The following is a 67,069-nucleotide window of genomic DNA, read 5'->3' as shown; positions in this document are numbered from 1 at the left end:
TTTTTTAAACCCCAGTTCCCCAAATGGCCCCCTCAAGGATTGAACTCCCAGCCCTGGGTTTAGCAGGCCAGTGCTCAAACCCCTGAGCTCTCCCTCCCCCCAGCAGTTGCTGTTGCTGTTGTCTTTGCCGGAAGGGGATGTATTTGTGTCGACGTCATTGGCCAATGGCCGTAGTAGATGGTGACAACTTGTATTTTATGACATTTAATTACTAGCTGCTTCTGCGATATGACCAGGCTGACGTGCTGTGGTTTGCAGGCCGTGTTCCTGCATGGACTGCAAACTCCTTGACGCTTCAGCCACGGTTTGTAGCACAAAGTGATGCCTGTCACCTGAGGCGCGAATATGCTCACGACAAGAAACCTGTTGGTCCAACCTGTGCTACATTCGCATGGACCATATATGCACAGACAGGAGAACAAACACGCCCTGACGTACAACATGCTCATCCCCAAATCCCTCATGTCCTGAAAGCTTTTGCAAATGCAGGACATCACTCCTGGTGGGGCGTCACCGTTTGCACCCGGTATGTTAATACCATGGTTCATCGCACGGCAGTGACCACTGGAACCCAACTGGCTTTCTTGGCTTTGGCTTGCTGGATGAAGGGAACTGTTCGGAGAATACAGGGAGCTGAGAGCCCGTTAGGAAATATTTGTTGTGAGCCTGGCAGAGCGTATTCAGGCCCATTCACCTGGGTATTAGTAGAGATCAAAGTGATTGGTGAAGGTAGAAGAGTGTATTTGATATTTAAACTCCATGAAAATTACTGGGATGTTACCTGCGTTGTTTTCACTGATCTGTCTCCTGGTGCAATATCATAGCAACATTTACCGTGTGTGCACCCCTGTAATAATCAGCCCATCAAGGAAGCCTTGTGGGATGCTAGTGAAGGACTTTAACAGACAAGTGCTAATTTCAGAGCAAGTGGCCACCGTGTGTGATGACCAAAGGTCAGTGACTCAAAGTGCATTCCTCACGCACCGCCATCAAAGGAAAAGCCCACGTGGGTGGTGACCCTGTCAGCTTGTTTTCTGCGAGAAGACGCTGTAAGTGTGGAGTCAAGGAAGGATCCTGCATCTCTGGCCTGGTTGGACTCTTACAGAGCAGGGTACCAGAGGCACAGCGGAGATCCCCAGAGACAATCTGGGCACCCTGAAGACTTTTGGGAAACTGGCAGTGTCACGGAGTGTGGGGGAGTCAGGCCCTGCACCCCCGGGCTCCCTGCGATTCACCAGGACTCTCAGCCAGCCAGTAAAGCAGAAGGTTTAGTCAGATGACAGGAACACAGTCCAACACAGGTCTTGCAGGCACAGATAACCGGATCTCCCCGGTTAGGTCCATCTTGGGGTCCTCCCAGCCCCCCCCTCGGGGATCCGAGCCCCGGTCTCCCTGCTCCCCTCCCTTCTCCAGCCACCTCCCCTCTGCCAACCCCCTCGGCCCCTCCTCTCTCCTCAGCTCCTCTCCTTTGTCTCCCCACTGGCCAGAGGTGTCACCTCCCCTCCCCCAGGCCTAGCTCCTCTTACCGTCTGAATACCTGCATCTCACCTAACCCTCTGGCTCTCCCCTCCCCCACACAGACAGTCTGTGCTCCCTGCTCCCCCACACCTCTCCCCCCTTCGAGACTGAACTGAGCGGGGTCACTCCAGCCAGTGACCCGGGGAAGTTCGGACCCACCTACATTCCCATGGCTGCCCCAGAGTCCCCCCCGTTCTGGGGGGAGAGTTACCCCGGGTCATTCCAGTTTCCGGCCCCCCTGTAGGTCGGGGGGACTCGAGGGCACTTGCAGGTTGCAGGGGGGAAGCCTTATGCCGCCCGCGCCCTTTCCCCACCCCAATACCCCTGGGGTGCACGCGGGGCTGGGGCCTTCTCCCCACGTTCCAGTCTGGGGGGCTGTGATTCGGGCTCTCTCGGTTCAGAGCCCCCCTTCTGACCCTGGCCCCCCTCCGGACAGGCTCCTCGGGGCGGGGCGAGGGTCTTACAGCCATCTCCCCCCTGTCCCAGGCCTTCCCCCCTCCCCCCCCCCCTCTGGCAGACGTCACAGGAGCGGCCGTGCTGCCGGACATGGGCAAAGACCCCAGGCCAGTAATAGTTCTGCAGCAGCCGCTGCTGGGTACGCCAGGCTCCCGGGTGCCCTGAGGGGGGAATGTCATGGGCCTGGCACAGCAGCTGGTGGCGATACTCCTGGGGTACCACCAGCTGCCTCCTGATCCCCCCTGACTCCATCTTCCCTGGGGGAGCCCATTCTCGGTACAGGAGCCCCTTCTCCCACAGGAACCTTTTCCGGCCACCTCGTCCCATGGTCTGTCCCCCCCCGAGGCTGGCCAGGTCCCCTATCCTCCGCAAGGAGGGGTCTTCCCGCACCGCGGCCTGGTACTCAGCCGCTGGGGCAGGGGCGGGGATCTGCTCTCTCACCGGCTGGGTCTGGGGCCACAGCCTCTCTGAGCCCTGTCCCTGGGCGTTCCCTCCCCACCGGGTCAGGGTCCGGTGCCCCGGGCAGAGTGCCTTCCCCGGTGTCAGGGTGCAGAGCCCTGTGTCGACTCTGACTACGGTTCACAGCCAGGGCACCCCGGGTGTTACTGTGCCAGTCCTCAAGATCCCCCCCCATTAACACCTCCGTGGGCAAGTGTGGGTGCACCCCCACGTCCTTGGGGCCCTCCTTGTCCCCCCACTTTAGGTGTACCCTCGCCACAGGCACCCTGAATGGGGTCCCGATCACACCCCTCAGGTTCAGGTAGGTGTTGGGCACCATCCGATCTAGGCCCACCACCTCGGGCCGGACCAGCGTCACCTCTGCGCCTGTATCCCAGTACCCAGTGGCCTCCCTCCCATCTACCTCCAGGGGAACAAGGCACTCGCTCCGGAGGGGTAGTCCCATGCCCACCCTGTAAACCCAAAACTCAGGGCGGGGAGCATCCAGCCCCGCGGAGGGGCCGACCCGGGGCCCCCCTCCCTCCTCCGCAGGTGGTATGCGGCCAGCCCCCCTTTCGTGCGAACGCTGCCCCTCATCCGGCTGGGTCTCTACCAAGTTGACCCGGTGTGGGGTTGGTCCGCTCAGTTTGTCCCGGAGCTTGGGGCACTGGGCCCGTATGTGGCCTTGTTGGCCACACTGATAGCAGCCCATGTCTCGTGGGTCCCCTTGAGTGGGACGGCTGGACCTGACGCCAGATGTTTCCCTTTGGTGGGGGCCCTCCCTCGGCTCCTTCTGGGAGGTCCCATGGTGACTCTCCCTCTGCGTTGAGGCAGACCTGCTCCTTCGAGACGCCTCCCTGCCATCCCCTGCCCGACGGTCCACAAACTCGTCGGCCAGCCGGCCTGCATGCTGCAGATTCCCCGGCTTCTGGTCCATTAACCACAGCTTCAGGTCCGACGGGCACTGCTCATACAGGTGCTCCAGTACGACTAGGTCAAGCAGGTCCTCTCTGGTTTGGGCCCCAGCCGTCCACTTGCGGGCGTACCCCTGCGCCCGGTTGACCAGTTGTAGGTATGTGACCTCCCGGGTCTTACGTTGACCCCGGAACCTCTTCCGGTACATCTCAGCCCAAACTCGCGGAGCAGGGCCTCTTTGAACAGGTTGTAGTCCCCCGCCTCCGCCCCCTTCATTCGGCTGTACACCTCCACGGCGGTGGAGTCCAGTAAGGGGGTGAGAAACTGGATCCTGTCTGCGGGGTCAACCTGGTGCAGCTCGCAGGCATTCTCAAAGGCCGTCAGGAAGGTGTCTATGTCCTCCCCCTCCTTACGCCGGGCCAGGAAGTTCGTATCGAAGCTCTTTGTAGGCTTGGGCCCCCCCTCACTCACCGCAGCCGGGGCCTCACTGCTCCTCAGCCGGGCCAGGGCCAGCTCATGTCTGCGCTGCTGCTCCTTCTCCCTCTCCTCGTATTCGTGTTGCTTCTCCTTCTCCTCCCGCTCCTGCTGGCGCTGGGCCTCCTCGAATTCGTGTTGCTTTTGCCGGTCCTCCATCTCCATCAGTTTGATCTCTCTCTCCAAGTCCAGCCGCCTGTGCTCCACGGAGGCCGAGCGTCGCCGGGATGATTCCCGGCTGGCCGGGGGGGTCACGGTGCCCTCCGTAGCTGGGCTCCTCCTCCCCCTCCCCCTACGCCTAGGAGTGGGGGGTCTCGGGAAGCCCTCAGCGGCCGGCTGACCACTCCCAGCGGGGACAGACACTGGTGCCTGCGCTGCATCTGCCCGGCTGCTTCCCTCAGAGACCGGGACCGGTTCATCCCTGCGATCTCTCTCCTCCAGCCGGGCAATCAGCTGGGCCTTGGTGAGCTTCCCATGGCGCAGCCCCCTCTGCTTGCACAGCTCCACCAGCTCACACTTGCGCTTCTGGGAATACATCTTCCTGCTGGCCGCTCGCAGGCCGGGGTGCTCGCCGCTCCCCACGGGTTCCAGGGGGACCCCTAGTGTGCCAGTCCTTGAGGTCACCACCTCTCTGCCAGGGTCGAGCTGCAGACTCCTCCGCCCCTGGAATCGCTCGCTGTGATCCCCCAGGGGACCCTGTTACTGCAAAGTCCTGCTCTCTGGCCACACTCGCCCAGGAGTGAATCGCCCCTTCGTTTTACTGCTCCCCAGTCACTTACTGCAGGAAGCGCCGTCCACGGGGTGCAGTCGATCCCACCGCTGCCACCAGTTGTCACGGAGTGTGGGGGAGTCAGGCCCTGCACCCCCGGGCTCCCTGTGATTCACCAGGACTCTCAGCCAGCCAGTAAAGCAGAAGGTTTATTCAGACGACAGGAACACAGTCCAACACAGGCCTTGCAGGCCCAGATAACCGGATCTCCCCGGTTAGGTCCATCTTGGGGTCCTCCCAGCCCCCCCCTTCGGGGATCAGAGCCCGGTCTCCCTGCCTCCCCTCCCTTCTCCAGCCAACTCCCCTCTGCCAACCCCCTCGGCCCCTCCTCTCTCCTCAGCTCCTCTCCTTTGTCTCCCCACTGGCCAGAGGTGTCACCTCCCCTCCCCCAGGCCTAGCTCCTCTTACCGTCTGAATACCTGCATCTCACCTAACCCTCTGGCTCTCCCCTCCCCCACCAGACAGTCTGTGCTCCCTACTCCCCCACAGGCAGTTCATTCATCACTGCCACCATTTGCAATTACAAACCACGACTCACCCGTACGTATATTTTACCTGCTTTAAACTCTCAATAACTCTCACTTCCCTTTCTTAGCTAATAACCTTTCTGTTCGTTTGCTCTAGAAGTGGCTGGAGCAGCGGCTCTCAGCCTTTCGACACGATGGTGCCCCTTGCAGGAGTCGGATTTGTCTCGTGTACCCCCAAGTTTCACCTCACTTAAAACCGACTTGCCTACAAAATCAGGCATAAAAATACAGAAGTGTCCCAGCCCCCTAGTACTGAAAACTTGCTGACTTTCTTATTTTTACCATATAATTAGAAAATCAAGCAATTGGCATATAAATATTGTACTGACATGGCAGTGTACAGTCTATAGAGCAGTAAATGTCAGTGTCTGTATGAAATTTGAGTTTGTGCTGACTTCACTCGTGCTGTTTCCGTAGCCTGCTGTAAAACTAGGCAAATCTCCAGCTGAGTTGACGTCCCCCTGGAAGACCCCTGCGGACCCCTGGCTGAGACTCACTGATCTAGGGACCAGCTGATCTGGGGGAAGTGACAGTCTCTCGAGACTGGGAGCACCCTGAGGGGAGTCACGGTGTAAGGGATCATTATCACTCAGTGCAGGTTTTTTGGGTGGAAGAGAGAGTGGGAGTGTCTGTGACTCCGGGGAGGACTGGTGCAGAGATCCAGGAGTTCCCGTTAGTCACTGGCTTGGTGACACCCCCAGCTCGGGGTGTCTGCCCTGTGCTGACAGTGTGTCGGCTCCTAGGCATCAGCAGCTCCAGAGAGCAGGACCCCGGGATCGTCACCCCTTAACATTGTCATTGTTCAGCTAAATAGAGTCAGCTCCTGAGTCTGTCACCATAAGGCAGGTTTCTAACCTGTCGATCATTCTCGTGCCTCTTCTCCGACTCAGCGCAGGGCCCAGCCCAGCTGGGAAGGTGTCACGGACGCACAGATCGTGCCCACTTGTGGCCCCGTGCGGTCCGTGGGGTGAACCTCCTTCAGTGCAACAGCCCTTCTCGGGGACCCACTCTCTCTCGGGGTCAGGCCCCTCCACCTCCTGGAGCCGCACCTCTCTGAGCCTCAGCACGTCTGTCTCTGCCGTGGGCCCCTCAGGGAGTCCACACACTCCGGGCCCCTGGGGCCTCCACTCTTCGAGGGAATAATGCCCCCCCGTTCTCTAGACCGGAGTGACTCTCAGCCAGCGTAACACAGGAGGGTTTAGTGAGCGTTGAACCCAGCACAGGAAACTCTCAGGGCCTCAGGCCTGGCCTCCCCCAGCCCAGCACATCCCAGTCCCCCTGCAGCCAGGGGGGCTCTGCCTGCTCCCCCTCTCCAGCCGCAAGCCCCCCTGCTTCCCAGCTGGGCCTCCGATATCCCCGGCCCCAAGCCCCCTCTGTCCATTGGCTTCTCTCCAGGTAAACAGGGTCGTAAACAGGCAGACCTGGGTCTCCTCTCCTCTCTGCCCCACTCTGGCTGGAACTGGCTGGTCAGGTCACCGGGGTCCTCTCCCCGCAGCCCATTGTCCCCCACTGGCCAGAGCCGGCTGCGACTCCTGAGCTGGGTCTCTGGGTCAGCAGTCGCTGGGGTCTCCATCCTCCAGGCCATCAGCCGGGGTCCCAAGTTCCCTCTCCAGTCCTGTGCACCAACAAACTCCCTCTCCCCTCCCTTGTTAAACCAGTAACACCCGGGACACTGAGTCCCCCTTCCTCTGCATGCAACCCCCTGGAAAACCAAGGAAAAAAAGAAGAAAATCCCCCACTTCGTGACATAAGCCCCCCTCCCCCCCGTACACAGCATAGGGACCAGCCCAGATGTGCAGAGGGGGGAGGGGAGGGGAGGGGAGGGATAGCTCAGTGGCTTGAGCACTGGCCTGCTAAACCCAGGGTTGTGAGCTCAATCCTTGAGGGGGCCACTTAGGGATCTGGGGCAAAAAATTGGTCCTGCTAGTGAAGGCAGGGGGCTGGACTCGACGACCTTTCAAGGTCCCTTCCAGCTCTAGGAGACTGGTATATCTCCAATTATTATTATCTAGAGCCCCCCCATATGCAGCACAGGGCAGAGGTGCTTGGGGGTGAATCTGCATGTTCCCCTCAGAGGCCTGACCCCATGCTGCACCCAGCTGAATGCTTGGCCCCAGGGGACCACCATGCCAGGGGCATCTCTGCTCAGAGCCCCCAGGAAGGCACTCCCTCCCCCACCCACGTAAGAACATAAGAAAGGCCGTACCGGGTCAGACCAAAGGTCCATCTAGCCCAGTATCTGTCTACCGACAGTGGCCAATGCCAGGTGCCCCAGAGGGAGTGAACCTAACAGGCAATGATCAAGTGATCTCTCTCCTGCCATCCATCTCCATCCTCTGACGAACAGAGGCTAGGGACACCATTCTTACCCATCCTGGCTAATAGCCATTTATGGACTTAGCCACCATGAATTTATCCAGTCCCCTTTTAAACAGTGTTATAGTCCTAGCCTTCACAACCTCCTCAGGTAAGGAGTTCCACAAGTTGACTGTGCGCTGCGTGAAGAAGAACTTCCTTTTATTTGTTTTAAACCTGCTGCCTATTAATTTCATTTGGTGACCCCTAGTTCTTGTATTATGGGAATAAGTAAATAACTTTTCCTTATCCACTTTCTCCACATCACTCATGATTTTATAGACCTCTATCATGTCCCCCCTTAGTCTCCTCTTTTCCAAACTGAAGAGTCCTAGCCTCTTTAATCTTTCCTCATATGGGACCCTCTCCAAACCCCTAATCATTTTAGTTGCTATTTTAGTTGCTGTCTCCTGGGGAACCCCCCCAGCCCTGGGGCCAGGGGACTGGCCCCCTGCAGGAGACAATGGGTAACCCCCAGCTCCCAGCCGCCGCCCCGGGAGTCCAGGGCTGCCATCACCCCGGGCAGGAGAAGGAGCCAGAGGGATCTGGTGGTGGAGAGCTGCCTCCCCGCTCTGCTCCTCTGGCCCCTGCTGCACCCAGAGCTGCGGGCAGGACCCCACGTGCGATGTCCTAAGCTAGAGGGAGGGGGACAGGCCCTCCCAGCTCCAGGCTGGAGCCCTCTGCATGTGCCACCCCCCGGGGCAGCAGCCTCCCCTCGCCACCCGTGGCCACTGTAGCGGCTGCCCCGATGCTGGGGTGAGGGGCTGCCGACGCTGAGCTCCCCCGTGCCCGGTTCTTGTCTCCTCCCCCCAGCTCAGCTGGCGTTTAATTACTTTCCTCAGGAGCCGCTGGGGAGCCAAGGAGCTGGAGGGGAGAATGACAGCTCTGCCGGCTCCACTAATTAAAGGGGCCCCCAGGGGCCGCGGCGTTATTACCTGTCAGGTAGGCAGGTCTCAGCGCCAGACCAGGGGGTGGCACTGACAGCGGCACAGTCCCAGCCTGGGGCCTCTGCAGTCACGGGGCCTCCGGGCGATTGGCACCTGGCAGAGGCAAACCCGTCACCCCCCAGCCCGCGCCATGCGGCCCTCCCCCCATTAACCCATTAGTGACATGGCGCTGGGAGCGGGCAGCCCTGTATGATGGGAAAGGAGATGCTGACCCGCAGCCCCTGGGCTCCCCCAGCTCTGCCGGTGCCCCTCACTCCCGACCCGCAGCCCCTACAGCCCAGCCCTGGGCTCCCCCAGCTCTGCCGGTGCCCCTCACTCCCGACCCACAGCCCCTGCTAGCCCAGCCCTGGGCTCCCCCCAGCTCTGCCGGTGCCCCTTACTCCCGACCCACAGCCCCTGCAAGCCCAGCCCAGGGCTCCCCCACAGCTGTGCTGGTGCCCCTCACTCCCAACCCACAGCCCCTGCTAGCCCAGCCCAGGGCTCCCCCCCAGCTCTGCCGGTGCCCCTCACTCCCGACCCACAGCCCCTGCAAGCCCAGCCCTGCCTCCCAGCTCTGCCGGTGCCCCTCACTCCCGACCCACAGCCCCTGCTAGCCCAGCCCAGGGCTCCCCCCCAGCTCTGCCGGTGCCCCTCACTCCCGACCCACAGCCCCTGCTAGCCTAGCCCAGCCCAGGGCTCCCCCCCAGCTCTGCCGGTGCCCCTCATTCCCGACCCGCAGCCCCTGCTAGCCCAGCCCAGAGCTACCCCCAGCTCTGCCGGTGCCCCTCACTCCCGACCTGCAGCCCTGGGCTCCCCCCAGCTCTGCCGGTGCCCCTCACTCCTGACCTGCAGTCACCTGTTGCCCTCAGGTCCCTCCCTATCTGAGGGCTGGGGCCTGGCCCCGGGGACCTGCTCTCTCTTCGCTGCAGCACAGGGGCGTTGTCAAAGCAGAGCTGGATCCCTGCAGGGGCTGGGGGCAGAGGGGCTCCCAGGCCTGGTGCCCTGGGCACTGAGCTGCCCAGCTGAGGGGCAGAGGTGGGAGCAGAGGGGAGCTGCCAAGGCTGGGGGAGCCCATGTACTGGGCCCAGAAGAGACAGCACCAAACTCGACGAGACTCGCCCCCCCCCCAGCGCCATCTGTGCCCTTCTCCAGCACACTCACCCCTGCGCTCCGCCCCCCGCCTGCCGGCTCCCCCTGGCTCCCCCGCCCCCCGGCTCCCCAGGCAGCACTTGTTGCTTAGGATTGAAGCAATAATAATAACCATAATGAGCCTTTATGGCCTGGAACAGCTTCTGCTTTGCATTAGCGGGGCCGCTCCTTCCCCTCCAGAGCCCTTATCCAATCAGCCGCCATTAGCACGGCTCCAGGCCGGCTGTGCCAGGGAGCCCCGAACCCAGGCCTGCCGCCTCCCCGGGGCCAGCTCCACCTCGGGGCTGGGCACTGCCCTGATCAGGGCCCACACGAGCAGGCAGGACCGGGGCCTTCCACCGGCATCCACCAGCCAGGGAGCGACTGGCCACCAGCCCCTGGCAGACAGTGCTGGGCCCAACCCCGGAGCGACGCTAGGGGCGCTGGGCTGTGGGGAGGGGGGTGGGGGCTGGGGGGGGGCGCTGGGCTGTGGGGAGCGGGGTGGGGACTCGGGGGGCGCTGGGCTGCAGGGAGGGGCAGGGGCGCTGGGCTGCAGGGAGGAGGCGGGAGCTCAGGGGGCACTGCAGGAGCGGGCGGGGCTCGGGGCGCTGGGCTGCGGGAGCGGGGCGGGGGCTCGGGGGCACTGGGCTGTGGGGCTGCGGGCGGCAGGGACTCCGTGGGGCGCTGGGCTGCGATGGGCGCGGCGGGGGCTCAGTCCAGGGAACAGGGAGGGCTCTGTGGGGCTCGTTCGGGAGTGGGGAGGCTCCATGGGGGCAGCGGGAGCGGGCGGGAGCTCCAGCGGGGGCTCGGTCCGAGGAGCAAGGTGGGGGCTCTGTTCAGGGAGCAGGGTAGGGGCTCTGTGGGGGCAGGGCTCTGTCTTGGGAGCAGGGTAGGGGCTCTGTGGGGTGGGGCTCCATGGGGGCTCTGTCTGGGGAGCAGGGTAGGGGCTGTGTGGGGGCAGGGGCTCCGGGGGCTCTGTCTGGGGAGCAGGGTAGGGGCTGTGTGGGGGCAGGGGCTCCGGGGCTCTGTCTGGGAGCAGGGTAGGGGCTCTGTGGGGGCGGGGGCTCCAGCGGGGCTCTGTCTTGGGGAGCAGGGTAGGGGCTCTGTGGGGGTGGGGGCTCCGTGGGGGGCTCTGTCTGGGGAGCAGGGCAGGGGCTCTGTGGGGGCAGGGGCTCTGTCTGGGGAGCAGGGTAGGGGCTCTGTGGGGGCAGGGGCTCCAGGGGGCTCTGTCTGGGGAGCAGGGTAGGGGCTCTGTGAAGGGGCGGGGGCTCCAGCGGGGGCTCTGTCTGGGGAGCAGGGTAGGGGCTCTGTGGGGCGGGGCTCCACGGGGTTCTGTCTGGGGAGCAGGGTAGGGGCTCAGTGGGGGTGGGGCCTCCGCGGGCTCTGTCTGGGAGCAGGGTAGGGGCTCTGTGGGGGCGGGGCTCCACGGGGGCTCTGTCTGGGGAGCAGGGTAGGGGCTCTGTGGGGTGGGGGCTCCACGGGGGCTCTGTCTGGGAGCAGGGCAGGGGCTCTGTGGGGGCAGGGGCTCTGTCTGGGAGCAGGGTAGGGGCTCTGTGGGGTGGGGGCTCCGTGGGGGCTCTGTCTGGGGAGCAGGGCAGGGGCTCTGTGGGGGTGGGGGCTCCACGGGGGCTCTGTCTGGGGAGCGGGGTAGGGGCTCTGTGGGGGCAGGATAGGGGCTCTGTGGGGAGTGGGGTCTCCACGGGGCTCTGTCTGGGGAGCAGGGTAGGGGCTCTGTGGGGCGGGGCTCCAGGGGCTCTGTCTGGGGAGCAGAGTAGGGGCTCTGTGGGGGCGGAGGCTCTGTCTGGGGAGCAGGGTAGGGGCTCTGTGGGGCGGGTGCTCCACGGGGCTCTGTCTGGGGAGCAGGGCAGGGGCTCTGTGGGGGCAGGGGCTCTGTCTGGGAGCAGAGTAGGGGCTCTGTGGGGGCAGGGGCTCAGCGGGGGCTCTGTCTGGGGAGCAGGGCAGGGGCTCTATGGGGAGCAGGGGCTCTGTCTGGGGAGCAGAGTAGGGGCTCTATGGGGGCAGGGGCTCTGTCTGGGGAGCAGGGTAGGGGCTCTGTGGGGGTGGGGGCTCTGTCTGGGGAGCAGGGTAGGGGCTCTGTGGGGGTGGGGGCTCCGTGGGGGCTCTGTCTGGGGAGCAGGGTAGGGGCTCTGTGGGGGTGGGGGCTCCACGGGGTCTCTCTGGGGAGCAGGGTAGGGGCTCTGTGGGGTGGGGGCTCCGTGGGGGCTCTGTCTGGGGAGCAGGGTAGGGGCTCTGTGGGGGGTGGGGGCTCCGTGGGGGCTCTGTCTGGGGAGCACGGTAGGGGCTCTGTGGGGGTGGGGCTCCACGGGGTCTCTGGGGAGCAGGGTAGGGGCTCTGTGGGGTGGGGGCTCCGTGGGGCTCTGTCTGGGGAGCAGGGTAGGGGCTCTGTGGGGGTGGGGGCTCCGTGGGGCTCTGTCTGGGGAGCAGGGTAGGGGCTCTGTCGGGGGCAGGGGCTCTGCGGGGGCTCTGTCTGGGGAGCAGGGTAGTGGCTCTGTGGGGGTGGGGCTCCGTGGGGGCTCTGTCTGGGGAGCAGGGTAGGGGCTCTGTGGGGCGGGGGCTCCACGGGGTTCTGTCTGGGGAGCAGGGTAGGGGCTCAGTGGGGGTGGGGCCTCGCGGGGCTCTGTCTGGGGAGCAGGGTAGGGGCTCTGTGGTGGGGGCTCCGTGGGGCTCTGTCTGGGAGCAGGGCAGGGGCTCTGTGTGGGGCGGGGCTCGGGGGCTCTGTCTGGGGGAGCAGGGCAGGGAGCTCTGTGGGGGCAGGGGCTCTGTCTGGGGAGCAGGGTAGGGGCTCTGTGGGGCGGGTGCTCCACGGGGGCTCTGTCTGGGGAGCAGGGCAGGGGCTCTGTGGGGGCAGGGCTCTGTCTGGGGAGCAGAGTAGGGGCTCTGTGGGGGCAGGGGCTCCGCGGGGCTCTGTCTGGGGAGCAGGGCAGGGCTCTATGGGAGCAGGGGCTCTGTCTGGGGAGCAGAGTAGGGGCTCTATGGGGGGCAGGGGCTCTGTCTGGGGGAGCAGGGTAGGGGCTCTGTGGGGGTGGGGCTCCGTGGGGGCTCTGTCTGGGGAGCAGGGTAGGGGCTCTGTGGGGTGGGGCCTCCGCGGGGCTCTGTCTGGGGAGCAGGGTAGGGGCTCTGTGGGGCAGGGGCTCTGTCTGGGGAGCAGGGTAGGGGCTCTGTGGGGTGGGGGCTCCGTGGGGACTCTGTCTGGGGAGCAGGATAGGGGCTCTGTGGGGGTGGGGCTCCGTGGGGCTCTGTCTGGGGAGCAGGGTAGGGGCTCTGTGGGGGTGGGGGCTCCACGGGGTCTCTCTGGGGAGCAGGGTAGGGGCTCTGTGGGGGTGGGGGCTCCGTGGGGGCTCTGTCTTGGGAGCAGGGCAGGGGCTCTGTGGGGGCAGGGGCTCTGTCTGGGGAGCAGGGTAGGGGCTCTGTGGGGGTGGGGCTCCGTGGGGGCTCTGTCTGGGGAGCAGGGTAGGGGCTCTGTGGGAGGGTGGGGGCTCCGTGGGGCTCTGTCTGGGGAGCAGGGTAGGGGCTCTGTGGGGGCAGGGGCTCTGCGGGGACTCTGTCTGGGGAGCAGGGTAGGGGCTCTGTGGGGGTGGGGGCTCCGTGGGGGCTCTGTCTGGGGAGCAGGGTAGGGGCTCTGTGGGGGCGGGGCTCCATGGGGTTCTGTCTGGGGAGCAGGGTAGGGGCTCTGTGGGGGGTGGGGCTCCGTGGGGGCTCTGTCTGGGGAGCAGGGCAGGGGCTCTGTGGGGGCAGGGGCTCTGTCTGGGGAGCAGGGTAGGGGCTCTGTGGGGGCGGGTGCTCCACGGGGCTCTGTCTGGGGAGCAGGGCAGGGGCTCTGTGGGGAGCAGGGGCTCTGTCTGGGGAGCAGAGTAGGGGCTCTATGGGGGGCAGGGGCTCTGTCTGGGGAGCAGGGTAGGGGCTCTGTGGGGGGGTGGGGCTCCGTGGGGGCTGTGTCTGGGGAGCAGGGTAGGGGCTCTGTGGGGGCAGGGACTCTGTCTGGGGAGCAGGGTAGGGGCTCTGTGGGGGTGGGGGCTCCGTGGGGACTCTGTCTGGGGAGCAGGATAGGGGCTCTGTGGGGGTGGGGGCTCCGTGGGGCTCTGTCTGGGGAGCAGGGCAGGGGCTCTATGGGGGAGCAGGGGCTCTGTCTGGGAGCAGAGTAGGGGCTCTATGGGGGGCAGGGGCTCTGTCTGGGGAGCAGGGTAGGGGCTCTGTGGGCTCCGTGGGGGCTGTGTCTGGGGGAGCAGGGTAGGGGCTCTGTGGGGGGGCAGGGACTCTGTCTGGGGGAGCAGGGTAGGGGCTCTGTGGGGGGGTGGGGGCTCCGTGGGGGACTCTGTCTGGGGGAGCAGGATAGGGGCTCTGTGGGGGTGGGGGCTCCGTGGGGGCTCTGTCTGGGGAGCAGGGTAGGGGCTCTGTGGGGGTGGGGGCTCCACGGGGTCTCTCTGGGGAGCAGGGTAGGGGCTCTGTGGGGTGGGGGCTCCGTGGGGGCTCTGTCTGGGGAGCAGGGTAGGGGCTCTGTGGGGGCAGGGGCTCTGCGGGGACTCTGTCTGGGGAGCAGGGTAGGGGCTCTGTGGGGGTGGGGGCTCCGTGGGGGCTCTGTCTGGGGAGCAGGGTAGGGGCTCTGTGGGGGTGGGGGCTCCGTGGGAGGCTCTGTCTGGGAGCAGAGTAGGGGCTCTGTGGGGGTGGGGGCTCCGCGGGGCTCTGTCTGGGGAGCAGAGTAGGGGCTCTGTGGGGGCAGGGGCTCTGTGGGGGTGGGGCTCCACGGGGGCTCTGTCTGGGGACCAGGGTAGGGGCTCCTTGGGGGCAGGGGCTCAGGGGCTCTGTCTGGGAGCAGGGTAGGGGCTCTGTGGGGGTGGGGGCTCCGCGGGGGCTCTGTCTGGGGAGCAGAGTAGGGGCTCTGTGGGGGCAGGGGCTCTGTGGGGTGGGGGCTCCACGGGGCTCTGTCTGGGGACCAGGGTAGGGGCTCCGCGGGGGCAGGGGCTCAGCGGGGGCTCTGTCTGGGGAGCAGGGTAGGGGCTCTGTGGGGGCGGGGGCTCTGCAGGGGCTCTGTCTGGGGAGCAGGGTAGGGGCTCTGGGGGCAGGGGCTCCCAGGGGCTCTGTCTGGGGAGCAGGGTAGGGGCTCTGTGTGTGGGGCTCCGTGGGAGCTCTGTCTGGGGAGCAGGGTAGGGGCTGTGGGGGGCGGTGGCTCCGCAGGGGCTCTGTCTGGGGAGCGGGGTAGGGGCTGTGTGGGGGCTCCGCGGGGCTCTGTCTGGGGAGCAGGGTAGGGGCTCTGTGGGGGTGGGGCTCCGGGGCTCTGTCTGGGGAGCAGGGTAGGGGCTCTGTGGGGCGGGGGCTCGGGGCTCTGTCTGGGGAGCAGGGCAGGGGCTCTGTGGGGGGCAGGGCTCTGTCTGGGGAGCAGGGTAGGGGCTCTGTGGGGGTGGGGGCGGGGCTCTGTCTGGGGAGCAGGGTAGGGGCTCTGTGGGGCGGGGGCTCCGCGGGGCTCTGTCTGGGGAGCAGGGCAGGGGCTCTGTGGGGGGCAGGGGCTCTGTCTGGGGAGCAGGGTAGGGGCTCTGTGGGGGTGGGGGCTCCGCGGGGGCTCTGTCTGGGGAGCAGGGTAGGGGCTCTGGGGCGGGGGCTCCGGAGGGGGCTCTGTCTGGGGAGCAGGGTAGGGGCTCTGGGGGCTCCGCGGGGGCAGGGACTCTGAACAGCTTTGGGGTCATGGTGGGGAATCAGCTGAACAGGAGCCCCCAGTGCGACGCTGAACAGGGGACGCTCGGGGAGCAGGGAGGCTCTGTGTCCTCAGTATCCGGCACTGGGGTGACCGCCGCAGGGATCCAGTGCCCAGGGCTGGTGCCCGCCATTCCCAAAGGACGATCAATCAGGTGGAGAATTGAAGAGACACGACAATGATCAAAGGGTTAGAAAACCTGTGCAGAGACCTGTGCAGTGCCCCCATGCAGTGCCCCCCGAACCCGCCCCGTGCAGTGCCCCAATGCAGTGACCCCGAGCCAGCCCGTGCAGTGCCCCATGCAGTGCCCCCGAGCCAGCCCGTGCAGTGCCCCAATGCAGTGACCCCGAGCAGCCCGTGCAGGGCCCCCGGCAGTGCCCCCGAGCCAGCCCCGTGCAGTGCCCCCATGCAGTGACCCCCCGAGCCAGCCCCGTGCAGTGCTCCCATGCAGTGACCCCCCAAGCCAGCCCCGTGCAGTGCCCCAATGCAGTGCCCCCCCAGCCAGCCCCGTGCAGTGACCTGTACAGTGCCCCATGCAGTGCCCCCATGCACTGACCCCCGAGCAGCCCCGTGCAGCGCCCCCTGCAGTGCCCCCAGGGACGCACCCTGCCCGCAGCACAGGGAACCACAGCGAGGCGCCCCGCGGTGCAGCCAATCGGGAGAGCGGCTCCCTGCCATTGGCCAGCCGGCCGGAGGGGCGGGGTCTGGGTCCCACGTGGGCTCAAGCTGCTGCCGGGCCGGGCTCCGGCGGGGTCTGACTGTCCGGTGCCCCCGCCCCGCGCTCGCTGCCCGCGGGCCTGGCCACGCGGTGGCGCCGCCTCCCCACGGCAGCTCGGTCCGGTCCGGTCCAGTCCGGTCCGCGGGTCCGGGCAGGAGCGGGGGGGGGCATCGAGGGGCCCAAACACCTGCCCCGAGTCTCCTCCCTGGGCCCCCAGCCCGGCCCCCCTGCGCGCCCCCCCACAGCCCGGCCCCCCTGGGCCCCCCCAGCCTGGCCCCCGCCCCAGTCACCTCCGGCAGCCCCGGATCCGCCAGGAAACAGCGGCCCCCCAGCGCCCCCCTGCGGCCCCCCGCCCACTCACTGCGGCCCCCGCCGGCCCCTGCAGCCCAGCGCCCCTAGTGCCCCCCTGGGGCCGCACTGCCTGCCGGGGGAGAGCCCCCCGGCTTCCCCTGCCCTGCTCCCTGCGGCTTAGTGCCCCCAGTGCCCCCCTGGGGCCAGCACCGACTGCCAGGGGAGAGCCCCCCGGCTGCCCCCTGCCCTGCTCCCTGCGGCCCAGCACCCCCTAGTGGCCCCCTGGGTCAGCCCTGCCTGCCGGGGGAGAGCCCCCCTGCTGCCCCCTGCCCTGCCCCCTGCAGCCCAGCGCCCCCTAGTGGCCCCCTGGGGCCGCCCTGCCTGCCGGGGGAGAGCCCCCCTGCTGCCCCCTGCCCTGCTCCCTGCTGTACAGCGCCCCCTAGTGCCCCCCTGGGGCCAGCCCTGCCTGCCGGGGGAGAGCCCCCCTGCTGCCCCCTGCCCTGCTCCCTGCGGCCCAGCGCCCCCTAGTGCCCCCCTGGGGCCAGCACCGACTGCCGGGGGAGAGCCCCCCTGCTGCCCCCTGCCCTGCTCCCTGCAGCCCAGCACCCCCTAGTGCCCCCCTGGGGCTGCCCTGCCTGCCGGGGGAGAGCCCCCCTGCTGCCCCCTGCCCTGCTCCCTGCTGTACAGCACCCCCTAGTGCCCCCCTGGGGCCAGTACCGACTGCCGGGGAGAGCCCCCCTGCTGCCCCCTGCCCTGCTCCCTGCAGCCCAGCACCCCCTAGTGCCCCCCTGGGGCCAGCACCGACTGCCAGGGAGAGCCCCCCCACTGAACCCCTCCCAGGCTGGCCTGGGCCCCGCAGCCCCCTGGGGCAGTACCGCTCCGGGGGGATGGGCTGGCTGGGGGCAGAGCAGCAGGCTTGGGCAGAGGCGTGGGGAGCCCTGCTGGGGGCAGGGTGGGCCCCTCTCCCAGTGCCCAGCTGGTGCACAGGCACCAGCGTACGTCAGCCTGGTACCCCCAGCGCCCTCCCCTGAGCCCTGGGACAGGGGCTGCTCTGGCCGCGGAGGGGCCCAGGCCTCCCATGGGGTCCTTACAGGCCTGCTGGGACGTTGTCCTAGCTGTGGGGGGGTCTCCCAGCAACCGGGGGGGCTACCAGCTGGGCCCATGCCCACAGCCCTGGCCAGGTCCCCTGCGCCTGGCTCTGGACCCACAGAGTGAGACGGGACCGCAGGGGTCATTCAGTCTCACCCCCGGCCAGGATGCTCTCTGCCTGCCTGGCCCCGGCAGCCCCAGGGAGGTGGCATGGGCCGCCCCCCACTCCGCTGGCACCCACCCCCGGCTCTCCGGAGCACGGAGCTTTCCCTGCAGCCCCAGCCCTCGCCGCGGAGCTGGGCTCTGGGCGCCTGCAGCCCTGCCTGGGCTCCATGCCCGCCCTGGCACCCAGCCACCCGCCGAGCGAGGAGAAGCCGGTGGGGAGAGGTGCAGAGCCCTGGCCGGGGGTGCTGCCCTGGGCAAGGCTCCGTGCGCTGCGGGAAGGACCAGGGTCTGAGCCAGGGCCCCTGCTCCATCCACCCACTGGTGCCCCCATGGTGGTTGCTGGATAAGCACCCCCAGACCAGCCGCTGGGTGCAGGCGGTGGGGTCCCACCTGTCCGTGATGCCTCTGTCCCTGGGCCGTCTCGCCTGCCTGTAAGTTCCCTGTGCCAGGGGCCGTCGGGCAGGGCAGTGGCTGGTGGGGACGAGACTAATGCTGCCTCTCTCCTCTCCTGCCAGGTACCTGCTGCTCCTGCTCCTTCCCATGCAGGTAAGTGCTGCGTCCGGCTGGGCCCCGCTCTGCCAGGCCAGGGGAGAGGGGCCGGGGATCCCTCTGGCCCCAGCCCCTCTCACCTCCCTTCTGCACCAGGGTCCCGGGCGGCTCTCAAAGCAAAGTGGAGCTGCAGCAGTTTCCTGGCTGAGCCGGTGCCCCGGAGCCTCGCCTGGGAGCTCGTCCCACAGCATCAGGGCTACCCGGCAAAGGGGATGAACAGCTCGGGGGGGGGGGCAGTTCCTATCCCCAGCTCGGAGAGGAGAAAGTGGGGGTGAGGAGCCAGGACTCCTGGGTTCTGTCCCCAGCTCTGCAGGGGAGAAGCAAGCAAATGAGTGTTTTAAAATGGCTCCATGTAAATGTCCATCTGGGATCAAGGGGCAGATTTACAGGCTGGGGGGCTCTGTCCTGGCATCAGGGGATGACAAGGAGGTGGGGTTGTGGTGGATACTCAGCTGAGCTGCTGTTATCCTGGGATGCAAACAGATGATTTCCCCTCTGGGGCGGGCGCTGCTGGGATCCTGTGCCAGGTCTGCTGCCCACAGTTCAGGGAGGCTGGTGGTAACTGGGGAGGGTCAGTGAAGAGCTCCGGGAAGGATCGAGGGGCGAGGAACCTGCCCTGAGTGCGAGACCCAGGGCGCTCGGTCAGTCTGGTTTAACACGGGCGCCGTGATCCCAGCCTGCAGGTACCTGGGGGGCCCATCAGCCTAGCCCGGGGCGGTTGATCGCGGGCCAGTGGCTGGACGCTGAAGCTAGAGTCAGCCTGGAACCAAGGGACCTACCAGTGAGGTTGGGACCCTTGGACCATTTCCCAAGGGCACGTCTACACTAAACCGGCTCCGCGGCCGTGCTTCAGGGCAGACCGGGGGGGCTCCCGTGGCTGCGGTAATTCCCCCCCCCCCCCCGCTCGTGAGAGGCAGCAGCTGGGCCGAGGGAGGTTCCTGCCGCCTGCTGAGCTCCGTCCGTCACTGCTGCCTGCTTTCCTGGCAGGTCCGTCTGGGCCATGCCGGGGGCCCGACTGGAGGATCCCAAGGGGCCCGTCTGGCCTTGGAACCCCTGACTCTAGCGGGTGGAGTGGCAGGGGGAGGCTGGGTCCCACTAGTGGCTCTGCCCCTGGCTCCTCTGGGACGTGGGCCTGCCCCCTTCCTTCTCTGTTGCCGGGGGCTCCCTGGCCGGGCTATGGGGGGCGACGCTGTGTTCCTTCCCCGGGGAGCGAGGCTGGGGCTGCCCCGAGGCGCTGGGGCGGGGGAGGTCTCGCGGGGCTCATCCGTCCAGTGAGTGCTGGCGAGCCCATGTCACGCCCGTCGCGGGCGCCGAGCCTGCCAGCAAAGTGTGGAGCCCTCGCCATGGCCAAGGGACTGGAGCTGGGGCAGGAGACAAAGGGGGGACCCGGAGTGAGGGAGGCAGGGCCAGCAGCTCCCCCACCCCCATGGTCCCCTGCTCTCCTCTGGGCCCCCTGCAGCCAGGACAAGTGGGGCCCTGACCCCACTCTTGGCAGCACAGCCAGGCGCCCCCCCTGCTGCCCTTCAGGGTGGGGGTGGCTGCCAGCGACTTCTGTCTCCTGTCCCAGCCCCACTGGGGCTTGTCCTGGGGGCGGGGCCTCATCCAAGGGGGTGGGGCCTGTCAGGGGCAGTCCGTGGGCTGGCGCGTGAGGGGCAGGGTGGGGCCAGCAGTGGGGCAGGGGCTGGCACATGGGCACAGTCGATTAAACGGAGGGGCAGCAAATCTCCCAGTGACACAAGGCAGCGCTTTGCACACGAGTGGCCAGTGGAACTGCCTGCCACCGTGTGCTCTGGAGCAGCTGGTCCTGGGCGCTGTCTGAGCCAGGAGCCCAGGGTAACCCAGCCTGCTCTGCCCATGCTCTGGGCCTGCTGGGCTCAGCCCCGGGCAGCCTCACCGGCCCCCCGTCACAGCGCGGTTCAGCCGGCGCCCAGCGGAGGCGGTTCACGGAGCTGCGGAGACGTAACTAGGCCAGCTGAGGAATCGGCAGCAAACTCCCACCATGAACGTGGCTGCTGCTGGCCCCTCGTGGGGCGTCTGCCGGCCGTCCCCAGCTCGTCTGCACTGCCTGCCCCGTGGGCGGGACCCGGGGGGGGCTGGGCCCCAGCTGCAGGTCCCAAGGAGGGGCTGTGGGAGCCCCCAACCCAGCCCCGCTCCCAGCTGCTCAGTAGAGGGCAGCTGTGCTGGGGGCAGGGTCCTCATTGCTGGTGGCCGCGCCCCGAGGGCCGGGGCCCTGCCTGCTCCCCAGGGCTCATGCAGACACGGCGGGAACTGTGCCCTGGGGTGGGGGGCTCAGGCAGGGAGCAGGCCCCATCGGTGCCCTGCCCCTTGCCGTCGCCCTGGGGGGAGCCGGGAGGTGCCTGTGATGGGCCCCCTGCCCTGCTCTTGAGACACTGGGCGGGCGAGGATGGGCGCCTGGAGCTGCCATGCCAGGGGGGATCCTGGGGGCGGGCAGGCAGTGACCACTAAGGGAGCGTGTGCCAGGGCAGCCTGCGGGGGGGGTCCCTGGGCTGGGATTCCCTGGGAACGTGCTACTGCAGGACTCACCCAGCCTGCTACCCCCACTCCCAACACCTGCCCCGGATGTGGCTTGGTGCACCCTGCTGGGCCATGCCCCCGGGTGGTTCTGTTCCAGCCCTGCGGCCGGCCGGGCACTCTCCCGTTGGGCTGCAGGGACTCGAGTTCCCAGCCCTGGGGCCCCGTGGTGCCTGCCCTGGGTGCTTCCCCGGCCGGGCCGGGCAGGGCCCAGCCATTGGAGCAGGTCAGAGGGGACGTCTGGGAAGGGGGGAGGAAAACGAAGGCTGCAGATCTGATCAGAGACTAGCACAAGCTGCAGAGAGGGGCTGGGGGGCGGTGCTGGGCCCAGCCTCATGATGGGCTCCCCAAGCCATGGCCTAATCAGCTCTGGGGATGGGAGGAGGCTCTGCCTGAACCCAGAACTCAAACCTGACCGCAGGGTAACAACCTGCTGAAGCTGCATGCTAGTGGAGCTGCTCCCTTAGCTTGTGTGGTAGCGAGCTAAGCTTGAGCTGGCAGTGCACGCAGGGCGGGGCCTTTGTCACTGTCGTTCTGCCCCACGGATGGGGCCCCGGTTCTCCTGCCATCCCCCGGGGCGGAGCAGCTGGCTGTGAGCCATGCACCGCCCCCGCGGCGAGGAGGCCAAGCTCTGGCCTTGGGAGGGTTTCACTGCTGCAGCCGGCAGCTCACGGCGTGAGGCCAAGCTGCGGCTGGACCCTGCCTGGCCGGGGCAGATGTAGGATCAGGGCTGGTGCAACCATTTAGGGTGCTGACATTTGGGGGGCGGCATTTTCTTCGGCAGCGACCGCAGTGGCCGGATCTTCAGCCGCCCCTGTCGCCACCGGCATTTAGGTGGAGGGAGCTGGGGCAGGGGAGCGCGGGGAGGGCCGCCTGCAGCAAGTAAGGGGGGGCGGCACGCAGGGGAACTCCCCGCCCCAGCTCACCCCTGCCCCGCCTCCTCCCCGAGCGCGCCGTGGTGCTTCACTTCTCCCACCTCCCAGGCTTGCGGCGCCAATCAGCTTAGGCACCGCAAGCCTGGGAGGCGGGAGAAGTGAAGCGGCCATGGCGTGCTCGGGGCAGGGGTGAGCTGGGGTGGGGGGGCGCATCAGGGCGGAGGGGGGGAGGTGCTGCGGGGGGGCAAACGTCAGGGTGGGGGTGCGGGGCGCATGGTGAAAGTTTCGCCTGGGGCGTGAAACATCCTTGCACCGACCCTGCGTAGGATCTCCCGGGGATTGTGCGAGAGCGAGGACCTGGGATCTGATGCAGCTTCCCAAGGCACCACGGCCACATGGTTGGTAGCACGAGCTGGCGCGTGTGTCTCCCGGCTGCTGTCCGCTGTCCCCACCCCCTCTGCTGTCTCGGGCCGGGCGCGGCGCTGAGCCGGACCTCCCAGGAGCGTCTGTGCAGCCCTGGGGCTGGAGGGCTCCTGGCTGCAGCGCAGCTCCCGGGCAGCCTCCTGGGCACAAGCACAAGAGCCTTAGTCTCAACAGCTAACAAGCTCCCTGAGCCAAAGACAATTAACCCTGGTACAAACGAGCCAGGAACAAGGTGCCAACCAGAAAGTGGCTGGCAGGCTGCCCGGGAAGCAGCGACACCCCCAGCAGCGCTCGAGAGGCCGAGCCTTCGGGCCAGCACGGCTGGTGGCAAAGACGCCCGACCAGACCCAGGAGGGCTGGGACACCCCCCATCACTGACTGTGAGACACCCCTGGGCCGGGGGGGGATCCACCTTGGCAGCACAACAGGGCCTGGAGCAAGGGCGGGGCGGAAGACTGGAGGCTGCCTGGCAGCTTGGGACCTGGCCTAGGACACCTGGGTCCAGCGTCCTGCTCTGCCACCGAGCCCCCTGTGCCCTTGGGTGCGTCATGCAGTCTCTCTGGGCCCTTCTGGTCTAACATCTGCCCCACTGCCCGGGGGAGCGTGTGGGGAGGCTCTGGCACTGTGCTGATGGGCAGAGCCTAAGAGCCGTGATTGGAAAGCCCCAGGGTTTGGGGGACAGCAGATTCGGCTCTCGCCCCCTGGGGGTGGCTGGCCCTTGTGCGTCCTGGGGCGAGCAGGGCGGGGCTGCTGCAGGGCGGGGCTGTCACTGCTGGCGCAAAGTCGAGCCCCCAGAACTGAGCACAAATGAGGCATCAGCTGCTCTCGGTTCTGGGCCCCAGAGAAGCCACTGCGGGAAAGTGCTGCCCAGTCCCTGCAGCCCTGGGGTGGAGCATGGCCAGTGCAGACGGACTCTTTGGAGAATTTAGCTGCTGAACGCTAACAAAGCTCTGCTGAGCATGTGCAGTTGGGGACTCTTATAACTTGGCCAGATTTTCACAAGGCACCTACAGTCATAGAAGCACAGAATCTCAGGGCTGGAAGAGACCTCAGGAGGTATCTAGTCCAACCCCCTGCTCAGAGCAGGACCAAACCCAACTAAATCATCCCAGCCAGGGCTTTGTCAAGCCTGACCTTAAAAATCTCTAAGGAAGGAGATTCCACCACCTCCCTAGGGAACCCATTCCAGTGCTTCACCACCCTGCTAGTGAAAAAGTTTTTCCTAATATCCAACCTAAACCTCCCCCTCTGCAACTTGAGACCATTGCTCCTTGTTCTGTCATCTGCTACCACTGAGAACAGTCTAGATCCATCCTCTTTGGAACCCCCTTTCAGGTAGTTGAAAGCAGCTATCAAATCCCCCCTCATTCTTCTCTTCTGCAGACTAAATAACCCAGTTCCCTCAGCCTCTCCTCATAAGTCATGTGCTCCAGCCCCCTAATCATTTTTGTTGCCCTCCGCTGGACTCTTTCCAATTTTTCCACATCCTTCTTGTTGTGTGGGGCCCAAAACTGGACACAGTAACTCCAGATGAGGCCTCACCAGTGCTGAATAGAGGGGAATGATCACATCCCTCGATCTGCTGGCAATGCCCCTACTTATACAGCCCAATATGCCGTTGGCCTTCTTGGCAACAAGGGCACACTGCTGACTCCTATCCAGCTTCTCGTCCACTGTAACCCCTAGGTCCTTTTTTGCAGAACTGCTGCCCAGCCATTCGGTCCCTAGTCTGTAGCAGTGCATGGGATTCTTCCGTCCTAAGTGCAGGACTCTACACTTGTCCTTGTTAAACCTCATCAGATTTCTTTTGACCCAATCCTCCATTTAGTCTAGGTCACTCTGGACCCTATCCCTACCCTCCAGCAAATCTACCTCTTCCCCCCCAGCTTAGTGTCATCTGCAAACTTGCTGAGGGTTCAATCCATCCCATCATCCAGATCATTAATGAAGATATTGAACAAAACCGGCCCCAGGACTGACCCCTGGGGCACTCCACTTGATACCGGCTGCCAACTAGACATGGAGCCGTTGATCACTACCCGTTGAGCCCGACCATCTAGCCAGTTTTCTATCCACCTTATAGTCCAATCATCCAGCCCATACTTCTTTAACTTGCTGGCAAGAATACCATGGGAGACCATATCAAAACCTTTGCTAAAGTCAAGGAATAACATATCCACTGCTTTCCCCTCATCCACAGAGCCAGTTATCTCCTCATAGAAGGCAATCAGGTTGGTCAGGCATGACTTGCCCTGGGTGAATCCATGCTGACTGTTCCTGATCACTTTCCTCTCCTCTAAGTGCTTCAGAATTGATTCCTTGAGGACCTGCTCCATGATTTTTCCAGGGACTGAAGTGAGTCTGTAGTTCCCTGGGTTCTCTTTCTTCCCTTTTTAAAAGATGGGCACTACAGTAGCCTTTTTCCAATCATCTGGGACCTCCCCCAATCGCCATGAATTATCAAAGATAATGGCCAATGGCTCTGCACTCACATCCGCCAACTCCTTTAGCACCCTCGGATGCAGCGCATCCGGCCCCATAGACTTGTGCTTGTCCAGTTTTTCTAAGTAATCCTGAACCACTTCTTTCTCCACTGAGGGCTGCTCACCTCCTCCCCAAACTGTGCTGCCCAGTGCAGCCGTCTGGGAGCTGACCTTGTCTGTGCAGACCAAGGCAAAAAAAGCATTGAGTACTTCAGCTTTTTCCACATCCTCTGTCGCTAGGTTGCCTCCCCCGTTCAGTACGGGCCTGTAGCGAGGCGGTGGGATACCCCACAGCCCCGCTGAGGGACAGACCTCCCCTAACACCAGCATGGGCAGAGTCACTGGGTCCTGCGCCCGCCCCTCAGAGGTCATGGCGCAGACCCGGGAGTATAAAAGCTCACGGCAGAGCTCAGTTGGGAACCAGCCACCGGAGAGGCCAGATGTCTGCGACCGAGCTCCCTCTGGGGAGACAGCAGAAGGCCGCGGCCGGCCTGATGTCGCACTGGGTCGGCCGAGCCCACCCCGCGCTCGTTACCCCGAGGAGCCGAGCCCACCCCGCGCTCATTACCCCAGGGAGGACTGGCCGAGCCCACCCCGCTCCAGCTACCCCGAGGAGGAGCCGAGCCTGCCGCTTGCCCCGAGTTGCAGCTGAGCCTACCATCCGCTACTTACCCCGAGGAACCGATGGTGTTTGAGACCGTCGGCAACGCTACCACGACCCAGGTACCCTACGAGGGGGAGTGTGGAAGTAGCCCGGGGGCAGCTGACCCCAGTCTGGCTGCAGCACTGCCAGAGACGATGTCCGTGTGTTGCGGCCAGGATCCCCACTGACAGCAGCGAGTCTCTGCCGCTGCCAGGGCCCTGGCCTGGGACGCCGTGGAGTGGGTGGGCCTGCGTCCCCCCTGCCGCCCACTCCCCCTTTTCCCTGGCCTGGAGAGGCTGGGACCTCCTGATATTGGAACTACTGACAGCCCCTGCCTAAGGGCCTGGGTCTCTGACGGCTTGTTTGCTGCCTCGCCCTGACATAGGGCCTGGGTGGCTATCGGAACGATTGGCTCAGCCCCCTGCTGAAAGGTCTGAGCCCCTGACCCGTGCCGGCCGCCCCACACTGCCGCAGGGCCGGCGGCGGGATACCCCACAGCCCCGCTGAGGGACGCGCCGCGGCAAAGCCGCACCACAGGGCCCCACACTTTCCCTGACCCCCTCCTTGTTGCTAACATACCTGCAGAAACCCTCCTTGTCACCCTTCACATCCCTTGTTAGCTGCAACTCCAGTTGTGCCTTGGCCTTCCTGGTTACACCCCTGCAAGCTGAGCAATATCTTTATACTCCTCCCTGGTCATTTGGCCAAGCTGCCACATCTCCTCAGCTGCCTTTCTGAGTTTAAGCTCACCGAGCTTTGCCAAGCTGGGCGCCTGCCATATTTGCTGCACATCGGGATGGTCTGTTCCTGCGCCCTCAGTGAGGCGTCTCTAAACTACGTCCCTGACCCCAGGGCAACTTGCCGCCAAATGTCAGGTCCCTGCTCCTCAGCCTGGCGGCACTGACACATCCACAGCGTGGTTGGGAGCCAGCCTAGCCCCTCCTCCCCCCGGCTGAACCGCATGTGGTTGGCGGGAGACCCGGTGATATGCCACAGCACCAGGTGGGTTTTCTGGGGGAGACGCTCCGGTCCCGCTTTCCGGCTTCTGTCCGCAAACGTGGCACCTTTGTGGAAATGGAAGCCGGGATTTTCCGCAACCTCCTGCCCGAGCAGCTGCGGCTGAAGCGAAGCAGCAAAGAGCCCCAGGTTTGGGACACACCAGCGAGGACGTGACGCCCAGCTCAGCTGGGTCAGCGGATGTGGCCTGGGGCAGGCACCGGGCCGGGGAGATTTCGGCCTGAATGGGTGTTGCCATGGGAAGCGTCATGCAGCTGGTCCCCTGGAGTCACTGCCAGTCCCCCAGCTGTAACCCCTGGGGCCGGCAGAGACAGACCCCGGCACTTGGCCAGTGGACGCGGGGCCGCCTTGACCATGCCAGGCGAACGGGGCCGGAGCCAGAGCAGAATGGCTGGGTGGAGAGGCCAGGGCAGCGGCTGGAGTTCCTGGGCCCGGCTGGGCCAGCGTCCCAGGCCCCACACCAGGGTCCCAGAGGAGCTCCCTGGGCCTGGCATCCCGGGTGGTGCCAGTCTGCAGGAGGGGCAGGACATGGAGCATGTGCCGATGGGCCTGCTCAGGGACGGATGGGGGCCCCATTCGGGCAGGGCCCTGGGGAGAGACACTGCCTGGGGGGAGGGGACAGAGACCTGTTTGGGGCTGGGTGGGTCCCTGGCTGGGAGGACCCTCCCGTGGCTCCCTGGGCAGACAGGCTATGGGCCTGGCCAGCATCTGCCCTTCGTCTCCTCATGCTGCGAGGGGCTCGGCAGGCCCCAGCCCTCCTCCAGAGGGGCCTGACCCCCAGAGCCGCAGTGGGGAGCCAGGCCTGCCTTTCCCTGCAGGAGTCTCACCAGACCGCGGCCAACTTCCGCCTCTACGTGGAGAACCGCACACGGCACCTGGACGAGGTGAGCCGCCGGCACGTCCGTGTCTACCAGCTGTACAGCCGCAGCAGCAGCGGGCACCTGCAGGTCCTCGGCAAGCGGGTCCGTGCCAATGGGGAGGACGGCAACAAATACGGTGCGGGCCTGGGGGGACCTCATGGGGAGGGGGCTGCAGCCACGTGTCCTGCCCCCAGAGCTCCCCTGGAGCAGGGGAGTCCGGCTCTGCCCTACATTGGAGGCTGCTCAGGAGGGGCCCATTGGCTGGCGCCTCCTAGTTCTGCAGCCACCATTGCCCCAGCCCAGGGGTGCCAGCGAACCCAGCCTGGGCCCATGCCCCTGCTCCCCTCCCCACCCGCCCCCACAGGCAGCCGGAAGCTGTGGCTCTTGGGGCAGGAGGCAGATTCCAGCCGTGCCCTCCCGCTCGGGCCGCGCCCGTCTGCAGCACAGCCGGCAGCTGCTGGAGAGCGGCGGGCGGCTGCGCCCACCGACTGCCCAGTAAACACCTGATAACACGGCTCCTTATCCTGCAAACCAGCCGGCCCCACCAGCTTCCCAGGCCATCCTGGCAGGGGCCCAGGAATGCCGAGTATCCCAGCCACGCAGCCCGCACGCCAGCAGGGAGCTGCACGACCTTCCGGCCTGGGCCACGCTGCGCCCACCCCGCAGCCCGAGCCTCCGGGAACTGCACCAGGGCTCAGCAGGAGTCTGGCACCCGGAGACCTGCTCTGCTGGAGCAAGCACAGAGTAACGGGGCCCTGTGAGCAGGCAGCCAGCTCCCCCCAGCCCTGCCGGTGCCCCTCACTCCCGACCCGCAGCCCTGGGCTCCCCCCAGCTCTGCCGGTGCCCCTCACTCCCGACCCGCAGCCCTGGGCTCCCCCCAGCTCTGCCGGTGCCCCTCACTCCCGACCCGCAGCCCTGGGCTCCCCCCAGCTCTGCTGGTGCCCCTCACTCCCGATCCGCAGCCCTGGGCTCCCCCCAGCTCTGCCGGTGCCCCTCACTCCTGATCCGCAGCACTTACAGCCCAGCCCAGCCCCCCCCCACACTACCCACCCCCCCCCCTGGGCTCCCCCCTGCTCTGCCGGTGCCCCTCACTCCCGACCCGCAGCCCTGGGCTCCCCCCAGCTCTGCCGGTGCCCCTCACTCCCGATCCGCAGCCCTTACAGCCCAGCCCTGCCCCCCCTCACTCCCGACCCGCAGCCCTGGGCTCCCCCCAGCTCTGCCGGTGCCCCGCACTCCGGATCGGCAGCCCTTACCGCCCCGCCTGGCCCCCCCCCTCACTCCCGACCCGCAGCCCTGGGCTCCCCCCAGCTCTGCCGGTGCCCCTCACTCCCGACCCGCAGCCCTGGGCTCCCCCCAGCTCTGCCGGTGCCCCTCACTCCCGATCCGCAGCCCCTGCCAGCCCAGCCCAGAGCTACCCCCCAGCTCTGCCGGTGCCCCTCACTCCCAACCCGGAGCCCCTGCTAGCCCAGCCCAGGGCTCCCCCCCCAGCCCTGCCGGTGCCCCTCACTCCCGATCCGCAGCCCTGGGCTCACCCCAGCTCTGCCGGTGCCCCTCACTCCCGAGCCGCAGCCCCTCCACAATCCTAGCCTCAGTTTTGCCTGGATTTGTGCCAGGCTGGGATGCTCCAGGCTCATTCATCTCTGCTCCCCCACCCCCGTCTCAGCCCCTCCTAACTCCTACGCCTGGCTCCTTGCAGCGCTGCTGGCCGTGGAGAGCGACACCTTTGGGAGCCACGTTCGCATCAAGGGCAAGGAGACCGGCTACTACGTCTGCATGGACAGGAGGGGGAAGGTGCTGGGCAAGGTATGGGGCTGCCCTGGGCCAGGCCTGCCCTCTCCGGGGGGCACAAGGCCCCATCCCTCCAGGGCTCCCCAGCACCCCCAGGCTGCCCCGGTCCCTTCCTGCTCCTCCCAGCAGCGGGGGCCAGGCCCTGCATCCCTGAGCCACGCCCAGCCCCTGCCCGGGTGAGGGGGTGGCCAGCGAGGGCCCCAGCCCCTCCCCAGAGCCGGCTGGGCAAGGGCCACGGGGCAGCCAGGCTCACTGGGGGGCTGGCCTGGCCTGGCAGCCTGTCCCGGGGGGGGTCACAATGACCAAGCCGCCTGCCTCCCCCCTCACCCACAGCACCCCCGCCTGCGCTCCCTGCCCCCTCCTGTGTCCCACATCCCCTCACCCCCATCCCACCTGCATCTCACACCCCTGCCCTTCTGCACCCCCCCCCCCCCCCGCCTGCCTGAGTCTCTCTCTTCCCCCAGCTGGACGGGCGGAGCCAGGGCTGCGTCTTCGTGGAAGAAGTCCTGGAGAACAACTACACGGCTTTCCTGTCAGCCCGGCACCGGGGCTGGTACCTGGGCTTCACCCGCCAGGGGCGGGCACAGCGGGGGCCACGCACCCACCGCACCCAGGGCGAAGGGCACTTCATGAAGAGGCCCCCCAAGGGCACCGGGGGCGAGGGGCAGAGCCCGTTCCGCTTCACCGCCCTCACCCCGCGGACCTAGAGGCAGGGGCCCGTGCCCAGCCGGTGCCCCCAGGCCATGCCCAGCTCCCACGGCGAGGAGACGGGCTCCCAGCAGTTCTGCTTCAGCCACGCCATGGGGGCGGGACGCAGGCGCTGCCCCACATGCCGGCAAGCGAAGCGGTGCATGCTGGGAACGCCGGTCCCATGGGCTGGACACGGGAGAAGGAGTGTGTGGTCCCACAGCGCAGGGCATGGGCTGGGCCGTGCTGCCCCACAGCCCTGACAGGGGGGTCACCCCACACGCCGCATGGGGCCAGGCCCTGCCCCACAGCCCTGACAGGGGGGTCACCCCACACGGGGCCAGGCCCTGCCCCACAGCCCTGACAGGGGGGTCACCCCACACGCCGCATGGGGCCAGGCCCTGCCCCACAGCCCGTGACAGGGGGGTCACCCCACACGCCACACGGGGCCAGGCCCTGCCCCACAGCCCTGACAGGGGGGTCACCCCACACGCCACACGGGGCCAGGCCCTGCCCCACAGCCCATGACAGGGGGGTCACCCCACACGCTGCACAGAGGCTGCCCCACAGAAGGGCTGGTTTCGTCCTGCCAGAGGGGCAGGCACAGGGCACCGGGCTTCTGTTAATGATTGTTACTAGGCCTAGTTGGTGGGTTAATTTAATTAAATATCAACGTGCTTAGCATGGGTGTCGGGCCTGGGCATCCGCGTCTCTCCCCTTGCGTCTGCTGCACCTGGGGAGGGGCTGGGCTGGGCTGGGCTGGGGGGCCAGCTGGGCATGGCCCATGCCGAGCTCACCAGGCCAGCCCGGGGCAGGGGGAGGATGGAAGGGGTGGGAACAGGGGAGGTTTGCCTGGTGGGGGGCTAAGTATTGCTGTGTGGGGAGGGGAGAGGCTGGATGAGTGGGTGGGGGCAGGGGAGTGATGGGGGGGTGAAGGGGAGGGGCTGGAGGAGTGGGTGGGGCAGGGGAGTTATGGGGGGGTGGCGGGGAGGGGCTGGAGGGGGAGATTTGCCAGGTGGGGAGGGGAACGTGGGTTGGGGGACGGCAGGTATTGTGGGGTGGTGTGACGGTGCAGTTCTGGCGGGACCCAACTGAGGTGCCAAATCAGGACCAATTGCTCAAACAGGGCAGTTACAGCCCTAGGCTGGGGTTTTTCCACCTCTAAGGCAAACCAAACCAGCCAGACAAAAGGGACTTCGGTCTCACCCCACTGGCTAACCACAAGTCACACAAGCAATTTCCTTAGACACTCCAGTCTCCCAGTATCACCACCAGTGCACTCGTCCTGGGGATGAATGGTTATGAAAACCAACACCCCAATAAAAGAAAAAGGTTCCCTCGATCCCAAAGGACCAAGCCCCAGACCCAGGTCAATATACACATCAGATCTTACCCACAAATCATGCTGGTGCCAATCCTTTAGAATCTAAAATCTAAAGGTTTATTCATAAAGGAAAAAGGTAGAGCTGAGAGCTAGAATTGGTTAAATGGAATCAGTTACATCCAGTGATGGCAAAGTTCTTAGTTCAGGCTTGTAGCAGTGATGGAGTAAACTGCAGGTTCAGATCAAGTCTCTGGAACATCCCCCGCTGGGATGGGTCAGTCAGTCCTTTGTTCAGAGCTTCCTTGTAGCAAAGTCCCTCCAGAGGCAAGAAGCAGGATTGAAGACCAGATGGAGATGAGGCATCAGCCTTTTATAGGCTTTTCCAGGTGTAAGAATCCCTTTGTTCTTACTGTGGAAAATTACAGCAAAATGGAGTCTGGAGTCACATGGGCCAGTCCCTGCACTTTGCTGAGTCACAAGGCGAATCTGCCTTCTCTCCATGGGTCAGTTGTGTCCTTAATGGTCCTTAATGGGCCATCAAGCAGGCTAGGCAGAGCTGACACCAACTTGTCTGGGGTGTCACCCAGAAGCACAGCACCAACTTGAAATACAGACAGAACAGAGCCAATATACATAACTTCAACTAAAAATGACACATGCACCCAGACAGCATAGTCATAACCAGCCACCCCTAACCTGCTCTTAGACATCTCATTTGACCCCCTTTATACAAGATTTGGTGCCACTGCAGGACCTTGGTTGCAACCATGTTCTATATGGTCCCAGATTATATCAATAACGTCACAGGTGGGGAGGGGAGAGGCTGGAGGAGTGGGTGGGGGCAGGGGAGTGATGGGGGGGTGGCGGGGAGGGGGAGATTTGCCGGGTGGGGAGGGGAAGGCAGGTTGGGGGACGGCAGGTATTGTGGGATGGGGAGGGGAGAGGCTGGAGGAGTGGGTGGGGGCAGGGGAGTGATGGGGGTGGCGGGAGGGGGAGATTTGCCGGGTGGGGAGGGGAACGTGGGTTGGGGGCGGCAGGTATTGCGGGGTGGGGAGGGAGAGGCTGGAGGAGTGGGTGGGGGCAGGGAGTGATGGGGGGTGGGGAGGGGAAGGCAGGTTGGGGGACGGCAGGCATTGTGGGGTGGGGAGGAGAGGCTGGAGGAGTGGGTGGGGCAGGGGAGTGATGGGGAGAGGGGAGAGGGTGGGAGGGGAAGGCGGGTTGGGGACGGCAGGTATTGCGGGGTGGGGAGGGGCATCCGCTGCTCTCTGGGCACACCCAGCGGTGGCCCCAGCCTGTTCGTCCTGCTCCGCACAGCGGGGGGGAAGAGCTGCATTGAGGGGGCAGAGGTCCCACTGGACAAGCCGTGGGGGGAGGGGGGAGCAGCCCCTGGCCTGGGCCTGTGGGGCCAGCAGCAGAGACCAGCGCGAGTCCCCACAGCGTCCCAGCGGGGCCATGGCAGCCTGGTCCCTGGAGTGGCCCTCGCCACGAGGCCTGGGCCAGAGCAGCAGCCGCCGTCCAGCCTGCCCGCCTGGGGCCGAGGAGGGGGGCAGGCACCCAGGCCTGCCAGGTGCCAGGGGGCTCCTTGGCACGAGCCCTGGCGCCCTGCTCGGGAGTGGGCCTGGCACCAGGCCAGGGCCTCCAGCGCTCGCTCAGCACTAATTGATCCTAACGAGCTGGAATGTTCGCCCGGCTGCCGCGGCGCAGACACACGGCTGGTGTCCTGGGAGCTGCTCGGCCGGCTTGGGGGTCGCAGGGCAGCTCCCCCCCTGCACACCCGGTATTCCCAGGCCAGCCCAGCCTGCTGCCGGGGCCAGGGCGGGCCGTGCCCTTCTGCCAGTGAGCCTGCACTGACCCGGCCCTGTAACGCGTGCAGGGCTCTGCATGCAGCCTGGCACTGCAGCCTGGGCACGGGGAGCTGCCCAGCCGTGAACCCCACGTCACCACTGCTGCCAAGCATGTGGGGAGTGAGTGGGGGGGCAGCCATGGTGTGGGAATTGTGTGTGCCTCAGTTTCCAGTGTGAGCGGCAGCCTCAGTGTGTGGGGGGGTGTAACGATGCGGTTCAGGCGGGACCCAACTGAGGTGCCAAATCAGGACAAAACGCTCAAACAGGGCAGTTACAGACCCAGGCTGGGGGTTTTCCACCTCTAAGGCAAACCAAACCAGCCAGACAAAAGGGACTTCGGTCTCACCCCACTGGCTAACCACAAGTCACACGAGCAATTTCCTTAGACACTCCAGTCTCCCAGTATCACCACCAGTGCACTCGTCCTGGGGATGAATGGTTATGAAAACCAACACCCCAATAAAAGAAAAAGGTTCCCTCGATCCCAAAGGACCAAGCCCCAGACCCAGGTCAATATACACATCAGATCTTACCCACAAATCACGCTGTTGCCAATCCTTTAGAATCTAAAATCTAAAGGTTTATTTACAAAGGGAAAAAGGTAGAGAAGAGAGGTAGAATTGGTTAAATGCAATCAATTACATACAGTAATGGCAAAGTTCTTAGTTCAGGCTTGCAGCAGTGCTGGAGTAAACTGCAGGTTTAGATTAAGTCTCTGGAACATCCCCCGCTGGGGTGGGTCAGTCAGTCCTTTGTGCAGAGCTTCAGTTTGTAGCAAAGTCCCTCCAGAGGTACGAAGCAGGACTGAAGACCAGATGGAGATGAGGCATCAGCCTTTTATAGGCTTTTCCAGGTGTAAGAACCTCTTTGTCCCCACTGTGGAAAATTACAGCAAAATGGAGTCTGGAGTCACATGGGCCAGTCCCTGCACTTTGCTGAGTCACAAGGCGTGTCTGCCTTCTCTCCATGGGTCAATTGTGTAGCTAATGGTCCTTAATGGGCCCTCAAGCAGGCTAGGCAGAGCTAACACCAACTTGTCTGGGGTGTCTCCCAGAAGCACAGCACAAGTTTGAAGTACAGACAGTACAGAGCCAATATTCATAACTTCAACTACAAAATGACACATGCACCCAGACAGCATAATCCTAACCAGCAACCCCTAACCTGCTCTTAGACACCTCACATGACCCCCTTTACATAGATTTGGTGCCACTGCAGGACCTTGGTTGCAACCCATGTTCTATATGGTCCCAGATTCTATCAATAACGTCATGGGGCGGGGGGGTGCAGCCTGTGCTGCTGGGTCCAGCTGGTGTGAGCGGCTCCCGGCGGCTGGGCCTTAGCTCTCAGATCAGTGGAGCTGAGATAACGGGGCTGATTCAGCCACTGGGCCCACACCAGCTCGGGGCAAAGGCCGGGGGTGCTGAGGGCTCCGGTGCCCAGCTGAACTGGGACAGAGCGAGCTCTGAGGGACGGGGCTGGGGGCTCTGGGCTGACCAGGCCTGGCTAGGCTGGCTCCAGTCGCCCCATAACCCCACCTGGCTGTGCCCCCTGCCCGTGCTGGGCGAGGGGCATTCACCCTGCAGAGCGGCCAGGCGCACCTGGCTCCATGGGACTCATGGGGTGGGCAGGGGGGGTAGGCCCAGGGGGCAGGTCTAAGGTGTCCCGGAGTGTGGGGGAGTCAGGCCCTGCACCCCCCGCCGCCTGCGATTCGCCGGGACTCTCAGCCAGCCAGTAACACAGACGGGTTATTTAGACGCCAGGGACACAGTCCAAGACAGGCCCTGCAGGTACAGACACCAGGACCCCTCAGTCAGGTCCATCTGGGGGGCAGGGGAAGCCAGAGCCCTGTCTGGGCTCCCCTCCATGTCCCCAGCCAGCTCCAAACGGAAACGCTCCAGCCCCCCCTCTGCCTTCGTCCCTTCCCGGGCCAGGAGGCACCTGATCGCTTTGTTCTCAGCACCTTCCCTTGGCACCTTGCCGGGGAGGGGCCCAGGCCAGCCGTTGCCAGGAGACCGGGCGCCGGCCATTTTCTGTGCAGACCCCATCACACCTGCCCTCTAGGGCTCTGCACCAATCCCACCCCCTGATCCCACCACCTAGAGACCTAAGAACGGCGTAGGGGAAACTGAGGCACCAGCACCGTATTCAGAGAAAACACTGAGACCATCCCCACTTCCTCACATACGGGACTTCCCCGAAGCTGGGGGCACACCCTCTGTCTGCTGTGAGTGACACCTTGTGGGCGGGGCCAGGCTTGTGGGCGGGGCTTGGTGAGCACAGCGCATGGGCGGGGCTTGGCTTGTGGGCGGGGCTTGGCGGGCACAGGGTGTGGGCGGGGCTAGGCTTGTGGGCGGGGCTTGGTTTCCAAGCCCCACCCTGGTGTGCCAGGCTCGCTGGAGGGCTCTGCAGGGGGAGCAGCGTGTGCTGGGACGAAGCTGGGAGAGGCTGGGCTGCCAGCGGCTGCAGCTGACCCTGTGCCGACGCTCCAGGCCCCAGCTCCCAGAGCCTGGGGGTCACTCCACACCCCCAGTTCTCCTCTGCTGATGCGAGCAGGGTCTGGATGAACGCTCCCCGCGGGGCTGGCTTGCCCTGGTCCTCCCCTGGGCACAGAGAGAGCTGAACAGGCTGTTAGGAGCCTCTCCTAGTTTAAGAGCTTAAACAGAGCTGGAATGAGGGGTGGTGGGACCCTGCTGAGAGCTCACAGTCACTACGAGACTGGCCAGCAGAGCTCACAGCCGAGAGGCCGCAGCAGCGGTGAGCAGGCAGCTTGGGACCGCGGCTGGTGGGGCGGGATGGCCAGAGCAAGCCTGGAGCCTTCTTCCCCGTGTGGGCGGTGACCTCTGAGCCCGGGCTGGGCCGCTGCAGGAGGGGCCCGTATCTGCTAAGCGACGCTGTCTGGTAGGGGCCCAGCATTAGACGTGATTCGCACCCTGCAGCTCGCTTACCCTGGGGCCGGTGGGAAGAGCTGCCTGGTGGCCCTCGAGCACCATTGGGAGCGTAGGGGGCTCTGGGGACAGCTACTGTAAGGTCCTTAGTTCCCGACAGTGAAGGGGCGAGAAGGTTTCCACCTATACCCAGGAGCTGGAGAGGCTGCTTCAGAGAGCTGTCCAGCCGGGAGCAGGTCTCCGAGGGGCAGCCGTGTTCGTCTGTATCCACAAAAAGAGCAGGCGTCCTTGTGGCACCTCAGAGACTAACACATTTATTGGGGCGAAAGCTTCCGTGGGCTAGAACCAGTGACTGCGGAGCAGATGGAGCAGACGGGACTGGCTCAGATTGTAAGAGGAACTCAGTATCGGAGCCTGATTCTACTTCGGGTCCGGCTCAGAGACCGGCAGGAACGTGCCCCGAGTTACTCCCAGCTGATCAGAGAGGGAGGCTGCCAGTGAGCTCTGGGAAGCCCAATCGTCTGGGCCAGCCAGCACAGCCCCCCGACGGTGAGCGCCAGAGAGGAACCCCCCCCCCGCCCTGACAGAACAGCTGAGCTGCAAAGCACCATTGGCTGCCAGGCCTCTGGCTGCGGCGAGGGAGAATTCAGCATTTCGAGCCAGCGTCCCCCCCGGGCGAAGGGGAAGGACCATTCGTCTGCTCCCGATGTGCTCAGGGTGGACACGGCGCTGCCAAGTGCGTCATGAAGAAAATCCCTCCTCAGGGTATGGGAAGCTGAGAACCAGCTGGGAGGGGTTGAGGAACTGCTGACGAGTCTGGGGCTGGGGGTCCCTGTAGGGGGTGGTTCCCCGCTCCAGCCCTGACAGGGTTCAAACCAGCCCAGGCTGAGTGGGGAGCAGGCTCAGGTGGGGCCAGGCCCCAGCTGGCCCTATAGGGGAGGCTGGGAGCCGGGCGCTCGAGCAGAGTCTCTCTCTGGGTGCCGGGAGAGAAGGGCCTGGCTGCAGGGAGGGTAACCAGGTACCTGGAGTGGAGCAGGGCTGGGGAAAGGCCCAGGGAGCTGGGAGCTCCGGCCTAGGAAAGCCCCAGGCCTTAAGGCTGATTAGGCACTGGGTTGCAGGGGCAGCCCAGGGGTAGGCCAAGGCAGCAGGTCCAAACCCCCCTTGCCAGTGATGAGTGGCCGACACTGCAGCCTGCCCCAGGGAACGGGGCCAGATGGAGACTGGGCAGTAGCCAAGACTGAGGTGGGGATAGTGGGTGGGGGGTCCCCTGGGAGGGGGAGACCCAGACTGAGGGGTTACTGCCAGGGGGCAGCACCCCAGACAATAGGGCACCGGGTCCGGGAGGGGCACGGGGGCCAAGCGGCAGTGGGACACCGGCAGGGGCGGCTCTAGTGATTTTGCCACCTCAAGCACAGCGGCACGCCGCGGGGGGCGCTCTGGCGGTCGCTGGTCCCGCGGCTCCGGTGGAGCATCTGCAGGCACGTCTGCGGGAGGTCCACCAGAACCGCCTGCTGCCCTCCCAGCGACCGGCAGAGCGCCCCCCGCGGCATGCCGCCCCAAGCACGCGCTTGGCGCGCTGGGGTCTGGAGCCGGCCCTGGACACCGGCTCCAATGGCTGGAGAGTTAATTCCCAGAGCTGGCCGGCAGGAGGCGCCGCAGGGGTGAGTCCCGCACGTTTTCAGGCCCGCAGGATTTGAAGGCTCCCCTAGAAGAGACTCCAGCAGGGATCCCCGCAGGACTGATCGGGAGGTCACGGAGAGGATTGAAGGGCGGAGTGTGAAGCCGAGCTTGACACGGGATCTCAAGTGGCTATTATAGTTCAGTCATTCTGCCAGTGGATGCTCAGGCACCGGCCTTGGTCTGTGTGGCCTCAGCGTGGATGAAGCCCCCACCAAGGGCATGTCATAGCGCACCTGGAATTCCCGGAGGAGGTGGCTGGGGTAAGGGAGGCGGTGGACACAGCTGCCTTAATGTGCCCTGACCCTAAAGGGACCTCTGATGTGTCTGTGCTGATAGGGGCCAGCTCCAGTCCCTTCGCGGTGCTCACAGATCACTGCAGGCGACGGGCTGGGGACCAATCCCTGAACACCCTGATGATCCGGATGCTTTGTGCTGAAGCCGATAGGACGGGGTCCCCAACGCGGTGCCTGCGGGCACCATGGCGCCCGTGGGGGCATCCAATGCACCTGCGTCCTGGCCGGCGGCCGAGCATCCCCCAAAACGCCGCCGAAATCTGGCAGCATTTCGGAGGCGACGCCTCTGGATGCTGCTGCTTGCCACCGACAAGCGACGTCCTCCAGAGGCGTCGTCGCCGAAATTCGGCGGCATTTTGGCAGATGCGCAACCGCTGCCATGGTCCTTCATCTGGTGCCCGCTGGGGACCACTGCTCTAGGAAAATGGAGGAGACATCTGAGCTACCAGTGAGGTACGTGGGCACAACCCCGTCAGTAGTGCCTGCAAGGACAGAGCGAGAAGGGCTTGTCATGAGCACCTGGCTGAAAGGCAGTAGAGGGTCATTGGCAATGGTAGAGCAGCCGGCTGAGGGAGTCCCCAGTGGAGTCGTAACCCTGCCCGCTGGAGCCAGGAAAAAGGGTTATACTGATTGCTAATGAAACAAGCCGTGACGTGGTTGTGAAGCAAGGGCAGAAGGCAGCAGACCTGAATCCATCGTCGGACCCCCGTGTGAAACTCAAGTTCCGGCGATAGATCCTGCAAAGTTTGACTTCGGAGACTCGCCGTTGTCCGAGGAGTGGAAGGATCGCGTGAGGGAGAAACTCTGTGAAAGATCCAGGATCTTCTCACTGCATGAGTGGGACGTGGGATGTGCAAAAGGAACAGAGCACAACATCAGCCTACAAGACTCCCAACCCTTCAGGGAGAGTGTGACACCCCAGCACCCCAATATTCACCAGTCATGTAATTAGGACATGTTTTGTACAAAGTTTGCCTTGTGAGGTATCATTCTAAAAGTCTTGGTCTTCTAGACATTAATATCTCGTGGCATTGTCTGTGCTATTGTCGTGTGTGAGGTTATGAAGTTTGGCTTTGTGTGTGTTACTGGAACGTGCTGTGAGGCTGAAAACACCCCCAAGCCGCCTGCCAGGCACGACAGTAAAAAGGCCAAACAAGGTTAATGGCTCAGTGAGGAGATGCGCACAGGCACCAGGATCACCCCAGGACTGTGTGCAACAGAAACCTCCCCGAGACAGCGCTGCACAATGGGCACTGCCTGACCCAGGCCACAGCAAAGGAGCTTTCCAGCAGGTGGGGGCAAGATAAAAAAGGGGGCAATGACAGCATGATGGGACCTCGCTCTCCCCACAACGACACGCCTGGGAACACCTGCGGGGCAAGGACTGAACTGGGGGAAGTGCTGGGCCCAGGCTAAGGGATTTCCAGCCTGTGTAAGAGACCCTGGGAACGCCAAGGCAGCTTGGGCCTTACGGATCTGCCAGCCTATGAGTCAGGGCGAGAAGCTGCTCATTGATATCCAAGCGCTCCAGCGTGTTAAGCTCAGTTTGTGGGTTTGTTTCCTAAGGAATCTGCTTTGTTTGCTGTCACTTATAACACTTAACAGCCAGCGTTTGTAGTTCAGAACCTTGGTTTGGTTTTGTCTAAACCCAGTGGGTAGAAATCGTACTTGGGGCAGAAGCCTGTTGTGTAACTTCCTCCACATCGAGGGAGGGGCGGGTTTCATGAGCTCAGGCTGTACCGTTCTCTGTGCAGCACAAGATGGGGCGATTTTGGATTTACTCTTCAAATGGGGGTGCACGTGTGTAACTGGGCAGTTCCTGAGCTGAGCCTCCCCAGGCAGAGCTGATCTCAGCGTGTGTGTGAAGCCGCAGCTGGGTGTGTCCCTACCTGTGCGAATGCTGGTGAATGTCCGGCCTGCAGAGCTTAGCAACTTGTCACAGCAGCAGAGTGAGAGGGAGCCCGGGCTGGTGGGTCGAGGGGCTCAGCGGTGCCCCAGTTCCAGGCGCCACCCCGAGGGGGGAACCCGTCACAGAGATCTAGGAAGTTGCACTCTAAGAGATGGGAGACGTGTGACATCATCTTCAGGAGCTGATTGCAAATGGCATCATTGCAGGGTCCCGCAGCCCATACGCCTCACCCTAGCCAGTCCCTGAGCCCCCGGGCCTGGCACAGGCTGCTGGGCCGAGCATTTCTTCCCGTCCGGTTCTTCCCTGGCCCTCAGGGGGAAGGCAGCCAGGGGGCGTCTCAGCCAGGGTGGGCTGGCCGGTGGGGCGCGCTGTCCTGGGCTGCCCCAGAGCTGGGCGGGAGGTGTGCAAGCCCTGGCCCTGGTTCAGGGGCCTCAGTCCAGGCACAGGGCCTGTGTGCGAGTCTCGGGCCAGTGACACATGTCACAGAGCCCCAGGATCGGTGCCACTGCCAGCTTCTAAACCGTCCCTTGGGGGAACCCTTCAGTGGGGCAGCCCCCAAGGGCCCCACGTGCCCTCTGGGGCCGGCTCCACAGCCTCCTGCGTCACCTGTGCTCTGCCCGGTGAGCCCCACAGAGCCAGGCCCGGGGGGGCCAGCCCCAGCTGTGGTTTGCTGGTCACCGGGGCGCGGCGCTGGCAGCTCTTAGCATAGCACAGAGATGAAAAGGGGGGGGGGTCTGGGGGCCCTAGGGGAATGGGGGAGGGGCCATCATCCCATTGCTTCCCCTGCTCCCTGGGGCCCTGATGTTGCCAGGCCAGGGACCCCCCACAGGCCCCATTCCCATGTGGCTCTGCCCACTGCTCCCCTCACCCCTGGGACAGGGTCACAGCCTGGCCCCACAGCTGGCTTTGGGCTCCATGTCAGCCTGGCCTGGCCCTGTCCTCCTGGGGCGCTGGTGAGCCCCCCACGCTGGAGCCCTGCCCCGGCCCTGGCCGTTGTAGTGACGCCCCGTGAGGCAGGTCACCTGGGGCACTGAGATCGGGGGGGACCCTGCCCTTGTTGTACTCAAAGTGCTGCACAGGATCTTTTCAGGGGGGATAAGGCAAAACGCCACATTTATTAGTAATCCAGGTATTCACATGCAGATGATACAGTGTTAACGGGCACCTGGATTGATGCAGTGTTAACGGGCACCTGGATTGCTACTAAATGTGGCGTTTTGCCGTATCCCCCCTGGAAAGAGCCTGTGCAGAACAACACCCTGGTGAGAGCCCCCTGCACGGCGCCATGGTGCTGCCCTGCCCCTCCCCCAGACCAGCCCCCAAGGCCCCTGCAGGCAGCAGCAGAATTTATGGGGGGTCCCAGCATCCTCCCCCAGACACCGTGTGTCAGGGGCTTGCCCAGCAGCCTCGGGGAGGGGGGCAGGGTGAGCGTCGGGGGTGGGGGTGTCTGTCCCTGCACAAAGCATTACGAAGGCCTGAATTCGGGCCAGGCACCGCAGGCCGGTGAGACCCCCCGGCCCCGTGGCTCTGCCAGCTGGCGTGGGGCACTGGGAGCACGGCCCCCGCCCAGCCCCGCGTCACGGCCGGGCAGCCGGGGCCGCGCCCAGTGGAGCAGAAGGAGCTGGCAGCGGGCGGGACAATGAGCCATTCACCGGGCCAGCTCCTTGGGTAGCTGCAATTAGGGCAGAAGCCAGGTGCTCTGCTCGGCGGCCGAGCCGCGACGTGCCAGCCCTGAGCACGGACAAGAGCCCGTGTTTGCAGGGCACCACCTGCCCCCCCACTCGGGGGCCCTGCCCAGACTCAGCCTGCCTGTGGCGCGTCTGGCACCCACAGGGGTGAAAGAGGCAGCGAGCCCAGCGCCTCGCCCGCTCCCAGCCCGCCTCTGCCCCAGCCCCTGAGGGCCACTCTCCCCATTATACAGCTGGGGAAACTGAGGAACCAAGCAAGCGAGGGACTTGCCCAAGGTCGGTCAGGGCCAGAGGCCTGGCTCCCAGCCCCCCTGCTCTAACCCACCCCTGAGCTGGGAAGAACCCAGGCGCCCTGGCTCCCAGCTCTGACTGGCACAGACTGTATCTCACACACCAAGCCCCAGGCCCCCCCCATGTTTCCCTTCCCCACTGCCCCTCCAGATGGGCCAACAGGTGTCCTCTGGCTGGGGGGAGGGGCACAGACCCAGGCGGGGGCATGGGGACCACCCCCCGGGTTTGGCTGGTGCTGGCCCGTGGGCGGGAATGCGCCCAGCAGATGCAGGCCCCTGCGGCTGGTCAGATGCTGCCGGGGGCAGCACAGGAGAGGCCCTTCCTCCTCCCCCCGGAGTAAGCACCGGGGCCAGGGCAGGCCCCTGCAACCAGCCTGGCCCCCAAGGGCCGCCAAGGAAGAGCCCCCCCACCCCCCACCTGCTCAACCCCCCCACACTGACACCCCCAGATGATGAGACCAGCCCCCTTACCCTGCATCCTCAGGAACAACCCAGGGCCTCCAGGACACCGGAGACCAGGCCAGGCATGTGGGAGCCCGGGGCCAGGCTGCCCGGGGCTGCGGGTCGGGAGTGAGGGGCACCGGCCGCGCGGGGGGGGTGCGGGTCGGGAGTGGGGGGCACTGGCAGAGCGGGGGGGCTGTGGGTCGGGAGTGGGGAGGCACCGCAGGGGGCTGCGGGTCGGGAGTGGGGGCACCAGCAGAGCGGGGGCTGCGGGTCGGGAGGGGGCACCGGCAGAGCGGGGGCTGCGGGTCGGGAGTGGGGGCACCGGCAGAGCGGGGGCTGCGGGTCGGGAGTGGGGCACCGGCAGAGCGGGGGCTGCGGTCGGGAGTGGGGGCACCGCAGAGCGGGGGCTGCGGGTCGGGAGTGGGGCACCGGCAGAGCGGGGTGGCTGCGGGGCGGAGTGGGGGCACCGGGAGAGCGGGGGCTGCGGGGAGTGGGGAGGCACCGCAGGGGCTGCGGGGCGGAGTGGGGGCACTGGCAGAGCGGGGGCTGCGGGTGGGAGTGGGGGCACCGGCAGAGCGGGGGCTGCGGGTCGGGAGTGGGGGCACCGGCAGAGCGGGGGCTGCGGGTCGGGAGTGGGGGCACCGGCAGAGCGGGGTGGCTGCGGGGCGGAGTGGGGCACCGGAGTGGGGAGGCACCGCAGGGGGCTGCGGGGCGGAGTGGGGGCACTGGCAGAGCGGGGGCTGCGGGTGGGGAGTGGGGGCACCGGCAGAGCGGGGGCTGCGGGTCGGGAGTGGGGCACCGGCAGAGCGGGGGCTGCGGGTCGGGAGTGGGGGCACCGGCAGAGCAGGGGGCTGCGGGTCGGGAGTGGGGGCACCGGCAGAGCGGGGGCTGCGGGTCGGGAGTGGGGCACCGGCAGAGCGGGGGCTGCGGGTCGGGAGTGGGGCACCGGCAGAGCGGGGCTGCGGGTCGGGAGTGGGGGCACCGGCAGAGCGCGGGGGCTGCGGGTCGGGAGTGGGGGCACTGGCAGAGCGGGGGCTGCGGGGCGGAGTGGGGGCACCGGCAGAGCGGGGGCTGCGGGTCGGGAGTGGGGGCACTGGCAGAGCGGGGGCTGCGGGTCGGGAGTGGGGCACCGGCAGAGCGGGGGCTGCGGGTCGGGAGTGGGGCACTGGCAGAGCGGGGGCTGCGGGTCGGGAGTGGGGCACCGGCAGAGCGGGGCTGCGGGTGGGGAGTGGGGGCACCGCAGGGGGCTGCGGGTCGGGAGTGGGGGCACTGGCAGAGCGGGGCTGCGGGTCAGGAGTGGGGGCACCGGCAGAGCGGGGGCTGCGGGTGGGGAGTGAGGGGCACCGGGGGAGCGGGGGCTGCGGGTGGGGAGGGTGGGGCACCACAGGGGGCTGCGGGTCGGGAGTGGGGGGCACTGGCAGAGCGGGGGGGCTGCGGGTCGGGAGTGGGGGGCACCGGCAGAGCGGGGGGGGCTGCGGGTCGGGAGTGGGGGGCACCGGCAGAGCGGGGGGGGCTGCGGGTCGGGAGTGGGGCACTGGCAGAGCGGGGGCTGCGGGTCGGGAGTGGGGGCACCGGCAGAGCGGGGGCTGCGGGTCGGGAGTGGGGGCACCGGCAGAGCGGGGGCTGCGGGTGGGGAGTGGGGGCACCGCAGGGGGCTGTGGGTCGGGAGTGGGGGCACTGGCAGAGCGGGGGCTGCGGGGAGTGGGGGCACTGGCAGAGCGGGGGCTGCGGGTGGGGAGTGGGGGCACCGCAGGGGGCTGCGGGTCGGGAGTGGGGAGGGCACCAGGGGGCTGCGGGTCGGGGAGGGGCACCGGTCGGGAGTGGGGAGGGCACCGCAGGGGGCTGCGGGTCGGGAGTGGGGGCACTGGCAGAGCGGGGGCTGCGGGTGGGGAGGGGCACCGCAGGGCACCGCAGGGGGCTGCGGGTCGGGAGTGGGGGCACTGGCAGAGCGGGGGCTGCGGGTCGGGAGTGGGGGCACCGGCAGAGCGGGGGCTGCGGGTCGGGAGTGGGGCACCGCAGGGGCTGCAGGTGGGAGTGGGGCACTGGCAGAGCGGGGCTGCGGGTCGGGAGTGGGGGCACCGGCAGAGCGGGGGCTGCGGGTCGGGAGTGGGGGCACCGGCAGAGCGGGGGCTGCGGGGAGTGGGGCACCGGCAGAGCGGGGGCTGCGGGGAGTGGGGCACCGGCAGAGCGGGGGCTGCGGGTCGGGAGTGGGGGCACTGGCAGAGCGGGGCTGCGGGTCGGGAGTGGGGGCACTGGCAGGCGGGGGCTGCGGGAGTGGGGGCACTGGCAGAGCGGGGGCTGCGGGTCGGGAGTGGGGCACCGCAGAGCAGCGGGGGCTGTGGGTCGAGTGGGGCACCGGCAGAGCGGGGCTGCAGGTGGGAGTGGGGCACCGCAGGGGGCTGTGGGTCGGGAGTGGGGCACCGGCAGAGCGGGGGCCTGCGGGTCGGGAGTGGGGGCACTGGCAGAGCGGGGCTGCAGGGGAGTGGGAGCACTGGCAGAGCGGGGGGCCTGGCGCGGGAGTGGGGCACTGGCAGAGCGGGGGCTGTGGGTCGGGAGTGGGGAGGCACCGGGTCGGGAGTGGGGGCACTGGCAGAGCGGGGGCTGCGGGTGGGGAGTGGGGCACCGCAGGGGGCGGAGTGGGGCACTGGCAGAGCGGGGGCTGCGGGTCGGGAGTGGGGCACCGGGCACCGCAGAGCGGGGGCGGAGTGGGGCACCGGCAGAGGGGCACTGGCAGGGGGCACTGGCAGGGGGCACTGGCAGAGCGGGGGCTGCGGGTCGGGGCACCGGCAGAGCGGGGCTGCAGGTGGGGAGTGGGGGCACCGCAGGGGGCTGTGGGTCGGGAGTGGGGCACCGGCAGAGCGGGGGCTGTGGGTCGGGAGTGGGGAGGCACCGCAGGGGGCTGCGAGTGGGGGCACTGGCAGAGCGGGGGCTGGGCACGGCACCGCAGGGGGCTGGCGGGAGTGGGGGCACTGGCAGAGCGGGGGCTGCGGGTCGGGAGTGGGGAGGGCACCGCGTCGGGAGTGGGGCACCGCAGGGGGCTGCGGGTCGGGAGTGGGGGCACCGGCAGAGCGGGGGCTGCGGGTCGGGAGTGGGGGCACTGGCAGAGCGGGGGCTGCGGGTCGGGAGTGGGGGCACCGGCAGAGCGGGGGCTGTGGGTCGGGAGTGGGGAGGGCACCGCAGGGGGCTGCGGGTCGGGAGTGGGGCACCAGCAGAGCGGGGCTGCGGGTCGGGAGTGGGGGCACTGGCAGAGCGGGGGCTGCGGGTCGGGAGTGGGGCACCGGCAGAGCGGGGGCTGCGGGTCGGGAGTGGGGGCACTGGCAGAGCGGGGGCTGCGGGTCAGGAGTGGGGGCACCGGCAGAGCGGGGGCTGCGGGTGGGAGTGGGGGCACCGGCAGAGCGGGGGCTGCGGGTGGGGAGTGGGGGCACCACAGGGGGCTGCGGGTCGGGAGTGGGGGGCACTGGCAGAGCGGGGGGGCTGCGGGTCGGGAGTGGGGGCACCGGCAGAGCGGGGCTGCGGGTCGGGAGTGGGGGCACCGGCAGAGCGGGGGCTGCGGTCGGGAGTGGGGCACTGGCAGAGCGGGGGCTGCGGGTCGGGAGGGGGGGCACCGGCAGAGCGGGGGCTGCGGGTCGGGAGTGGGGCACCGGCAGAGCGGGGCTGCGGGTGGGGAGGGGCACTGGCAGGGAGTGGGGCACTGGCAGAGCGGGGCTGCGGGTGGGGAGTGGGGGCACCGCAGGGGGCTGCAGGTCAGGAGTGGGGAGGGCACCGGGGCTGCGGGTCGTGAGTGGGGAGGGCACCGCAGGGGGCGGCGGGTCGGGAGTGGGGCACCGCGGGGGTCTGCGGGTCAGGAGTGGGGAGGCACCGCAGGGGGTCTGGGCACTGGCAGAGCGGGGGCTGCGGGTGGGGAGTGGGGGCACCGCAGGGGGCTGCGGGTCGGGAGTGGGGGCACCGCAGGGGGCTGCGGGTCGGGAGTGGGGCACTGGCAGAGCGGGGGCTGCGGGTCGGGAGTGGGGGCACCAGCAGAGCGGGGGCTGCGGGTCGGGAGTGGGGGCACCGCAGGGGGCTGGTGGGGAGTGGGGGCACTGGCAGAGCGGGGCTGCGGGTCGGGAGTGGGGGCACCGGCAGAGCGGGGGCTGCGGGTCGGGAGTGGGGCACCGGCAGAGCGGGGGCTGCGGGGAGTGGGGCACCGGCAGAGCGGGGGCTGCGGGAGTGGGGCACCGGCAGAGCGGGGCTGCGGGTCGGGAGTGGGGGCACTGGCAGAGCGGGGCTGCGGGAGTGGGGGCACTGGCAGAGCGGGGGCTGCGGGGAGTGGGGGCACTGGCAGAGCGGGGGCTGCGGGTCGGGAGTGGGGGCACCGCAGAGCAGCGGGGGCTGTGGGTCGGGAGTGGGGGCACCGGCAGAGCGGGGGCTGCAGGTGGGGAGTGGGGGCACCGCAGGGGCTGTGGGTCGGGAGTGGGGGCACCGGCAGAGCGGGGCCTGCGGGTCGGGAGTGGGGGCACTGGCAGAGCGGGGGCTGCAGGGGAGTGGGAGCACTGGCAGAGCGGGGGCTGCGGGGGAGTGGGGGCACTGGCAGAGCGGGGGCTGTGGGTCAGGAGTGGGGAGGGGCACCGCAGGGGGCTGCGGGTCGGGAGTGGGGGCACTGGCAGAGCGGGGCTGCGGGTGGGAGTGGGGCACCGCAGGGGCACCGCACGGGGGCTGCGGGTCGGGAGTGGGGGCACTGGCAGAGCGGGGGCTGCGGGTCGGGAGTGGGGCACCGGCAGAGCGGGGCTGCGGGAGTGGGGCACCGGCAGAGCGGGGGCTGCGGGGAGTGGGGCACCGGCAGAGCGGGGGCTGCGGGTCGGGAGTGGGGGCACTGGCAGAGCGGGGCTGCGGGGAGTGGGGCACTGGCAGAGCGGGGGCTGCGGGGGAGTGGGGGCACTGGCAGAGCGGGGGCTGCGGGTCGGGAGTGGGGCACCGGCAGAGCGGGGGCTGCAGGTGGGGAGTGGGGGCACCGCAGGGGCTGTGGGTCAGGAGTGGGGGCACCGGCAGAGCGGGGGCTGTGGGTCGGGAGTGGGAGGGCACCGCAGGGGGCTGCAGGTCAGGAGTGGGGGCACTGGCAGAGCGGTGGGGAGTGGGGGCACCGCAGGGGGCTGGGCACCGCAGGGGGCTGCGGGGAGTGGGGGCACTGGCAGAGCGGGGGCTGCGGGTCAGGAGGGCACCGCAGGGGGCTGCAGGTCAGGAGTGGGGAGGGCACCGCAGGGGCTGCGGGTCAGGAGTGGGGGCACCGCAGGGGGCTGCGGGTCGGGAGTGGGGGCACCGGCAGAGCGGGGGCTGCGGGTCGGGAGTGGGGCACTGGCAGAGCAGGGGCTGCAGGTCGGGAGTGGGGCACCGGCAGAGCGGGGCTGTGGGTCGGGAGTGGGAGGGGCACCGCAGGGGCTGCGGGTCGGGAGTGGGGGCACTGGCAGAGCAGGGGGCTGCAGGTCGGGAGTGGGGGCACCGGCAGAGCAGGGGCTGCGGGTCGGGAGTGGGGCACTGGCAGAGCGGGGGCTGCGGGTCGGGAGTGGGGCACCGGCAGAGCGGGGGCTGCGGGTCGGGAGTGGGGGCACCGGCAGAGCAGGGGCTGCGGGTCAGGAGTGGGGCACCGGCAGAGCGGGGCTGCGGGGAGTGGGGGCACCGCAGAGCAGCGGGGCCCGGGCCGCTGGGCTGCAGGACACGGCGCAGCCGCCAGGTGGCGCTGGGGCCCCAGGACGGACCCGGCGGTGGGGCGGGGCGCTCGGCCCCAGGACGGACACGGGGACTACAGCTCCCGGCATGCACCACGCCAGCCGCCCGGCGCCCCGCCCCGCCCCGCTCGCTGCGGCCTGGGCGCGCGGGGCAGGCCGGGAGCTGTAGTTCCGCCCGTTGCCGTGGTGACAGGCCCCGCCCAACCCGGAAGTGGGTGGAGCGGTTCTAAGATGGCGTCTCCTCCTCAGGGGGGCCCGATGGCGATCGCCATGCGGCTGCGGAACCAGCTCCAGGCCGTCTACAAGATGGACCCGCTCCGCAACGAGGTGAGGCGCCGCGGCTCCCCCGCACCGGCCGGCCTCGGGCCACTGAGCTGCGCGCATGCGCGGGCGGAAGAGGGGCTCCCGCGCCTGAGTGGGCGAGGGAACGGGCTGCGCATGCGCACTGGTGACGGTGCGCACGTGCTCTGAAGGCTGTGCCTGGCGGTGCGAGGGCTGCCCGTGCGCATGCGTGAGCCTCGTGTCCTCGCTGCGGGGACTCCGAGTCCGCCCCCTAGGGCCCAGGCCCCGCCCCCAGCCGGGCTGGGGCAGAGTTAAGGTGATGTCGTCCGGGGAGGGACAGGCCAGTGTGCAGTGGGGGAGCTGGTAGCCCTGTCGGGGCCCATCCACTCCCTGCCCCCCACAGTCCCCATGGGGTCCCCCTCCTGCCAAGCTGGGGCAGCTCGGTGGGTCCCCTGCACAGTTCCCTCTGCGGCTGGGCCCTCACTCCCCGGGCGCCTCCCTGGGCTGAGCCAGCACATGGGTCAGGAGGAGCTAGGGGTCGAGAGCAGCTCTGCAGGCCGAGGTGGGGAGGGGCGGGGGGCAGGTCTAGGGCTCACAACCCCAGAGGTGCAGGTTCACGGACCGCTGCATTGGCCCCCCAAGATGGCAGTGGCCCTGCGAGCTGGTCTGACCCCAGCCGGGCCCCTGGCCATGGGGACTGGTGGCCAGGCTCTGCTAGGGGCTGTTGGTGCTGTGCCCGTGCCCGTGCCCAGCCCCAGGCAGAGCCTGGCCACCCTCCTGCTGGGGCCCAGCCAGGGGTGCCTGCGTTCCTTGGGCACAGGGCGAGGACGTGGCGGGGCTGCTCTCCCGGCACGCAGAGGTTCACGGGCCCGGAGCCCCACAGCCAAGCCCACCCACGGGCACCTGCCTTGATTCTGGCCCTCGTAACTGCCGCGCCGTGAGCCACCTCGTGCCGGGGTCTGGCCCCCTTCTATCCCAGAGCCTGCAACACGCTGCACCTTAGGGGGAGTGTGGCACCAGCCCCCCCGGAGTGCAGTCCCTGTGTGGCCCTGCCCCCACACAGGCTGCTGGTGGGGGACGCCCCAGCCCCGGGCCATCCCCTGCCGGGCAGGAGGGCCCCTCGTTTGCCAGCCCATGGGGCGGGGTGGCTGCGCAGAGGCACTGGCCTCTCTGGGCCCCTGAGGGATGGGAGCTGACAGCCACCTGGCTTCCCCGCCTCTGTCTGGGCTGGGAAGTAGTGGTGGGGTGTGGGATTGAGCAGGCAGGAGGGGACACCCCAGGGTTGAGGGGCACCAGTACAGCTGTGGGGTGGAGGGGACCCCAGCGCGGGATCGCAGGGGCTGCAGGTCGGGAGTGAGGGGCACCAGCAGAGCTGTGGGGGGAGGGGACCCCAGCGCGGGATCGCAGGGGCTGCAGGTCAGGAGTGAGGGGCCCCAGCAGAGCTGTGGGGGGAGGGGACCCCGGCGTGGGATCGCAGGGGCTGTGGGTCGGGAGTGAGGGGCACCAGCAAAGCTGTGGGGGAGAGGGGACCCCGGCGTGGGATCACAGGGGCTGCAGGTCGGGAGTGAGGGGCCCCAGCAGAGCTGGGGGAGAGGGGACCCCGGCGTGGGATCACAGGGGCTGCGGGTCGGGAGTGAGGGGTCCCAGGAGAGCTGTGGGGGGAGGGGACCCCGGAGTGGGATCACTGGGGCTGCGGGTCGGGAGTGAGGGGCACCAGGAGAGCTGGGGGAGAGGGGACCCCGGTGTGGGATCACAGGGGCTGCGGGTCGGGAGTGAGGGGCACCAGCAGAGCTGTGGGAGAGGGGACCCCAGCACGGGATCGCAGGGGCTGTGGGTCGGGAGTGAGGGGCCCCAGCAGAGCTGTGGGGGGAGGGGACCCCAGCACGGGATCGCAGGGGCTGCGGGTCGGGAGTGAGGGGCCCCAGCAGAGCTGGGGGAGAGGGGACCCCGGTGTGGGATCACAGGGGCTGTGGATCGGGAGTGAGGGGCCCCAGCAGAGCTGTGGGGGGAGGGGACCCCGGCGTGGGATCACAGGGGCTGCGGGTCGGGAGTGAGGGGCACCAGCAGAGCTGTGGGAGAGGGGACCCCGGTGTGGGATCGCAGGGGCTGCGGGTCGGGAGTGAGGGGTCCCAGCAGAGCTGTGGGGGGAGGGGACCCCGGCGTGGGATCACAGGGGCTGCGGGTCGGGAGTGAGGGGCACCAGCAAAGCTGTGGGGGGAGGGGACCCCAGCACGGGATCGCAGGGGCTGCGGGTCGGGCGTGAGGGGCCCCAGCCGAGCGGTGGGGGGAGGGGAGATCGCAGGGGCTGCGGGTCGGGAGTGAGGGGCCCCAGCAGAGCTGTGGGGGGAGGGGACCCCGGCGTGGGATCGCAGGGGCTGCGGGTCGGGAGTGAGGGGCCCCGCTGACACGTGCCCCGTCTGGCAGGAGGAGGTGAAGGTGAAGATGAAGGAGCTGAACGAGCACATCGTGTGCTGCCTCTGCGCCGGGTACTTCATCGACGCCACCACCATCACGGAGTGTCTGCACACCTGTGAGTGCGGGGCCAGGCTGGCGGGGGGGCAGCAGGGCCCAGCCCCCCCCCCCTCGGGCTGGTTCACGGCAGCGGGGGTAGCAGGCTCCTGCAGCTGAGGGCGGGGGGGGCCGGGCTCCCAGTGGCTCCGCTGCTCAATCTGGCCCAGCTTGGCCTGCCCTCCCTGGCCCAGGGGCTGCACTGGGGAGCCGGTGTCCGCCCCCGGGAGTCAGCAGCCCCCTATGCCTGTGAAGGAGCCAGTCGGGCCGGGGCAGGGGGCAGAGGGAGCTGGCCGAGGGGAGCCGCTGCCCTGGGTATGGGGAGCGGGGTGGGGGGCTGGTCAGGCCCCTGCCTCGGCCTCCCCCTCACCCCTGCGCTCTCAGGGGTTGCCTGCTGCAGTGAGCCGGGCCAGCAGGTGGCAGCATCGCACCGCCCTGCGTGGGGTGGGGATGGCCCTGGGGGGCACCGGTCCTGAGCTGTGGGGAGCTCAGGGCGACCCTGGGGAGGGGGATCAGCGCCGCGGCGGGAGCCAACCCAGCCCCCAGCACCTGCAGGAGGAGGCTCCCTGGGCTGGGTCAGCCCCCGCCGGGGCAGGGGCAGGGGCTGCTGGCTGAAGCCGGCTGTGGGGTAGATGGGCCCAGCGTGGGGAGCCGGGCCCCCTCCTGTGCTGTGCAGTGCTGCGCTGCCCCCTGGCTACGGCGGGAGGGGGCCGGGCTGGTCCCTGGGGCTGGGCCAGGCCGGGGCCCCTGGCTACGGCGGGAGGGGGCCAGGCCAGGCCAGGGCCCCTGGCTCTGGCGGGAGGGGGCTGGGCCAGGCCGGGTGCTGCGGCCCCTGGCTCTGGCGGGAGGGAGGGGGCCCCTGGCTCGGGCGGGAGGGAGGGGCCCCTGGCTCTGGCGGGAGGGAGGGGCCTCTGGCTCTGGCGGGAGGGAGGGGGCCCCTGGCTCTGGCTCTGGCTCTGGCGGGAGGGATGGGCCCCTGGCTCTGGCGGGAGGGAGGGGGCCCCTGGCTCTGGCTCTGGCGGGAGGGAGGGGGCCCCTGGCTCTGGCTCTGGCGGGAGGGAGGGGGCCTCTGGCTCTGGCGGGAGGGAGGGGGCACCTGGCTCTGGCGCGGGAGGAGGGCTCCTGGCTCTGGCGGGAGGGGGCCGGGCAGCTCCCTGGGGCTGGCCCAGGCCGGGTGCTGCGGCCCCGGGCTCTGGCGGGAGGGGGCTGGGCCAGGCCGGGTGCTGCGGCCCCTGGCTCTGGCGGGAGGGCGGGGGCCCCTTGCTCTGGCGGGAGGGGGCCCCTGGCTCTGGCGGGAGGGAGGGGGCCCCTGGCTCTGGCTCTGGCGGGAGGGAGGGGCCCCGGCTCTGACCCCCCCCCGCCCCGCAGTCTGCAAGAGCTGCATCGTGAAGTACCTGCAGAGCAGCAAGTACTGCCCCATGTGCAACACGTAGATACACGAGACGCAGCCGTTGCTCAACCTCAAGCAGGACCGCGTCATGCAGGACGTCATCTACAAGCTGGTGCGCGGCCTGCAGGAGAGTGAGTGGGGGGCTCTGCTGGGGTGAGTGGGGGCTGCTGGGGTGAGTGGGGCGGGGTGGGTGGGGGCTCTGCTGTGATATCGGGGGGCAGCATGCGCCCCACCTGCAGCCCCTGCGTAGGGAGCCATCGGCACGAGGGGCCGGGCCCGTGACTGGGAGACGCCCGTCGATGGCTCCACGCCGCAGCGCCCAGCCCCCTGCCCGGCCAGCGGCTGCCTTCACCCCAGAGCGCACAGCCTGGGCCGGGCCCTACCGGGGGGGAAGCTGGCACCCTGCGGGGTGGGTGGCAGAGGCCCCGTGTGGGGGGCCCTATGAAAGGGAGTGGGGACCCCGTGTGTGTGTGGGGGGGGTGGCGGGGGGCCCTGGGAGAGGGAGTGCGGGTCCTGCGGCGGAGCTGGGGGCCCCATGTGGGGACTGGAGGCAGGGGCCACTTGGGGGTGAGGGGCTGGGGCCCCATGGGGGAGGCAGGGGCCCTGGGAGAGGAGTGGGGTCCTGCGGCGGAGCTGGGGCCCTGTAGGTGGAGGCGGGGGCGAGGGCTGGGGCCCTGGGGAGGCGGGGGCCCTGGGAGAGGGAGTGGGGGCCCCGTGTGGGGGACTGGAGGCAGGGGGCCGCTTGTGGGGGCGAGGGGCTGGGGCCCCATGGGGAGGTGGGGGCCCTGGGAGAGAGGAGTGGGGCCCTGCGGCGGAGCTGGGGGCTGGAGGCAGGGGGCCGCTTGGGGCGAGGGGCTGGGGCCCCGTGGGGGGGGAGGCGGGGGGCCCTGGGAGAGGGAGTGGGGGCCCTGCGGCGGAGCTGGGGGCTGGAGGCAGGGGGCTGCTTGGGGGGCGAGGGGCTGGGGCCCCATGGGGAGGTGGGGGCCCTGGGAGAGGAGTGGGGCCCTGCGGCGGAGCTGGGGCCCCGTGGGGGAGGCGGGGTCCCTGGGAGAGGGGTGGGGCCCTGCGGCGGAGCTGGGGCCCCGTGGGGAGGGGGTGAAGCCGGCCGGGCGCTGAGCGCTGTCCCTCCCCCCGCAGGCGAGGAGAAGCGGATCCGCGAGTTCTACCAGTCGCGGGGCCTCGACCGAGTGACCCAGCCCAGCAGTGAGGGTGCGAAGCTCCCAGCCTGTGCCTGGCTGGGGGGGGCTCTGAGCCCTGTGCTGGGGGGGGGACAGGGGTGGCAGGGAGCTCTGGAGCTGGGGGATGGAGCGGTGGGGTGAGATGGGGCAGTGGGGAGGGCTCTGTGGAGTTGGGGTGGGACGGAGCGGCGGGGAGGGGTCTGGGGCTGGCGTGGGCAGGACGGGGTGGCGGGGGAGGGGGCTCGGGGGGCTGGGGCTGCAGGATGGGGTCGCGGGAGGGCTCGGGGCTGGCGTGGGCAGGCTGTAGCTGCCTCTCCTGGGGTCCTGCCCCTGCCTGAGCTGTGTGCTGGTGTGCTGGCCTGGGCCCTCCCCAGGGTGGTGGGAGAGGGGGCTGGCTGGGGATGGGGTGGGGCTCTCACTGCCCCCGGGTGCTGGCTGGGGGGCCGGGCCCGTGGCTGTCACTGCCCCGGGTGCTGGCTGGGGGCCGGGCCGTGGCTCACTGCCCCCTCCGGGTGCTGGCTGGGGCCGGGCCCGTGGCTCTCACTGCCCCCCCCGGGTGCTGGCTGGGGGGCCGGGCCCGTGGCTCTCACTGCCCCCCCCGGGTGCTGGCTGGGGGGCCGGGCCCGTGGCTCTCACTGCCCTGCGTCTCCCCCAGATCCCGTGGTCGACACGATGGGTTTGCCCTACAGCAGCTTCGACCACTCCCGGGCCCACTACTATCGCTACGACGAGCACGTCTCCCTGTGCCTGGAGCGGCAGAGGTCAGTGGGGCGGTGTCCGCGGGGTGGGTGGGGGGCTCTCGATGCTGATCCGCAGCCCTGGCTTCCCTCCCCGTGCCCCCAGCCTGCCCTGAGCCGTGGAGGGGGGGGGGCTCTCCATGCTGATGCGCAGCCCTGGCTTCCCTCCCCGTGCCCCCAGCCTGCCCTGAGCCGGGGGGGGGGGGCTCTCCATGCTGATCCGCAGCCCTGGCTTCCCTCCCCGTGCCCCCAGCCTGCCCTGAGCCCCGCCGCGCACCCCAGCCGGGCAGCCGGTGCTGGGGTTTAACCGGCCCCAGCTGCTCAGGGCAAGGAGCGCGGGCGAGTCCTGGCTCCGTGGAGGCTGGAGGGGCCTTGGGGAGGCTGAGTGGGGTTTCCGAGTGCGACTTTGGCCAGCGCCTCTCTGGGGAGGGGCCGCAGCACCGAGAGCAACGGCCCTGTGGGGCTCCGGGTCGGGGAGGCTGAGCGGGCAGCAGCCCTGCGCCCCGTCGTACGCGCTGGAGCAGTGGGGCGAGGGCACAGCGCCCCTGGCTGGCTACGAGCTCTGCCCATCCCGAAGCCCCAGCTCTGCTCTGCCCGGCCCCTGGAGCCAAGGTCGGGGAGGGGGACGTGCTGAGGGTGATCTGGGCACAAGCCCCCGGTGACAGGCCGTCCGGACCGGCGGCTGAGCGGCTGGCCCTGAGCGCCCAGCGCCGCGCTGCGGCCGGAAGGCGACTGCCGCCCTGGGCTGTGTACAGGGGGCTGGTGAGCAGGAGCCCAGGGGTGGCTGCTGCTGCGGGGATCCGGCGTCCGGCTCTGGTGCCCGCAGCCCACGAGGGCCCTTGAGAAGTTGGAGGGGCGGCGAAGAGCCCCGGGACGATGGAAGGGATCGGACCGGAGCCGCAGGGAGCCCGGGCGGTTTACAGAGAAGGGTCCCCGTCTGGGGGGGACACGCCAGCGGGCCGGGGGCTGGACGCTGGCCACGTTCAGACGGGACGTGACGCGCACACGCTGGCCGGGGGTCAGGGCTGGTGGGGCTCGAAGACGCGGCTCCCGTTGCAGGGGGGCTGCTCTGTGCTCCCCGGGGCAGGCGAGGGGAGCGCGGGGGGGAGCTGCTGTGAAGGGGGCCAGGCGGTGCCCATGCTGCACCCTCCCTGCCAGCGCCCCAGGGCTGGGCTCCCCTCCCGCAGGCCCAGCTCTCATGGGCCGTCCCCGCTTGTCTCTCCCCAGCTCCAGCAAAGAGAAGAACAAGGCCGGTTTGCAGGTAAGGCCCGGGCAGGGGGTGACCAGGCTGTGCCGCCAGCAGGGTGCAGCTCCCCGCCCGGCCGACATGGCGCCGCCTGCTGCCAGCTGAGGGCACCGGGGGGCTCTGGGGCCGCAGACGGGTGTTTCCTGGGGTGCTCAGCGGTCTGGGGGCAGGTGGGTAAGACCATGGGGGGGGCCTCTTCCCAGCCGGTGGCCTCGTTCCCCTGCTGTGCGGCTCCCCCGCGGGGGCTGGGTCCTGGCTCGCTAGCTCGGGGGGCTGGAGGCAGTGGCTAGGCCCCTTGCCAGGGGTGGGGGGAGGGCAGCCTGGGTGGCTCCTTCCACCGATGCCTCCTGTGCTCCCCATCGGCCCCGCAGCCCTGGGCTGGGCACCAGTGTGTTCCCCGAGCCCTGCTGGGCCCATGCCAGGGATGCCCCCTGCACCTGTGCCCGCCCAGCGCCCTGCCCAGCAAACGCTGCACCAGAGTAGGGACGGGGAGGGTGGCCCGGGGGAGCCCAGGGGGATCCGTGTGCAGTAGCCGTGGGGGGCGGGCTGGGGGTCTCCAAGGGGCGTGTTGGCCGGGTGCTCGCTTTGTCCCAGACCTGGTGCAGCCCTGCGCTGCCCCCTCACTCGCGCTCTCCCTTGCAGCAGAAGTACGTGCGCTGCTCGGTGCGGGCCCAGGTGCGCCACCTGCGCAGGGTCCTGTGTCACCGCCTGGGGCTGGCGCTGCAGCACGTGAGTGAGCCATGCGGGCAGGGGGTGTCGGGCCGGGCGCCGGGTGGGGGGTTGGGCCGGGCCCGGGGCTGGGGGTCTCGGGCCGGGCGCTGGGTGGGGTTGGGCCGGGCCAGGCACCGCGGGCTGGGGGTCTCGGGCCGGGCGCCGGGTGGGGTTGGGCCGGGCCGGGCACCGCGGGGCTGGGGGTCTCGGGCCGGGCGCCGGGTAGGGGTTGGGCCGGGCGCTGGGGGCTCGGGCCGGACGCCGGGGTTGGGCCGGGCCGGGCACCGCGGGCTGGGGGGTCTCGGGCCGGGCGCCGGGTGGGGTTGGGCCGGGCCGGGCACCGCGGGGCTGGGGTCTCAGGCCGGACGCCGGGGTTGGGCGGGCTGGGCACCGCGGGGCTGGGGTCTCGGGCCGGGCGCCGGGTGGGGTTGGGCCGGGCCGGGCACCGCGGGCTGGGGGGGTCTCGGGCCGGGCACTGCGGGGCTGGGGGCCCGGCCGGGCGCGGGTGGGGGTTGGGCCGGGCCGGGCACCGCGGGCTGGGGCGTCGGGCCGGGCGCCGGGTAGGGGTTGGGCGGGCCGGGCCAAGGCTGGGGGTCTCAGGCCGGACGCCGGGGTTGGGCCGGGCCGGGCACCGCGAGGCTGGGGGTCTCGGGCCGGGTGCCGGGGTTGGGCGGGCCGGGCACCGCGGGCTGGGGGTCTCGGGCCGGGCGCGGGTGGGGTTGGGCGGGCGGGCAGGGCTGGGGTCTCGGGCCGGGCGCCGTGTGGGGGTTGGGCCGGGCCGGGCACCGCGGGCTGGGGGTCTCGGGCCGGGCGCCGGGTAGGGGTTGGGCCGGGCCGGGCACCGCGGCTGGGGCTCGGGCCGGGCGCGGGTGGGGGTTGGGCCGGGCCGGGCTCGCGGGCTGGGGTCTCGGTCGGGCGCCGGGTGGGGTTGGGCGGGCCGGGCCCCATGGGGCTGGGGTCTCGGGCCGGACGCCGGGTGGGGTTGGGCCGGGCCGGGCACTGCGGGCTGGGGGTCTTGGGCCGGGCCGGGCACCACGGGGCTGGGGTCTCGGGCCGGACGCCGGGTGGGGGTTGGGCCGGGCCGGGCACCGCGGGCTGGGGTCTCGGGCCGGGCGCGGGTGGGGGTTGGGCCGGGCCGGGCCCAGGGCTGGGGGTCTCGGGCCGGGCCGGGCACCGCGGGGCTGGGGGTCTCGGGCCGGGCCTGGGCTGCGGGGGTCTCGGGCCGACGCCGGGTGGGGGTTGGGCCGGGCCGGGCCCCACGGGGCTGGGGGGGGTCTCGGGCCGGGCACTTGGTGATGCAGCGTCCCCGTGGCAGGTGCAGATCCTGTACGGCAGCGAGGTGCTCCCGGATCACATGACCATGAAGCAGCTGTGGCTGTCCCGCTGGTTCGGCAGGGTGGGTGCGGGGCCTCTTCCCTGGCACGCAGCCGGTGCCCGGCCTGGCCTGGCACTGCCCGTTTCTCACCCCCACTGAGCGCCGGGGAGGCGGCTGCTTCCCAGGGCTGGGCACTGCTCCCTCGCTGGGGGCGCTGGAGGGTCGGGGGAGCTACACTGGCAGGCAGCGGGGGATGGGGTGCGCTGGAGAGTGGGGTCGGGGGCTACGCTGGCAGGTAGCGGGGATGGGGTGCGCTGGGGAGGGGGGGGTTGGGCTACACTGGCAGGCAGCGGGGGTGCACTGGGAGGGTTGGGGGCTATGCTGGCCGGCAGTGGAGGGGGCTACGCTGGCAGGCAGCGGGGATGGGGTGCACTGGGGAGTGGGGTCGGGGCTACGCTGGCAGGCAGCGGGGGTGCACTGGGAGGGTTGGGGGCTATGCTGGCAGGCAGTGGAGGTGCGCTGGGGGCTATGCTGGCAGGCAGCGGGGATGGTGGGGTCGGGAGGCTACACTGGCAGGCAGCGGGGTGCACTGGGAGGGTTGGGGTGGCTATGCTGGCCGGCTGGGGTGGGGCTACGCTGGCCGGCAGCGGGGATGGTGGGGGTCGGGGGCTACGCTGGCAGGCAGCGGGGGTGCACTGGGAGGGTTGGGGCTATGCTGGCAGGCAGTGATGGGGTGCGCTGGGGCTATGCTGGCAGGCAGCGGGGGATGGGGGGGTCGGGGGGGCTACGCTGGCCGGCCGCGGGGGTGCACTGGGAGGGTTGGGGGCTATGCTGGCAGGCAGTGATGGGGTGCGCTGGGGCTACGCTGGCAGGCAGCGGGGATGGTGGGGGTCGGGGGCTCGCTGGCAGGCAGCGGGGGTGCACTGGGAGGTTGGGGGCTATGCTGGCTGGCAGAGGAGGGTGCACTGGGGTGGGGCTATGCTGGCAGGCAGCGGGGATGGGGTGCGCTGGGAGTGGGGTTGGGCTACACTGGCAGGCAGCGGGGTGCACTGGGAGGGTTGGGGGGCTATGCTGGCAGGCAGTGGAGGTGCGCTGGGGCTACGCTGGCAGGCAGCGGGGGATGGGGTGCACTGGGGAGTGGGTGTCGGGGGGCTACGCTGGCAGGCAGCGGGGGGGTGCGCTGGGGGGGGCCACGCTGGCCGGCAGCGGGGGATGGGGGGGTCGGGGGGCTACGAGGGTCCCGCTGCCCCTCCTGCTCTCACAGCCCCTCTCTTGCCTTGCAGCCTGCGCCCCTGCTCCTGCATTACAGCGTGAAGGAGAAGAGGAGGTAGGGGGATGGGCAGAGGCTGCCAGGCCCAGAGACCCCCACACCCTGCAGCTGCCCCCGACCCCCTAACTTAAACCCTCCTGCCCCAGCCGAGTCTATTTTTTGAATAAAACAGTTGAAAATCCCTGGCCGGTTGGCCCGTGTGTGGCACCGGGGGGAGGGGGGCAGGGGAGCGCCAGGCAGTGCCCACAGGAGGGAACAAACAGCCCCCCCGGGGCAGTACCCAGCCCCCCTTCCCACACAGCCGCATGCGGGAGTGCCGGGGGGGGGCACGGGAGGGAGGGAGCCCCGTGGAGACCGTTACCCAGCGCCAGTTGCTGTGCTGAGCTCACTAGATTAATCACCGTCACTGCCCCCCCCCCAAGGAGCGAGGGGGAAATCTGGGGCCTGGGGCCGCAGATAATGGGCTGAGAGTCATGGACCCTGCGATTCCTGGGGGGGCCCCCTGGCCGGCTTCACCGCACTCGGCCAGTTCGCCACGATTGTGGGCACGGTACCGCACCTGCCAGGGGCGCCCCCTGAATTCCTCTGGCTGGGGGGGGCGCGGGGAGCTGGGCTGCTCCCGCCCGCGGGGTAGGGAAAGGCGGGGGGGGTCTCTTGCCCCTGGGCCCCCGCCCCGAGAGGCCTGGTGAGCTGCGCTCAGCCGGCTGCCGGGCTGCAACCACGACGCGGGCGGCTGCTGTCTCCTAATCCAACAGGTGCCCTGAGCTGGCCCTGGCCCGGCGCCCGGCCCTGAGGAGCAGAAGGGGCTCCTGGCAGCTGGCCCGGCCCCACGGCGAGGGGGCAGCCGCAGGCAGGGAGCCTGGCCCCACATCCCCCGCGCGCGCGGTGACCCAGGCTTTGTTCAGAAGTGTCCTGGGGCCTCCTGCGCGGCCGGCCGCCCCCCCGGTGCCCCAGAACCGAGACGGGCGCTGGGCCCTGGCCCCCCCAGCTCAGCTCCCGGGGGGGCGGGGGGGGGGAACAGCTGCAGCAAGGCCTGGCCCTGACGCCCGCATGGGATCCCGGCCCCGCAGCCGCGCACGTGTCCCCAAGGAGCTCCCCCCCCCGCCCCTTTGGGGGGCTGTGGCCCTGGACTCCCCGATGCAGGGACCGGTCGGGCTGCGCCCACGGCCCGGGGATTTCCTGGGAGAACGGGGGGAACTTCCCTGCCCCCCCGGACGAGACCCTCAGCTGAGTCAGGGAAATCGGATAATGGGGGGATGAGAACTCGGGGCTTCCCCCAGCCTGGCCCCCTCCCGCTCTGCCAGTGCCCCTCAGTCCTGACCCGCAGCCCCTGCTAGCCCAGCCCTGGGCTCCCCCCCAGTTCTGCTGGTGCCCCTCACTCCCGACCCGCAGCCCCTGCCAGCCCAGCCCTGGGCTCCTCCCCAGCTCTGCCGGTGCCCCTCACTCCGGTCCCGCTTCCCCGGCGAGCCCCCCCCCGGGCTCCCCCCCAGCTCTGCCGGTGCCCCTCACTCCCGACCCGCAGCCCCTGCTAGCCCAGCCCTGGGCTCCTCCCCAGCTCTGCCGGTGCCCCTCACTCCCGACCCACAGCCCCTGCCAGCCCAGCCCTGGGCTCCCCCAGCTCTGCCGGTGCCCCTCACTCCCGACCCACAGCCCCTGCCAGCCCAGCCCTGGGCTCCCCCAGCTCTGCCGGTGCCCCTCACTCCCGACCCGCAGCCCCTGCTAGCCCAGCCCAGGGCTCCCCCCAGCTCTGCTGGTGCCCCTCACTCCCGACCTGCAGCCCTGCTATGCTGTTTGCCAGCCAAGCGGCTCTCTGCCCTGTCTGGCTGTGGGGGCCGCCGGCCGATCAGCGCCGAGCCAGGCGGGAGGGGGCTGCCTGCGGCTCTGTGATTTATGCCGCGCGGCCTGGCAATTAGCAGCGCATCCCCGTGGCCGATCCTTAACCCCTGAGCTCTGCGCCGCTGGGCTGACCCCGCGCCCGGGAGCCCCTGGGGGGGATCCGGTTACCCCAGCCCGGCCCTGCCCTTCCCATGCGGGCCCAGCCCAGCTGTCGGCCATCGCTCACGCAGCCGGGGCCCGGGGGGGCCGCCCCAGCCCCCAGCACTCGCCTGCTGCTAAGTACCTGGTGAAATGCAGAGCAGAGGGCACAGGGCAAAGCCAGTCGGGACCACGCGGCCTAGCCTGCGGCACGTGGGATGGCCGGACTGCGGAGTCCCAGCCCCCCGAACACGGGGCTCCCCGCCCAGCCCCCACTGCACATGGGGACACCCAGCCCCCCTGAACATGGGCCTCCCTGCCCAGCCCCCCACCGAACACAGGGACTCCCAGCCCCCCCAACATGGGGATCCCTGCCCAGCCCCCACCGCACATGGGGACTCCCAGCCCCCCTGAACGTGGGGCTCCCTGCCCAGCCCCCCACCAAACACAGGGACTCCCAGCTGCTCTGAACATGGGGATCCCCGCCCAGCCCCCCACCGCACATGGGGACACCAGCCCCCCCAAACACGGGGCTCCCCGCCCAGCCCCCCACTGAACACAGAGACTCCCAGCCTCTGAACATGGGGACTTTGAGTCCTTTGAATGCAGGTAACTCCCCATCCAGCCTCCCCGCAACATCTCCCCCGAACAAGGGGACTTCCAGCCCAGCCTCCCCTCAGTTTCCCCTGAACACAGAGACTCCCAGCCCTCGAACACAGGGATCCCCTGCCAAGTACTCCCCCAGCAATGGGGGGACTCCCAGCCCCTCTGAACACAGGGACTTCCCATCCAGCCCCCCTGCCCAGCCCCCCGAAACACAGGAACTCCGAGGCCAGCCCCCCTGAAGATGGGGACTCCGCTCCCCCGAAATGTGGGGACCCTGTGTCCCCTGCTCAGTCCCCCCAACACGGGGACTCCCAGCCCAGCCCCCTGAACACAGGGACTCCCCATTCCCCCACTGAATATGGGGACTCCCTGCCCAGGCCCCCTCATCACAGGGACTCCCAGCCCAGCTGCCCCCGGATACCCCGAGCCCCCTGCCCGTTTCCCTCAGGAAGGTGCCGACCGGCACCGCTGCAGTGCGTCTCCCCAGAGTCAAACGCCGCGGGACCAAACAGCCCCTCGCCCCATCAGCCGGGCTGGGGGCATGGCAGGGCCCGGGCGTGGGGAGTGCCGGGGGGCACTGACAGGCCTGGAGCCCCGGCGAGGGGCCCTTTGCTGTGTCTGTCACCACGGGCTCTGGCTCCTGCAGCCCCGGCCTGTCAGCTGCGGGCGGGGGGCTCCGGCATTACACAGAGCAGAGCAGGAAGCCGGAGCCGGCGGATCCCTCAGCGCCCCCCGCGCCCCCCGCGCCCCCACTTATCAGCCCGGCTGGGCCAGCACAAGGAGGCTAATTCAAACCAACTGGTAAATGAGCAGCCTGCCTGCGCCGGGGCCAGGGGCGCGGCTGGCGGGGGGGCTCCCTGGCCCTTTGGGGGCAGGGCCGTGGAAGGGGAAAGGCTGACCTGGGTTTGGGGTGGGGGCTGCTCGGGTGGGAGCTAAGGTCTTTTCCAGTGCCCGGCCGGGGGATTCACCCGCTCCCTGGGCTGGGGCCCTGGGGCCGAGCAGACCTCAGGGGGGAGCTTGGCAGGTGCTGTGCTGCGGGGGCAGGAGCTGTGGCCTAGCAGCCAGGTGCCCCTGCCCCGAGCACCAGCCCTGGGCGGGGGGTGTCCGGCTCAGGGGCTGAGCCCTCCACTCCAGACTCGGGCCCCGGGTGCCCTCCACCTGCTGGCTGCCTGCCCCGAGGCTGCTGTCACCCAGCCGGAGACCCTCGCCCAGGGACCCCGTGACTGCCCCCCGGCCCCAGCCCGGCCCACGGGAACTTTGCGCCATTTGCCCATTTCGCCCCCTCACTGCTCCGCCCGACCCAACAGCCAGGCTGGCCCCTGGCACCTGCCAGCCCCGAGTGTAACCCCGAGCCCTGCGCTGCTGCCTGGCTCCGGGCCAGCTTTGTAACCAGGGCAACGGGTTCGTAGTGTGTGGCACTGAGGGGCTTGGTCCCCCCGTCTCCGGCCCGGTGTCAGGGGCTGTACAAACACGCTGGACCTGCCCCAGAGCCTCGGCGACCCAGGAGAGTCCCCAGATGGGGCAGCCAGAGAAGACAAGGAAGGACAAGGTGTCACAGAGCCCCAGGAGCAGGGCCACACCTGGAGCTTTGGAGCAGTCGCTGGGAGGCCCCACCGCTGCCACCAGTTGTCATGGAGTCCCCGGGCGCTGCTCTGGAGCTGCTCCCCACCAAGCCAGGCAGGACTCTGGGGAGCCTCCTCTCCCTCGGAGCAGCCTGTCTGCAGGGCAAGAAGCTCCCACGGCTTCACCTCCTGGGTCTCTCCTTGGAGCATTCAGCATCCCCTGCCCCTCCGTGCGCTTCCCCCAGCGAGTCCACCCAGGCAGGGTCCTGGGGGGCCACAGGGTCCTGCCCCCCCACTGCGCAGTCAGACGTGACTCTCAGCCAGCCAGTAACACAGAGGTTTATTCGATGACAGGAACAGGGTCTAACACAGAGCTTGTAGGTACAGAGAACCAGACCCCTCGGCCGGGTCCATTCTGGGGGGCAGTGAGCCAGACCCCCCCGGCTGCACTTCACTCCTCGTCCCCAGCCAACCCCAAACTGAAACTCTTCAGCCCCTCCTCCTCTGGGCTTTCCCCTTTCCCAGGCCAGGAGGTCACCTGATCTCTTTGTTCTCCCCCACCTTCAGCTGGCACCTTAGCAGGGGAGGGCCCCAGGCCATCAGTTGCCAGGAGACAGGGTGTCGCCATTTTCTGTCCAGCCAGCATCACACCTGCCCTCTAGGGCTCTGCACCAATCCCACCCCCTGATCCCACCACCTAGATACCTAAGAACGGCGTAGGGGAAACTGAGGCACCCACACAGTCTTCAGAGACATTAAGAACAGTCCCCCTTGGTTCAAGCTCTGTCTGTCCGTCCGGCTGATCTCGTCTGTGACTCCAGGTGAGCCCCGACTGCTTCCCACAGCCCACGCGTACCCCTGCCCCCAGTCCTTGTTCCCGAGCTGGGGAGATGCTGCTGGCTCCCTCTGGCTGCAGCCGTCCATGGACGTCAGTCGCTACGTGTCAAAATCCAGGTGGTTGGATTTTCCATTGTCGTCATATTGGGTTCTCCACAGATGTGGGGTCAGCCTCAGCCAGTCCCTTTGCAGTGCCCACTTAGCCCCAGCCAGCCAGGGGCTGAGCCTGCCTGAGAGCAGACGGCCCTTTCCACCCCAGGGAACAGTGCTGCAGAGAGGGGAAACTGAGGCACACCCAGGCCACAGAAAATTACCGAAAAATCCCACTTCTTCTGTGACGTTATGAGTATAATATAATATCTCACTGAAAGGTGACAGGGGCAGAAAGAGTTAATTAACTCACCTCACCGACTGACCTGACCCATGGGCGAACCTTGAGGACTGGTTAGGAAGATCTGTAAATGACTAGAGCTTTGAAATGCAAGTCTGCATTGTTAGAGGTAGAAGGGGAGATGTTTGCTCAGGTCTTGTGATGTCAGCAAACAAGTCTTGTCTATTGCTAGAGTTTTAATTCAAAGATCAAAAAAGGAATATTAACATTTATGATGATACTTGAGTGAAATAGTATTATTGTCTGTGTGTCTTTGAAGGTTGTGCTAACCTGTATCTGAACTGTTTAATGGATAAATTACCCTGTGCTAATTGCCAGGATGTTTGGGAGAAGGAGTTCAGCCTATTGTTTTCTCAGGCCGAAAGGCTGCTGGAAATGTATAAAAACACGATCCTGCTTCATCTCAGATCTGCTTTGGGTTTCAAGAGGGGGAAACCTTAGGCCACAAGGATTGAGATCCCCAGTCACTGACTGGAGCCCCCTGAATATGGAAATTGGACTATAGCCTCTGGACTGTTTCTAAAAGGACTTTTGGCAACTACAAGCTCATCTCTGCTACGTACCTGAACCTCAAGAATTGAATTCAAGTCTGTCTGTATATTGATCTTTTAACCAGCTCTCTCTCTCTTTTCTTTTTAAATAAATTTTAGCTTAGTTAATAAGAACTGGCTGTAGTGTGTATTTTGGGTAAGATCTAAGTTATAATTGGACCTGGGTATGTGGCTGATCCTTTGGGATTGGAGGAACCTTTTCTTTTATCTGATGAAGTAAGATTCTCAGGAATCATCATCATATCTGACGTGTGTGTCTGGCCGGAGGCCTGAGGCTGGGCACTTTAAGGGAACTGCGGGGTTTGGACTCTAAGTGACCAGTGAGGTGCTACAGAAGCTGTTTTGTGCTGGTTGGTAAATCTAAGTATTGGAATAACCACCAGCGTTTGGGGTTTGTCTGCCCCGTTCTGTTTGCAGTTCACCCTGATTGAGTGACCTCAGCTGGCTCCCACGGGCAGCACCGTCACACCTCACACCAGGAAACACTGAGCCAGCGCTCAGCCAGGGGGCACCTGCGGCCTGTAGTGCGGGGGGGTGTATGCCACGGGTGTTGTGTGGGGATGGAGGGTGCAGCGCTGCAGGGGGGGTGTTGGGAGGGGTTATGCAGAGGTGTGGTGCACTGGTGCAGCGGTGTGGGTGTTGTATGGGGGGTGGGGGGTTGGGAGGGGTGTACAGTGTTGAGGGGATGGGTGTTGTACAGGTGTGGGGTTACTGTGCGGGGGTGAGTGTGTTGTGAGGGATGCAGCGTCAGGAAGGGAGAGCTCAGTGGTTTGAGCATTGGCCTGCTAAACCCCAGGGTTGGGAGTTCAATCCTCGAGGGGGCCATTTAGGGATCTGGGGCAAAAATCTGTCTGGGGATTGGTCCTGCTTTGAGCAGGGGGTTGGACTAAACACCTCCTGAGCTCCCTTCCCACCCTGTGATTCTAAGGGGTGCAGGTGTTGTGCGGGGTTGTTATGCGGCGTTGGAAGTGTGCAGTGTGATGTGGATGTGGGAGTTGTGCAGTATGGGGGGGCTAGTGCAGCGTTGAGGGGTGTTGTGTGGGGGTTCAGGTGTTTGGGGGTGCAGCAATGAGGGGTGTTGCGTGGGGTTTTGGGGTTCTGGGGTTGCAGTGTTGTGTGAGGATTTGGGTGTTGGGGGGGTGCAGCGTTGAGGAGTGTGTGCAGCATTCTGGGGTGTTGTGTGGGGGTTCAGGTGTTGCGGGTCCCTCCTGGCCTCTGGAGCTGAGACGCCGAGAAGAGTCCAGTGTTCCACAAGGCCGGAGCCTGGGGCAAAACTGGGGCTGGGGCTGATGGCCCAGCGGAGGGTGGGGCGGTTAGGGTTGGTGGCTGATGGCCGGGGTTGGGGCTGGGGCTGATGGCCCAGCGGGGCGGGGTTACGGGTGGGGCTGATGGCCCAGTGGGGGTTATGGCTGGAGGCTGATGGCCCAGTGTGGGCAGTTTGGGACTGGGGGCTGATGGCCCAGCGGGGGTTAGGGGTTGGGGCTGATGGCCCAGCGGGGCGGTTGGGGGCTGATGGCCCAGCGGGGGTTAGGGGTTGGGGCTGATGGCCCAGCAGGGGTTAGGGGTTGGGGCTGATGGCCCAGCGGGGCGGTTGGGGGCTGATGGCCCAGTGGGGCTGGGGTTAGGTTGGGGCTGATGGCACAGCGGGGTTAGGGGTTGGGGGCTGATGGCCCAGCGGGCGGGAGTGGTTTGGGACTGGGGCTGATGGCCCAGGGGGTGGGGTTGGGGGCTGATGGCCCAGCAGGTGGGGTTAGGGGTTGGGGCTGATGGCCCAGCGGGCGGTTGGGGGCTGATGGCCCAGCAGGGGTTAGGGGTTGGGGCTGATGGCCCAGCAGGGTGGGGGTTAGGTTGGGGCTGATGGCCCAGCGGGGCGGTTGGGGCTGATGGCCCAGCGGGGTTAGGTTGGGGCTGATGGCCCAGCGGGGGGGTAGGGTTGGGGCTGATGGCCCAGCGGGGCAGGTGGGGGCTAATGGCCCAGCGGACGGGGAGTTGGGGCTGGGGCTGATGGCCAGCGGGGCGGGGGTTACGGGTGGGGCTGATGGCCCAGTGGGGCGGGTAGGGCTGGGGACTGACGGCCCAGCGGGGAGCGGTTTGGGACTGGGGCTGATGGCCCAGCAGGGGTTAGGGGTTGGGGACTGATGGCACAGCGGGCCGGGGAGCAGTTTGGGACTGGGAGCTGATGGCCCAGCGGGGTTAGGGGTTGGGGATGATGGTCCAGCGGGGCGGAGGTTAGGGGTGGGTGCTGATGGCCCAGTGGGGGTTATGGCTGGGGGCTGATGGCCCAGTGGGGGGCGGGTAGGGCTGGGGACTGACGGCCCAGCGGGGGGGGAGCGGTGGGGGACGGGGGGCTGATGGCCCAGCAGGGGTTAGGGGTTGGGGATGATGGCCCAGTGGGGTGGGGTTAGGGGTTGGGGGCTGATGGCCCAGCCGGGGGTTAGGGGTTGGGGCTGATGGCCCAGCGGGCGGTTGGGGGCTGATGGCACAGCGGGGCGGGGTTAGGTTGGGGATGATGGCCCAGCGGGCGGTTGGGGGCTGATGGCCCAGCAGGGGTTAGGGGTTGGGGCTGATGGCCCAGCGGGCGGGGGAGTGGTTTGGGACTGGGGCTGATGGCCCAGCGGGGTGGGGTTAGGGGTTGGGGGCTGATGGCCCAGCGGGGTTAGGGGTTGGGGCTGATGGCCCAGCAGGGGTTAGGGGTTGGGGGCTGGGGTTAGGGGTTGGGGCTGATGGCCCAGCAGGCGGTTGGGGGCTGATGGCCCAGTGGGGGCTGGGGTAGGGTTGGGGCTGATGGCCCAGCGGGGCTGGGGTTAGGGGTTGGGGCTGATGGCCCAGCGGGGGTTGGGGCTGGGGCTGATGGCCCAGCAGCGGGGGGTTACGGGTGGGGCTGATGGCCCAGTGGGGGTTATGGCTGGAGGCTGATGGCCCAGTGTGGGCGGGTAGGGCTGGGGACTGACGGCCCAGCGGGGAGCGGTTTGGGACTGGGGCTGATGGCCCAGCGGGGGTTAGGGGTTGGGGCTGATGGCCCAGCGGGGTTAGGGGTTGGGGACTGATGGCCCAGCACGGGGTTAGCGGTTGGGGACTGATGGCCCAGCGGGCGGGGAGCGGTTTGGGACTGGGGCTGA

General features: G+C 68.0%; 2 protein-coding genes across 3 annotated transcripts; both read left to right on the top strand.

The window, feature by feature from the left end:
* The first annotated feature begins 15,928 nt into the window (after positions 1-15,928).
* LOC120406438 (fibroblast growth factor 18-like) lies at positions 15,929-29,915 on the top strand. Of its 2 annotated transcripts, none has more exons than XM_039541326.1 (5): positions 15,929-16,048; positions 17,992-18,022; positions 26,817-26,994; positions 28,555-28,661; positions 29,111-29,915. In XM_039541326.1, exons 2-5 carry the CDS (start codon positions 18,017-18,019, stop codon positions 29,351-29,353), a joined length of 534 nt encoding a protein of 177 aa, XP_039397260.1. In that variant the 5' UTR covers positions 15,929-16,048; positions 17,992-18,016; the 3' UTR covers positions 29,354-29,915. The 2 variants fall into 2 exon arrangements, with proteins under 2 accessions (XP_039397260.1, XP_039397259.1); XM_039541325.1 differs by lacking the exon at positions 15,929-16,048 and adding an exon at positions 17,136-17,907.
* Positions 29,916-47,563: 17,648 nt separating this feature from the next.
* Positions 47,564-58,214, top strand: PCGF1 (polycomb group ring finger 1). The gene is given in 9 exon segments (XM_039541223.1): positions 47,564-47,719; positions 50,099-50,204; positions 51,551-51,703; positions 52,710-52,781; positions 53,406-53,511; positions 54,715-54,748; positions 55,379-55,462; positions 56,760-56,840; positions 58,043-58,214. Coding segments are annotated over 9 exon segments (780 nt in total). The 5' UTR covers positions 47,564-47,623; the 3' UTR covers positions 58,091-58,214.
* Positions 58,215-67,069: the final 8,855 nt, after the last annotated feature.

This window comes from Mauremys reevesii, linkage group 5, assembly GCF_016161935.1.
Source record: "Mauremys reevesii isolate NIE-2019 linkage group 5, ASM1616193v1, whole genome shotgun sequence".
Taxonomy (NCBI): domain Eukaryota; kingdom Metazoa; phylum Chordata; order Testudines; family Geoemydidae; genus Mauremys; species Mauremys reevesii.
Note: the sequence above shows the minus strand (reverse complement) of the source record. Positions and strands in the feature narration are given on the sequence as shown.

Excerpts from the sequence above, each read along its gene's own strand:
- LOC120406438 (XM_039541325.1), top strand. The coding sequence starts at position 17,522 with ATGGGCCGCCCCCCACTCCGCTGGCACCCACCCCCGGCTCTCCGGAGC. Across the intron at positions 18,023-26,816 it reads TCCTGCTCCTTCCCATGCAG|GAGTCTCACCAGACCGCGGC; the intron begins GTAAGTGCTGCG and ends CTTTCCCTGCAG. Across the intron at positions 26,995-28,554 it reads GGAGGACGGCAACAAATACG|CGCTGCTGGCCGTGGAGAGC; the intron begins GTGCGGGCCTGG and ends GGCTCCTTGCAG.